This window comes from Ranitomeya imitator, chromosome 2 (assembly GCF_032444005.1).
Source record: "Ranitomeya imitator isolate aRanImi1 chromosome 2, aRanImi1.pri, whole genome shotgun sequence".
Lineage (NCBI taxonomy): Eukaryota > Metazoa > Chordata > Amphibia > Anura > Dendrobatidae > Ranitomeya > Ranitomeya imitator.
The window spans coordinates 332,457,205-332,519,594 of NC_091283.1; the positions used below are offsets into that span (position 1 = coordinate 332,457,205).

General features: G+C 46.9%; 1 protein-coding gene across 1 annotated transcript; it reads left to right on the forward strand.

Annotated features, from left to right (window-relative positions):
- The first annotated feature begins 909 nt into the window (after positions 1-909).
- LOC138663584 (oocyte zinc finger protein XlCOF8.4-like) lies at positions 910-52,449 on the forward strand. Its single transcript, XM_069749839.1, has 7 exons — positions 910-980; positions 2,553-2,698; positions 2,828-3,007; positions 3,090-3,213; positions 3,293-3,390; positions 3,589-3,679; positions 51,321-52,449. The coding sequence occupies exons 2-7, from the start codon at positions 2,621-2,623 to the stop codon at positions 52,253-52,255; spliced, it is 1,506 nt and encodes a 501-aa protein (XP_069605940.1). The 5' UTR covers positions 910-980; positions 2,553-2,620; the 3' UTR covers positions 52,256-52,449.
- Positions 52,450-62,390: the final 9,941 nt, after the last annotated feature.

The following is a 62,390-nucleotide window of genomic DNA, read 5'->3' on the forward strand; positions in this document are numbered from 1 at the left end:
GAGCCAGTTTGACAGAATGCAGCATTAGTTAAAAACACCTGGGGGTGACAGGTTCCCTTTAAATGAGGTGTGTCCAAACTTTTGCTCTGTACTGTATATAAAACTCAACAGCAACGTCACAGCCCCATTACCACGGCACCTTCATTCCAGTTTTCCCCTTGAGTCCTCACCCCGTATGTTTCACACCTGTTAGACAGCCAATAACCAGGCGGGGCTACGTACACCTTGTACACACACGGCTCTGCTCCGTAAACCTCGTACACACACGGCTCCGCTCAGTACACCTCGTGCACACACGGCTCTGCTCCGAAAACCTCGTACACACACGGCTCCGCTCCGTACACCTCGTACACACACGGCTCTGCTCCGAAAACCTCGTACACACACGGCTCCGCTCCGTACACCTCGTACACACACGGCTCTGCTCCGTACACCTCGTGCACACACGGCTCTGCTCCATACACCTCGTACACACACGGCTCTGCTCCGAAAACCTCGTACACACACGGCTCCGCTCCGTACACCTCGTACACACACGGCTCTGCTCCGTACACCTCGTACACACACGGCTCTGCTCCGTAAACCTCGTACACACACGGCTCTGCTCCGTAAACCTCGTACACACACGGCTCCGCTCCGTACACCTTGTGCACACACGGCTCTGCTCCGAAAACCTCGTACACACACGGCTCCGCTCCGTAAACCTCGTACACACACGGCTCCGCTCCGTACACCTCATACACATGCGGCTCAGCTACATCCACACTGTAAACCCCTCCTGACCCCACACATAAACTTCCCCTCATCCAGCAGCATGACAACCAGTACAGCAGAGTCCTGCATACACTGAGGCCCCTGATCATGTGACTCCTGACTCCTCCCCTCGTGTGACCTCATCACAGGTCCTGTGCGCACAGAGGGTGGCCATAGATGAGGAGTGCGTAACTGTGGGTGGAGGGTCCACACCAGACCTGTAGCAGGTAAAGACCCCAATATCCACAGGTGTCCCTTCTAATTGGGGGGAAACTATCACATCTAATAATCCTCGGACAGTTCTGACAAACACAGTAAAGTGCCCCTTTATGGAGGTGACAGAAAGTCTGTTCAGTCACTTTAGCTTCATAGTATCAGCTCTAATCCAATGGTGAGAGAGCGATTTACCCTGAAGAGTCACAGATTGTGGGGGTGTTATAGAAATGTTATATTTAGGGGGGTTTTGTGTTATAAGAATCACAATGGTTTTGTTCCGCTGATAGATACAAACGACCCAACTATGAAAGACGGTGTTACGCCCTCAGGGCTTGAGGATGGATAGTGGACTCACTAGACCACTGATGGAGCAGTGTATACACAAGAGACAGGAGAATGCGCTTCCAAAAGCCAAAGATATTTATTTATAAGAAGCTCTAACAAAAGGGAGAGATGCCTGAGAGGACGACCGTCTGGACCAAGACACTGAACTATGTAGTGGAGCAGCAGGCAAGGTATACCTCTATACAGGGATTCCCCTGTTGCTACACCTGGTGGCCTAAATGTCGCGATACCCGGACCAGAGGGGTGATCAGTACAGACTGTATAAACAAGACAGTGGAGAGAATTCTGGAAGCTTTGTGTAATCCCGGAAAGGCTGATCCAGCTGGCAGCGATATCTGGATGGTTCCATGAGGAGAGACTTGGTCAGCCTGGAGTGGAAACCGGAGTGTCCAGATGGATCCAGGATAGGGAACTGCAGGCAGAGGATTCTGAGGAGACAGAGGTGTTAGTATGAAGCAAGCAACAGACTATGGCCTGAGCAGGGCGCCATGATCCTAAAGAATGAACACGTTGCCCAGGCACCTCCCTTACGGGTAGGATGCCTTTTATGCACAGAACATCGCAGCAGAGACAGCCCTAATAGAGATCAGGTGCCCAGCTGCTTTAACCCCCAAGGGTGGTTTGCACGTTAATGACCGGACCAATTTTTACAATTCGGTCCACTGTCCCTTTATGAGGGTGAAAAATATTTAGAATTGAGAGTCCTCAGTGGTTGATACCTTTTATACCTTCTATCTACTGGCTAACACGGTACCAAGATATATATCTTTCCTGTTCCTTTATGAGGTTCTAACTCTGGAACGCTTCAATGGATCCTGATGATTGTGACATGGTTTTCTGATGACATATTGTACTTCTTTTTTTTTCTTTTTCATATAACGCTAACATATTCCGCAGCACTTTACAGTTTGCACACATTATCATCGCTGTCCCCGTTGGGGCTCACAATCTAAATTCCCTATCAGTATGTCTTTGGAATGTGGGAGGAAACCGGAATACCTGGAGGAAACCCACGCAAACACTGAGAGAACATACAAACTCTTTGCAAATGTTTCTCCGAGGAAGAAACTGCTTGTTGTCTGTGACCTAAAATATATAGGTTTTATTAGTAGATGTAAAGAAGAAAACTAAATACTGTAAAATAATAAATCTCCTCATATGTTTCCCTAATTATCTCCAGTAATTGTATTATTATACAGGATTTTTATGATGTTACATTGGTTCATCTTCTCATTCAGGTCTCTACAATATTGGATCCTCTCAGTGAAGATCTTCTATAGAAGAGAATTTTCCTGATTTACCAAAGATGGATATGGACAGAGACAAGATGGCGGAGAGGATATTACACCTCACCCTAGAGATCCTCTTCCGGCTTACTGGAGAGGTGAGAGATTCTGATGACGTCACATTACATCATTCTTGTCTATGGGAATAACAGATGGACAGAACTGGAGGGGTGAGGACTCTGGAAATGTTTGTAGTGAGATTTATTAATGTGTCTCTCAATAACCAGGATTACACAGTAGTGAAGAAGACCTCTAGTGAGCGCTGTCAGGACCCTGTGTCTGAGGGAGGCACAAGACCCCTGAGCCCAATCACAGGGCCTCCACCTCACCCCCTGATACATGACGACATCAATGACCAGAAGATCCTAGAACTTACCTACAAGATGATTGAGCTGCTGACTGGAGAGGTGACACTGCTGGGAATGCTGGGACATTATACAGTAACGCTATGAAGGGATTGGGGGATGACGGTATCATTGCAATTGTCAGGTTCCTATAAGGTGTCAGGATGTCACTGTCTATTTCTCCATGGAGGAGTGGGAGTATTTAGAAGGACACAGAGATCTGTACAAGGACGTCATGATGGAGGTCCCCCAGCTCCTGACATCACCAGGTAATAGGACTAAATACACACGGCCTATAATTATCTGTATGTAAAGAGTGAATTCAGTCCCTATATGTGTTTCCTCCAGATCTATTCAGTAAGAAGACGACACCAGAGAGATGTCCCCGTCCTCTTCTTCCACAGGACTGTAAACAAGAAGATCCCAGTGTTCCTCAGGATCATCAGGTAGATGGAGAGATGGTGTCATGAGATCTCCCCTATGATGTGTAGACGGCTGTGAAGGTCTTGTGCTGAGTCTTGTTTTATCCATCAGTATTATATGTTTTATACTTGTGTAATGAGAACGGTGGAGATGGCAGGATTAGAGCTGATCATAGATGTGACTTCTCCATTTGTCTGTCACTTTTACAATAATTGTTTCAGGATGAAGATCTGACCCATATTAATACTACAGAGACATATGTGAGGGGTGATGAGCAGTGTAAAGAGGAGATTCCTACATATGACTACCCAGGTGAGTAGCAACCACTAAATTCAGAGGAGTCACAGATTCTTCTCAGTTCCCAGCTGTGGCTGCTTTATCAGTGGTGTAATACAGCCGTATCACAATTGTATGATCACCATTTATTCGGATTCCCATGACAGCACCACGAGAGAGGAGATACCCCCTTCAGGAAGAGGAAGCCTACAGATACAAAAAGGGCGTCACCTCTCCCATGTATCAGTTGGTTTCCTGTTCCTGTAGGGACCGGATCCTACAGAAGAAGAATCCTATGGTTCCCCGGCTGGCCGAATCAGGTAGCGGTGGGGTCTCCTACCTCGGCCGGTGCGGGGTTTCTGGAGACGTCACTGTGGTCCTGGTTGGGCTGCACGGCGATGGCGTTCGCAGCAGGGAGCGGAGTCCGGAGGATTTCCGTCTCCATGGAGGCCAGCGCTATATGAGTATGTCCCAGGAGTTTCTGTTCCGGCGGGTGTGTGGTTCAGCACGGTTGTGTGGAGCCAGGGGCATGATGGTGGGCGCTGTCCGGAGCACTGCTGGCCAGCCTGGCGGCCCGCGCCGCTCTGAACGCAGGCTGAAAGCGTTACTGGGCCATGGTGACGTTGGAGGCGGGGCCGGTGGGCGCTTACAGGTCACCGGGTTGCTGCACATGCGCAGTGATTCCACAATGGCGGCGCCCACCGGAGTTTGGCAACAACAGGCGTTAAGGGCAATCGATAGACTCTCCATGACCCTTAGACAGGCTATGTCCCTGTTAGGGTCCCTGACGTCGTGTATCCCAGCTGTCAGGTGGGCTCAGTTTCACACTAGACCTTTATAGAGAGATGTTCTAGTTAACGATAGAACCTTGGAAGGGTCCCTGCAGGGTCAGATATCATTGAGTCCGTTAACCCTTACATCTCTTAGGTGATGGCTAAGCAAAGACAACTTCTCTTCAGGAGTTCCCTGGGTAACTCACATAACTCGTGTAATAACCACGGATGCTAGTCCCTCAGGGTGGGGGGCCCGTATTGGTGACATTGTGGTTCAGGGACAGTGGGACTACCGGGTAACAGCCTCATCAAACCAGAAGGAGTTGATGGAAATTGAATTATCTTAAAAAACTCCAACTATCTACAGGGTCACCATGTCAAGATCCTTTCGAACAACCAGGTGGCAGTGGTCTATGTAAATCACTAAGGTGGAACACGTTCCGAGGCCTTGATGCAAGTGGCAAATCGCCTATTCCAAACAGCAGAAAGACATTTTCAATCTTTAAGAGCATTTCATATCAGAGGGAAGGAAAACATAAAAGCAGACTTTCTAAGCTGCAATACTCTAAGGCAGTATTTCCCAAACTCCAGTCTTCACGGACCCCACGGGTCATGTTTTCAGGATTTCCATAGTGTTGCACAGGTGAGACAATTCCTGATGCCTTGATACTTCCTCTACTTGTGCAATACTAAAGAACTCCTGAAAACATGACCTGTAGGGTCCGTGAGGACTGGAGTTTGGGAAACACTGCTCTAAGGCAAGGAGAGTGGTTTCTGAACATGGACATCTTCAATCAGATTGTCCACAAATGGGGTCAACCAGAGGTGGACCTCTTTGCCACCAGAGAAAACAGAAAAGTGAGAAAATTCTGTTCCCTAAATCCCACGGAGAATCCTCTGGTAGTGGACGCCTTCTTGATAAAATGGGATTTTTCGTTGGCCTACGCATTCCCACCCTTGACCCTGTTACCTCTGGTAGTGAGGAAAATCAGGGAAGATCGGGCAAGAGTCATACTTATTGCCCCATTTTGGCACAGGAGGACCTGGTTCGCTTGGCTCAGAACTATATCGGTATGCGATCCCTGGGTGCTTCCTGACCTTCCGGACCTGCTCTGCCAGGGGCCGATCAACTGTCCACAAGTGATGGGACTTCATTTGATGGCATGGAGTTTGAGAGGTCATTGTTGAAAGATAGAGGCTTCTCCCCAAATTGAGTTGATACCCTTCTGAAGAGTAGAAATCAAATTACAACAAAAATATACTGTAGAACCTGGAAACAGTTCCTGGCCTCTTCAGATTTTAACATCAAAGAGGGGGTTCCGATATGACAGATCCTAGAATTTCTGCAGAAGGGTTTGGAGTTGAGTCTTTCCACCAGACACTGAAGGTGCAGGTCTCAGCCCTGGATGACCCTGTTGTCAATAACTATTGGGTTTCTAGGTTTATTAAGGCAGCTGGTAGAGCTAGACCCATACATGAAAATAAAAGCATACCATGGGATCTCAACCTAGTCCTTTCAGCTATGACTGAGGCCCCGTTTGAACCCCTACAGTCAGCCTCAATAAAGATGCTATCCCTTAAAATGGCTTTCCTGGTAGCAATAACATCTGTTCGTAGAGTAGGAGATATCCAGGCACTTTCCAGACTTCACCCTTATACAGAATTCTTACAGGACAGGGTAGTCCTGAAGCCAGACCCTGCCTACTTGCCCAAAGTAGCATCCCACTTCCACGGGTCGAAGAAAATAGTCTTGCCATGCTTTCTTCCTAACCCTTCTAACCCTAAGGAAGAAAAACTCCATACATTAGATGTTAAAAGATGTCTTCTAGAATACATCTCAACTACTAATACTTGGAAGAAGGATCATGCATTATTTTTACCCTTCCAAGGTCCTAGGAAAGGGCTTAGAGTATCAAAATGCACGCAAGCAAAATGGACTAGGGAGGCTATCTCTCTAGCTTATACAACAGGTGGGGGTCCGGCTCCGCAGAATCTGAGGGCGCATTCCACCTGGGCCATGGCTTCATCCTGGGCGGAAAGATCGGGAATGTCAATCGACCAGATATATTAAGCGGCCACATGATCATCCCCTTCCACCTTTTTCCAACACTATCGGTTGGACTTGGGGTTCTCCTCAGATCTCACCTTCGGGTTAAGGGTGCTGCAGGCTATAGTCCCTCCCTAAGAGAAACCAGAACGCATGAGCTGCGCGCACAGTGAACAAGCCCGTAGAGACATGTTCACACCACCAAGAGACTTGAAAAAACCTTTCTGTCCAGTGTGTCCACATGGACATTCCTTTTCTGAATCCTGCTCATACAGGTATTGTACATATGACCAGGTTTTAAATACATCAGATAGGGATTACATACATTAGTTAGGACTGCTCTGATATGGGTATACCTTGACGTTTGGTAGAGCGGCTTAATATACATTTTTTGCAAAAAATGTATCAACCAAATATCCAGTTTTTTTCCATCTTTTTACTAGCACTTGCTGTCCACTGTGATTTTTGTGCAACCTAGTGTTTTTGGTTTTACTGTGCTTTTTTGTGTTTTCAAGTCTCTTGGTGGTGTGAACATGTCTCTACGGGCTTGTTTACTGTGCGCGCAGCTCATGTGTTCTGGTTTCACATAATTGTTTTCTTGTGTCCACAAAACTGGGGAGGTCTCCACCCCTCTTTTTTTGAGCTGTGCGCACAGGAGCCATTCTGTCCAGCGTGTTCACATGGACATTCCTTTTCTGAATCCTGCTCATACAGGTATTGTACATATGACCAGGTTTTAAATCCATCAGATAGGGATTACATACATTAGTTAGGACTGCTCTGATATGGGTATACCTTGACGTTTGGTAGCACGGCTTAATATACATTTTTTGCAAAAAACGTATCAACCAAATACCCTGTTTTTTCCATCTTTTTACTAGCACTTGCTGTCCACTGTGATTTTTTTGCAACAGAGTGTTTGTAGTCCCTCCCTAAGGTAGCTTATATCTCTGTAAATCTCTTGTGGTGCTGTTATGGGAATCCAAATAAAGAATTAAGTTACTTACCGGTAACGGCGGTTTTCGGAGGCCCATGACAGCACCCTTAGTTCCCTCCCTTTTCACATGCGGGCTGCACTTCCTTAAAAAAAAAAAGAAAAGTTCTTTCACGTGGGATATAGTTGAAATAAGATATTTGTATATACTGTTTATATATGTTTGCCATTAATCATGGTAGTCCTCACAGGCTCGGAAATACAACTGATACGTGGGAGAAGTGCCGCCCTTTTTGTATCTGTAGGTTTCCTGTTCCTGAAGGGCGGATCCCTTCTCTCGTGGTGCTTTCATGGGCCTACGAAAAACGCCGTTACCGGTAAGTAACTTATTGCTTTTGCCACTAGACCACAACATTATCCTCCATTTGGAAATGTTGAAATTTCTTTGTGAAATCCTTTTTCCCTATACCCATGACAGCAGGCCTGAGAGAGGGATCCACCCAGTTAGGACCGGAATCCAACTGAAATAAAAGGGCAATACCTTTCCACTGCTTCAGTTGGGTTTCCTGTCCTGATGGAAACACTCGTGCTGAGACCCGGGTGGGATGAAGAATTAATTTTTTTTCATACTCATCCCAGCACTCGAAGTATAGGCAAGAGCGCCTGTATGCTGGACGTCGGGTGCTGGAGGCACCATTCGCATTTCCAGTGGGCCTCGATGTATATGCGCCACTCTCCTTCCTCTGCCTTCTGACTGCCACTCCGTAGTGAGCCCGGTTTCAGGGGGCGCACTTCTGATGTCGCAAACAAGGCTCCCTGCGAATAGGCGTGCCCGTGTGACGTCGGTGAGCGTGCGCTGGGGCTAAGATGGCGGCACCCAGGGCAAAAAAGCTTGGATACTTCACACGGGGCAGGTGGAGGGGCATTGTTTGGGCAACGGATGAGGCGGGAAGCGCCGTGGATCCCTCTTTTAAGGAGGGATGACCACAGAAGATGCGCTTATGTCCAAAGCTCCCCATCATGGAGTATCGAAGTGGACAGCAGCAGCAGCCTTTACAGCAGCAGCAGAAATCACCAGTATCGGTGCCTGGTCACCAGTTCGGGCGCTCTCTAAAAGGAACAGCTGTAGGAGTGGTAGACATTTCGGCCAGAGATCCCGGGACTCCTCGGTATCCAGGAGGGATGTTGTACGTACCCCCGATCAGCCTCCGAATCCGATACCCTTGATTTGACAGCAGGTGATGAGTGATCTACGAGAATATCACCTTAATAGGGGCCATTTTTTGCTTAAATCACTAGGGGCCTAGGAAGGCTAGTGCCAAAAGGAAGAATAAGGTGTGTGCCCTTTGTAAAAACCCTGCTGGCAGTTCATTGGCAGAAAGATCTCTGCTCTGACTGCATGCAAAAATCAAAGGGCCATAATCAGGGTGGAAGTGCAAGATTCCCTAAAGACAGTGTTAAAAAAGGGAAACGAGAGCTCGAGTTTGTCACAGAATCGGATGCCTCGCAATCTGGTGGGGAAAATCATATTGAATCCTCGTCCTCCTTCTCCTCGGACAGTGATGTAGGTGGTCTGTCCTTGCTTTCCGGTCGAGTACACAGACTGGTTAGGGCAGTCATGTCGACAATGGGACTTAAGGAGGAAAGAGCACCTAAATCCCTAGAGGATCTTATGTTTGGGGCTTGGAGGAAGCGCACCTTTCTGGGTAATTCCAGGATAAAGGCGCTCATAGATAAAGAATGGGAAAAGCCGGAGAGATCTGTTAGCCTGCCCTCATCTTCTAAAAGGAGATACCCCTTTGAGGAGAAGGACTCGGAGGGTTGAAATAAAAGCTCTAAAATCGACAGGGCAGTAGCGAAATCCTCCAAGAGATGAGATCTTGTCCAATATGATTGTGTTGCAGGGAGCAGCGACCTTTCCAGCAGACTACTCATCAGACTCAGTGAGGTTAGTGGCTAGGTCAGTGAGCATATCCAATGTGGCTAGACAGGCCTTATGGTTGAAGGGGTGTCCAGGAGACCTGCCTTCAAAAAATAGACTCTGCTTCATCCCATGTGACGGCCAGTTTCTCTTCAGGCAAAAGCTAGAAGACATCTTGGAGAAAGCAGGTGACAAGAAAAAGGGGTTTCCACTTTTGTCGGTGGAAGCCTTCTTTTCGGAGGAGGATATTTGATAGGGACGTCCTCCAGGAAAAAGAAAGAGCTGGGACTTCAAGGATAGGGAGGGGTTTGAATATACACTGCTCAAAAAAATAAAGGGAACACTTAAACAACAGAATATAACTCCAAGTAAATCAAACTTCTGTGAAATCAAACTGTCCATTTAGGAAGCAACACTTATTAACAATCAATTTCATATGCTGTTGTGCAAATGGAATAGACAACAGATGGAAATTATTGGCAATTATCAAGACACACTCAATAAAGGAGTGGTTCTGCAGGTGGGGACTACAGACCACATCTCAGTACCAATGCTTTCTGGCTGATGTTTTGGTCATTTTTGAATGTTGGTTATGCTTTCACACTCGTGGTAGCATGAGAGGACTCTACAACCCACACAAGTAGCTCAGGTAGTGCAGCTCATCCAGGATGGCACATCAATGAGAGCTGTGGCAAGAAGGTTTGCTGGGTCTGTCAGCGTAGTGTCCAGATGTTGGACTTGCTACCAGGAGACAGGCCAGTACACCAGGAGATGTGAAGGGGGTCCGTAGGAGGGCAACAGCAACAACCTAGCAGCAGGACCGCTACCTCAGCCTTTGTGCAAGGAGGAACAGGAGGAGCACTGCCAGAGCCCTGCAAAATTACCTCCAGCAGGCAACAAATGTGCATGTGTCTGCACAAACTGTTAGAGACCGATTCCATGAGGATGGTTTGAGTCCCCAACGTCCACAGATGGTGGTTGTACTGACAGCCCAACCCTGTGCAGGACGCTTGGAATTTGCCACAGGACACCAGGATTGGCAACTTCGCCACTGGCACCCTGTGCTCTTCACAGATTAAAGCAGGTTCACACTGAGCACATGCGACAGTCTGGAGACACCGTGGAGAGCGATCTGCTGCCTGCAACATCCTTCAGCATGACCGGTTTGGCAGTGGGTCAGTAATGGTGTGGGGTGGCATTTCTTTGGAGGGCCGCACAGCCCTCCATGTGCTCGCCAGAGGTAGCCTGACTGCAATTAGGTAACGAGATGAGATCCTCAGACCCCTTGGTAGACCATATGCTGGTGCGGTTGGCCATGGTTCCTCCTAATACAGGACAATGCCAGACCTCATGTGGCTGGAGTGTGTGTCAGCAGTTCCTGCAAGATGAAGACATTGAAGCTATGGACTGGCCCGCCTGTTCCCCAGACCTGAATCCGATTGAACACATCTGGGACATCATGTCTCGCACCATCCACTGTCACCTTGCACCACAGACTGTCCAGGAGTTGATGGAGGCTTTAGTGTAGGTCTGAGAGGAGATCCCTCAGGAGACCATCCGCCGCCTCATCAGGAGCATGCCCAGGCGTTGTAGGGAGGTCATACAGGCACGTGGAGGCCACACACATTACTGAGCATCATTTCCTTGTCTTGAGGCATTTCCAGGGAAGTTGGATCAGTCTGTAACTTCATTTTCCACTTTGATTATGAGCATCATTCCAACTCCAGACCTCCGTGTGATATTAGTTGTGATTTTCGTTGATCATTTTTAGATTTTATTCTTCTCAACACATTCCACTATGTAATGAATAAAGATTTACAACTGGAAAATTTCATTCAGTGATATCTAGGATGTGGGATTTTAATGTTCCCTTTGTTTTTTTGAGCAGTGTATGTTCAGAAGGCCCTCTACATCTTCAAAAAAGTCCCCCCAATGATGTCAGGTCAGAGGTAGGGGGGGAGGTTCTCCCTCTTTATCCCTGCTTGGGTGAACATCTCCCCCAGTCGCTGGATCTTGAGTGTCTTCAAGGCGCCCTAACTCACCCTGTTCCCCGGGATACCACAGATGGGAGGATGATGGGGCCTCCGCCCTTGCCCTGTCTCCTAACTGCAGCCCTCTGTCTGTCCCCTTCCCCACCCGGGGAAGAGAGGCACTACCGTGTACCGCAGTACACCAACCCGACAAACGGGAAAGATGACAAGGGTAAAAATCTCCACTCACACAAAATATACTCTCACAAATAGCAGAGGTATTCACCAGGTTGTGAAGAACCGGGGAAGAAAATAAGGCAGGTAAGGATGAGGAATTTCCAAGCATACAAACCAAACAACTGTCATACAATAAACTTCTCCAGGTCTACCTAGCAAATGCTATCTCAGACAAGGATATGGCCAGGCCAGAAGTCCTAGCTTTTACAGGAGAGAGGAGTGGCTAACTGAGCACAGCTGAAAGCAGGGATTTCCACATGGCCTATTAACCCCTGTCCTGCTGAAAGAAAAGAAACACCTTTAATACGCCAGAGAAGTACTTCTCAGTGGCGAAGCAGGAGCCATCAGATGCTGCGGTCTTCTGGTAGTGCTCTGTCGCGGTAACTCCTTGTCAGTACCCCCCCTTCTATGAGGGACCTCCGGAACCTCAGGGCCAGGTTTATCTGGGTGAGCCGCATGAAAGGCCTGAACCAATCTGGCCGCATGGACGTCAGAAGCTGGAACCCACATCCTCTCCTCAGGACCGTACCCCTTCCAATGCACCATGTATTGAAGTGACCGACGAACAAGACGAGAGTCTAAGACCTTTGCTATCTGGAACTCCAGGTTACCATCAACAATGACAGGAGAAAGTGGCAGAGGTGAAGGTCCTGCAGATGCCACGAAATTCTTGAGAAGTGAACGGTGAAAAACATTATGGATTTTATAAGTAGGTGGCAGAGCAAGGCGGAATGCTTCCGGACTGATGACGGCTAAGATCTTATAAAGACCAATAAACCTGGGACCCAATTTCGAAGATGGAACCTTTAGCTTGATGTTCCTTGAGGACAGCCATACCAAGTCACCAACACACAGGTTCAGACCCACCAAACATCTCCGATCAGCTACACTCTTTTATATTTGGAACCCATCTTTCGCAAATTATTAATCACCCCCTGTCATATAGTAGAAATAGAAGAAGAGAACTGTTCCTCCTCCGGTAAACCAGAAGGGTGATCACCATCGAACGAACTAAACTGCGGATGGAACCCATATGCCCCGAAAAACTGGGACTTACCAGTTGATTCCTAACAGCGATTATTAACTGCAAATTCAGCCAATGGTAAGTAGGTCACCCAGTCCTCCTGATTCTCAGACACAAAACATCTCAGATATGCCTCTAAATTCTGATTAACCCTTCAGTCTGCCCGTTAGACTGCGGGGGAAAAGCAGAAGAAAAAGACAAATGGATCCCCAGACGGGTGCAAAACGCCTTCCAAAATTTGGAAATAAACTGTACGCCCCGATCCGAAACAATATCCTTAGGAATCCCATGCAGTCTTATTATTTCCCCGACGAAGATTTGCGCCAGAGTTTTGTCATTAGTCAAAGCAATAAAATGAGACATTTTACTGAACCTTTCCACCACCACCAGGATTACAGTGTTCCCTGCAGACACAGGTAGATCCGTAATAAAATCGATCGACAAATGAGTCCAAGGTCTGCTGGGAATCTCCAATGGTAGGAGAACCCCTGACGAGTATGTGAGGTCTTAGAACACGCACAGATATTGCAGGTGGCCACATACTCCTGAACATTCTTATAAGCACCTTGCCACTAAAAATGCAGAGTAAGTAGATCTGCAGTGGCCTTATTCCCCGGATGCCCAGCCAACACCGTATCATTATGTTCACTGAGGCTTCTAAGATGGAGATTGACCAGTACAAACAGTTTACCAAGTGCACACGTAGCAGGGGTGTCCCCCTGAGTGTCAGCAACCTCTCTTTCAAGATTGGAGTATATAGATGCCCTCACTACCCCTTTTTGTAAAATAGGTACCGGTTTGCACTTATCACCTCCCCCAGGAAAGCAACGGGACAAAGCATCTGTCTTAACATTTTTGCTCCCCTGGGTAAAAGTAACAAAGAAGTTAAACTTGGTATAGAATAATGCCCACCTTGCCTGAAGAGGTGTAAGATGTTTTGCCGACTCCAAGTAAACCAGATTCTTATGGTCAATAATCACCATCACCGGGTGAACCGCTCCCTCCAAAAATGACGCCATTTGATAGCTAAGAGTTCCCTATTACCAATATCATAGTTTCTCTCAGCTGGTGAAAGTTTTTTAGAAAAGTATGCGCATGGTTGCCATTTACCAGGAGACACACCCTGCGACAATACAGGCCCCACTCCCACCTCGGACGCATCCACCTCCACAATAAAAGGCTGAGTGACATCAGGCTGAATAAGAATCGGCGCAGAAGCAAAACACCTTTTCAATGTGTCAGATACCTCCCTGGCAGGACTGGACCACCTGGAGAAGTCCGTCTCCATTCTAGTCATATCAGTGAGTGGTTTGGCTTCTACCGAAAAGTCTTTTATGAATTTACGGTAGAAATTCGCGAAACCCAAAAACCTTTGTGAGGCCTTCAAATCCTCAGGACGATCCCATTCCAATACCCCCCGGACTTTCGCCGGATCCATGCGAAAACCGATGCAGATAATACATATCCAAGGAAAGGGATCTTCTCAACCAAGAACATACACTTTTCAGGTTTGACATACAATTTATTGTCACGAAGTATGTGTAGGACTTGCCTGACATGTTGCTGGTGTGACTCAAGGTCAGGTGAATACACAAGAATGTCATCCAGGTAGATAACGACAAACCTGCCTACTAGGTGTAAAGATGTCATTAATAAAGTGCTGGAAGACGGCGGGCGCGTTCGTCAACACAAAAGGCATCACCAGATTCTCGTAGTGTCCTTCTGGAGTATTGAACGCAGTCTTCCACTCATCCCCCACCTTAATGCGGATGAGGTTGTACGCCCCCCAGAGGTCCATCTTAGAGAACCATTTTGCCCCAACAATTTGATTAAAAAGGTCAGGGATAAGAGGTAGCGGATACTTATCACGGACAGTGATCGCATTAAGTTCCTGGAAATCCAGGCAAGGACGTAACCCGCCATCCTTCTTAATGAAAAAGAACCCTGCAGCAAGAGGAGAAGAGGATGGTCGGATATGACCCTTAGCCAGACTTTCCAAGATCTAGTCCTTCATGGCCTGCCTTTCTGGACCTGAGATGCTATAGAGTTTGCTCTTGGGCAGCTTGGCACCAGGATCCAGATGGCACAATCATAAGGACGATGAGAAGGAAGCTTCTGCTCAGAAAACACATCCACAAAGTCTTGAGAGGTAATGGGGCACGGACTGGGTATCCACCCTTGCCAACCGGGTACCCAAACAGTGTCCTTGACAGTATGTACTCCACTTTACCCCTTCCTGTGTCTGCCAATCAATTACCGGATTGTGCAGAGCTAGCCAAGGAAGTCCCAGTACCACAGGTGAGGGCAGGCCCTCAAGTACATAGCAGTTTAACACTTCAGAGTGTATGGCCCCCACCTGAAGCCGTAAGTCACGGACCACCTGCGTGAAGTGCCCCTGTTTTAGAGGGCCAGAATCGATAGCTATAATGGGTATCGGTCTAGACAAGGTATATGAGATCTGGCCTTGGTCTAGGACGAATCTACCGCCGGCCAAATTAAACCCAGCCCCACTGTCCACGAAGGCGGACACGTCAACCTTATTGTCACCCACGTATAAAATAGCTGGAAGGAAAAACCGAGTCTTTCCCACAGAGGTTATGATTACACCCGAGTTGCCAACCTCCCCGCAACCCGGGCCCTCTAGTTTTCCAGCGGTTGTTTAAAGAAATAATGGGTATGACATGTGCTCACAAAATGACCCTTCTTGCCACAACAGAAACACACTCCCCCTTACGCCGGGTTAATGCAAGTTTGCTAGGTTGGGACGCCGCACCCACTTGCATGGGCTCCACAGTGGAATCAGTACTGGTCAGGTTCAAACTTGGACCTCCTGCCCCCAGAGGTGTCTCACTATGTCTCTGGCGAAGACGGCGATCAACCAGGAACGCCAGAGACATGGCTGCCTCAAGGGAGTCCGGAGTCTCATAGAGAGCTAATGCATCCCTTACTCTCACAGAGAGACCCTCACAGAACTGACTCCGGAGGGCTGGGTCATTCCACCTAGTGTCAGTGGTTCACCGCCGGAACTCGGAGCAGCATTCTTCCGCCAGACGGTCTCCTTGCTGAAGCTGGCACAGAGATCACTCAGCCAAGGAGACATGATCAGGGTCATCATACATTAAGCCCATAGCCTGAAACAAGCTCTCTACTGTCTGGAGAGACTGTGAGTCAGGTGGGAGAGAAAATGCTCATGCTTGCGGGTCCCCCTGCAGGAGCGATATAACAACCCCCACCCGTTGCTCCTCTGTACCAGAAGATACTGGACGCAGCCGGAAATAAAGGTTACAGGCCTCCCGATACACAATAAACTTGTCCCGCCCGCCAGAGAACCTGTCTGGCAGCGTGAACTTGGGCTCCACAATGGTTTGCCTGGAGGGCGAGATCCCCACACCAGATCTAACAGAGTGCTGTGAAACTACCATGCGTAAATCCGCCACCTCCAAACTGAGCTTCTGCAACTGCCCTGTCAGCGCAGTTATAGGATCCATCATGGATCAGAAAATGCTTTCGGTCTGAGATAATGTCACGACTGGACTGGCGAGTAAACTGGGACCAGGGGCACCTTTCCTGGCCCTAGCACTAGGGGGCGCCCTAACTCGCCCTTTTTTCAGGGATACCTCAGATGGCGAGGATGCCGGGGCCTCCGCCCTTGCCCTGTCTCCTAACTGCAGCACTGCGTCTGTCCCCTTCCCCGCCCAGGGAAGAGAGGCGCTACCGTGTACCGCAGATCACCAACCCAACAAACGGGAACCAAGGCAAGGGTAAAAGAAAACTCCACTCACAAAATATACTCTCACAAATAACAGAGGTATTCACCAGGGTGTGAAGGACAGGGGAAGAAAATAAGGCAGGTAAGGATAAGAAATTTCCTAGCATACAAACCAAACAACTGTCGCACAATAAACCCCTCCAGCTCTTCAAACACCAGCTCCTCACTACTCCAGGTCTATCCAGCAAGTGCTATCTCAGACAAGGATCTGGCCAGAAGGCCTAGCTTTTATATGGGAGATAAGTGCCTAAATGAGCACAGCTGAAAGCAGGGATTTCTACATGGCCTATTAACCCCTGTCCCGCTGAAAGAAAACAAACACCTTTAATACGCCGGAGAAGTACTTCTCAGCAGCGAAGCAGGAGCCTTCAGACGATGCGGTCTTTTGGTACTGCTCTGTCGCGGTAACTCCAAGACATGGTGGGCCTGTTACAAAAACGAGTTCTGCGCAAAGTCCTGGCGGAAGAAATAGGAAGGGGATTTTATTCCCCCTTCTTTTTCATAGAGAAGCCGGATGGTTTTCTAAGAACTATCATCAACCTGAGGGAGCTCAACTGATGGATTGTGAATTATTCCTTCAAGATGGAGTCAGTGAGCACAGCTATAAAGTTGTTGTTCCAGAATTGTTTCATGGTGGTCATCGACTTAAAGGATGCCTATTACTGCATCTCAATCCATTGAGACCATTAGAAAATACTGAGGGTGGCTCTGTATGTCCAAGGATGTGTCAGGCATTACCAGTATACAGCCCTTCCATTCGGTCTGCCAGTTGCTCCGAGAGTATTTATCAAAGTACTATCGGAGGTTCTTGGGACATCGTTATCATCCCGTACCTGGACGACTTCCTTATAGTCGGAACATCACTGTGCAGAGCAGGTGACGAAGGTGACTGTCGTCGAGGAGGAACTAGACTGGATGGTAAATAACCTCAAATCAAGGCTAAGACCAGAAAGGATACAATTAGTGATGAGCGAGTGTACTCGTTGCTCGGGTTTTCCCGAGCACGCTCGGGTGACCTCCCGAGCATTTATGACTGCTCGGAGATTTAGTTTTCATCGCGGCAGCTGAATGATTTACAGCTACCAGCCAGGCTGAGTACATGTGGGAGTTGCCTGGTTGCTAGGGAATCCCCACATGTAATCAAACAGGCTAGTAGATGTAAATCATTCAGCTGCCATGATGAAAACTAAATCTCCAAGTAGTCATAAATGCTCGGAAGTCACCCGAGCGTGCTCGGGAAAACCCGAGCAACGAGTACACTCGCTCATCACTAGATACTATCCTTCCTGGGGTTGGTTCTCGACTCCAAGTGCCAGATCTGTCTCCTCCCAGAGGAGAAAATAGCCAAAATAATGGCCCTGACTCTGTTAGCAATACATCAGCCAAGAATGACACTAAAAAAGGCGATGTCCTTTCTAGGATCCCTAATATCTTGTATGGCGGCAGTAAGATGGGCCCAATTTCACCTGAGGCAGCTACAGTGGGAGGTCCTGTCGGCACAGAGATCATTAAAAGGGCATTTAGAGAGAAAGTTACATCTTTCTTTGACAATAAGAGACTCCTTGTGGTGGACAGTAAGAGAGTGTTTGTCATCAAGAGTCCAGTGGTTAAGGCCAGTGGATGACATCATCACGACTGATGCAAGTAATACCGGATGGGGGGAACATCTGAGGTGTCAGAGCAGGGGACCTGGTCTCTTCTAGAAAGAGATCAGGATTTGTACTTGAAAGAGCTGTGGAAGAGCCTTGAGACACTTTCTCCCCTTCATCTGGGGTCGCCATGCCCAAGTCATGTCAGGCAATCGCGCAGTCGTGGCTTATGTAAACCACCAGGAGTGAACGAGGTCACATACCCTTATAAGAGCAGCAATCCTCCAACTCCAGCTGGCAGAGCAACACCTACTGTCCCTTACGGCACTTCACATACGGGGAATAGAAAACGCAAAAGCAGACTTCCTGAGTCGCAAGAAACGGACAGAGATAGATCTATTTGCCAGTTTACACAATAGGAAAGTGAGGAACTTCTGTTTGTTAAACCCAAGGGAGAATCCATTCACAGTATATTCCCTTCAGATAACATGGAAGTTCAGGATGGTCTATGTATTTCCCCCAATAGCGATGATTCCATCAGTCATGAAGAAGATCAGGGAGGATCAAGCGAAGGTGATTCTCATTGCTCCATTCTGGACAAAGAGACCGTGGTTTTCCCTTTTTAGATTAATGTCTGTTACCGATCCATGGATTCTACCAGAGATACTGGACTTCTTGCCCAGGGACCACTGTGCCACTCTAAAGTGATAGGCTTCGATCTAGCAGCATGGAATTTGAGAGGGCATTACTGAGTCGGCAGGGGTTCTCACCAGGGCTAGTCTCCGCCCTGTTGAAAAGTAGGAAGTCAATTACTGAAGGATCTATGGTAGAACATGGAAAAAGATTTCTGGAGTTTTTAGGGCCGCCCCTTGGGGGATGAAGCTCTGGTAGGAGCCATTCTAGAATTTCTACAGTCGGGATTGCAACTAGGGTTAGCAACTAATACTCTCAAGTACAGGTGTCGGCCTTGGGTGCCTTGTATAATTGCAACCTAGCATCTAATAGATGGGTGTCCGGATTTATAAGATCCTGTAGTAGATCAAGACTGGTTCTAGTTCCAAAAATTCCTCCATGGGACCTTAACCTAGTTTTAGAGACACTAACTAGGGAACCATTTGAGCTCTTGCGAGACTTATCTGCAAAATTATTTATGCTTAAAATATTGCTAGTGGTCCTAACATCAGCCCATAGGGTGAGTGACATAAAAGCCCTGTCTATATGTCCCCCCTACACACAGGTGTATGATGAAAAGATTTTTCTAAGGCCAAGCCTGGCATATCTCCCCAATGTGGCTGTTAAATTCCATAGGAATCCAAGAGATCACTTTACCCTCCTTCTGTAATAACCCTAAAAATCCAAGGGAAGAAAAATACCATACCTTAGACGTGAGGAGGTCCATGTTAGAATATATGTCCATGACCAGTCAGTGGAGAAGTGACCAATCCCTATTTATAACCTTCCAGGGTAGCAGAAAGGGGTACAGGGTGTCTAAAAGTACCAAGTGGATCAGGGAGGCCATTAGTTTGTCTTACTCTGAGAGTGGTGCTCTGGTTCCTGAAGGCATTAAGAATCACTCCACCAGAGCCATGACTACCTCATGGGCAGAAAAGGCGGAGGTATCAATTGATCAGATCTGTAAGTCCGCTACCTGGTCCGCACCATCTACCTTCTTTAGGCACTTCAGTCTGAATCTATTATCCACTGCTGACTTAACCTTTGGTAGAAAGGTGCTGCATGTGGTAATCCCTCCCTAAGGTGTTCCATTTCTCAAAAAATATCTAAGGTGTGCTGTCATGGGTGAAGGGAAAACACCAAGATAACTTACCGGTAGCCAGTTTTTTCAGAACCCATGACCACACCCGTATTTCCCCCCTTCTCACTTTTTGGGTGTGCACTATAGTTTGGGTGTCTTTTGTTTATATAATGTAATGTTGTTTGTGTAATTAACCGGAGGTCCTCTCATGCTCTGTAACCCAAATGAAGCGGGGGAGAGGTACCACTCTTTTATTTTTTTATTTCAGTAGTTTTCCTGTCCTGACTTGGCAGATCTCTCTCTCAAGTGTGCTGTCATGGGTTCTGGAAAAACAGCTACCTGTAAGTAACCTTGGTGTTTCTATAGAACTTACAACCTGGAGGATTCACCTACCCTCTCGAATTAGAAGACACAGACTGTTACCTGCCGAGATGGTGTTGGCTTCCTAGAACCCTGATATCTTATTGGATAAATCTTGCTTCTCTCCCTACTGTGCTGATTGTGCTCATATGGTCTGTGACGGGGTATGCGACAGAGCAGGAAGAGACACCAGGCCGATAAACAATCATGCTGTTACAACGCCTTCCCTCCTCAATTTATGTACGGACTAGTGACTTCTACAGGTTACTGTTCAAGTATACGTGGTCATGGCTGACAGGACTCAGGGCTCCTCCTGCCTGGACAATCCGTCTGCATTTTGGTGTTGGCTGCCTCTTCTATATTGTATTGTAAAGTTATAGGGTTGAAGAGCCAGGCTTCATCGTAGTAAGCATCCATTGTCCCCAGAGATTCTGTTAAACCAAGTGGGTGTATTGTGATCAGTAACCATAGTGAATTCTTGTCCATACAGATATGGTCTGAGTTTCCTGAGGGCCCATACTACAGCCAGGCATTCCTTTTCAATGGCTGCATAGGCCACTTCTCGATCCAGCAGTTTCCTGCTGAGGTAGGCAATGGGGTACTCCTCCCCAGCTGCATTCATCTGGCTGAGTACAGCCCCCTGAAAATGGCAATATCATCCAAGTAGGCACAAGCAAAGTCGCCACATCCCCGGAGCATCTGGTTTACCATTCTCTGAAAGGTTGCAGGGGCATTCTTCATTCTGAAAGGCATGTTTAGAAATTCATACAGACCAAAGGGGGTTATGAAAGCCGACCTTTCTCTCCCTCCCTCCATTAGAGGGATTTGCCAGCTAGCCGGTCTAGAAGTTCATCAATACGGGGCATTGGATAAAGGTACCGTCACACATAACGATATCGTTAACGATATTGTTGCTTTTTGTGACGTAGCAACGATATCGTTAGCAAAATCGTTATGCGTGACAGCGACCAACGATCAGGGCCCTGCTGGGAGATCGTTGGTCGCTGGGGAATGATCAGGACTTTATTTCGTCACTGATCACCTGCTGACATCGCTGAATCGGCGTGTGTGACGCCGATTCAGCGATGTCTTCACTGGTAACCAGGGTAAACATCGGGTTACTAAGCGCAGGGCCGCGCTTAGTAACCCTATGTTTACCCTGGTTACCATTGTAAAAGTAAAAAAAAACCCACTACATACTTACATTCCTGTCACGTTCCCCCGGCGTCAGCTTCCCTGTGTCCCCCAGTGTCAGCGCCGGCCGGCCGTAAAGCAGAGCACAGCGGTGACGTCACCGCTCTGCTTTCCGGCCAGCGCTTACACAGTGCAGGGAAGCTGACGCTGGGGGACGCAACAGGAATGTAAGTATGTAGTGTTTTTTTTTTTTACTTTTACAATGGTAACCAGGGTAAACATCGGGTTACTAAGCGTGGCCCTGCGCTTAGTAACCCGATGTTTACCCTGGTTACCCGGGGACTTCTGCATCGTTGGTCGCTGGAGAGCTGTCTGTGTGACAGCTCTCCAGCGACCACACAACGACTTACCAACGATCACGGCCAGGTCGTATCGCTGGTCGTGATCGTTGGTAAATCGTTAAGTGTAACGGTACCTTAAGGATCACTAATGGTATGGTCAATTAGTCATCTATAGCCCACACAAAATCGACCTGGTTGGAATGAGAAAGCACCCTGTCACTGGTGAAACACCCTCAGCGTTTGATTTTTCTGTAAGGAATCTAGGTGATATTGTAATTTATCAAGTCCACATTTTTATTGAGTGTAACCCACCAAAAGAAAACTGATTCAAATCCTGCTGCGATCTGGTTTCTGGCTTTATATTCATCTGGTAACCCCAAGGGACTCCACTATTTTCTATATAGATTCTTGGATCAAAAGACCCGGCAGGTGATGAACTTTTGTTTCTGCGTAGAGTTCCAGCATTCATCTTACCCCTTTGTATCTCTTCTGGCGAGATTATTTGGAATGGCATGAGTATCTGGGCCAGAGCATAGCTGCCATCCCAATCTGCTGGCAACCTGGCCCTCAGCTTCTTGTCCCCACATAACCACCATATATCACTTCTTGCTGCAGTCTGCTCCTATAACTATTTTACTTTGTAATCGTCTAAGGGGATGGTGGTTTTCAAAACTCTGAAGTTAGATTCTCTGCTAGTCTCCCTGCTCCTGTACCTATTCTCTGGAAACGAGTATAATTTCCTGGATATGCAAAAACCCTAGGGGTAACTTGATTAGTTTTACTGGTGGGTATAGGGCTGACAGAGCGTAACACAGAGTATTATCAGTAGGGTCATATGTGGCATTACACAAGGCCAGAATACATTGCAAATCTGTTTGGTTTTGCTCCGAGAGTCTGAAAAGAATTGTCCCTAAATGGTGTCTGGCAGTTGCACATGCAATACAGTTGGATTTATTATGTTGTACTTCAGTATATTTCATCCACATAAGCCATTCATTTCTCTCTGTATAACCTGTTTCTATGGCTACCTTCTCCTCGTAACTTGCATCCTCAAATACTTTTAACTTTGATTTTTCTATCTCCTCCTATTGGGGAATAGCATTCAACCAAAATGTTCCCAACTGAGCCCTTCAACCCGGGACATACAACGCTAGTACTTAAAGACCTTCAACTTCAGGAGAGGGTTCATCTATAGTTATGAGGGGAGGGTTACAAGATGATCTCCAGGTTAAAAGCTCTGGATCACAATCCCATTTTGTGAAAACTATAGCAATCTTTATCCTCTCAAGGAGAGGCTTCCCCGACAAGCTAACACGATCCATAGCTTCCTCTGGCTTATATCCCCACGAGGTCCCCGTATTCCAGGCTGCATCAGACCAAGAGTTACAATTTTCATTCGCAGGTCTAGTTACACACACACACACATATATATATATATATATATATATATATATATATATATATATATAATCACATCCCCTTTAATTCCTGTAAGAAATGTATAGTTAGGATTACTACTTTTCCTACCAAATTTGAGATTCCACTGGCAGTCCACTATTCTACAAAAATCAATTGTAAGAGTTGCTGATGTCTTAGAAGTACCAAACCACATAGTTATTGTTGTATCATTTTGGGTTATCCGAGCCATCTGTCCCTCCTGAGGTGAGGCTGCCAGCATCATCAGGAACAGGAGCATCATTCTTTCACTCCAGGACCTTGCAGTGACTTGCATGGATCCAAGTAGGTTTTCCCTCAAGCTTTACTGATGTATCTGTAGTGAGGAGTACTTGAAAGGGACCGTCAAACCTTGGCTCCAGTGGTTTCCTTGTATTTCTTTTGACCACTACCCAATCTCCAGGATGGAGAGAATGGGTTCCTTCTTGACTCTCTGGGTCTGTAATAGAATCAAAGACTTGTTTATGCACGAGTAAGAGTCTCTGTTGGAGGCTCTGGACATAACTGGTGAGATTGGCTGTAACGCCAGTGGGTTTATACCTTGTTTCTTCAGCGTTACTCTGCATTTCTCTGCTTTAACCCTTTCTCCTCTCCCCCTAATGTGCAGGGATACTGTTGTCTGTTACCTGTATGGATGCGGCTCAGTTCCCTGCTCTGCTGCGTAGCTGCACATGTGTTGTGATGTCTTTGCTCCGCTGCATGACCATCTACATGTGCAGTCTCTGGCTGCTGCTGTGGAAGCTATCCCCGGGTTTCAAGGTCCTCTGCAGCTGGTGCATGACTTCCACGTGTGTTCAGGCTTGCAGTCGCTGCCAGGTGCCCTAAGCCTCAGTTCCTGTGCTGACTGTGATATAATGGTTTCTGTTTATGCTTAGGGTGCGTGAGGCCACACCTAGCCTGCTTTTTTAAGGTTTGTGTGTGCACCTGTGTTGCATTCCCCAGCCTATTGCTGAGGGGCAGCTCCTATATAAACTCTTTCTTTCCTGTTGGGCGTTGCCAAAGCATTGCATTATGTTTCTGTGTCTAGCCTTGTGTTTGAGGTATCTAGCTCCTGTTCTGTCTGCAGTCTGTTCTGGGAGAGCTGATACCTGTCTTCCACATGTTCTGGGGGCAGAGTACCCAGATCCCGCCTGCTCTGGGGGCAGAATACCCAGATCCGTTTGTGTCTCGTTCTTCCGCCTGTTCTGGGGGCAGAGTACCCAGATCCCGCCTGCTTTGGAGGCAGAATACCCAGATCCGTTTGTGCCTCGTTCTTCCGCCTGTTCTGGGGGCAGAGTACTCAGATCTCGCCTGCTCTGGGGGCAGAATACCCAGATCCATTTGTGTCTCGTTCTTCCGCCTGTTCTGGGGGCAGAGTACTCAGATCTCGCCTGCTCTGGGGGCAGAATACCCAGATCCATTTGTGTCTCGTTCTTCCGCCTGTTTTGGGGGCAGAGTACCCAGATCCACCTATCCTGAAGGCTGCATATACAGTACCTGACCCTGTCTGAACTGTGTCCTCTGTGTTAAGTTCCTGAATTCCTTTTGTGTCTGACACCCTGTTCCTAGTGACTGTGAACTTCCTGGGCTCATCTTTTAGAGATGGAGTCTGGTGTTCTTGCTGAGCTTTTACTACGCTGTGCTCAGTCTGCTATACGGGCTAACCCCGTCTGGCCCAGGTCCAGTCCGGTGGTGCCTACACCATCCCTCTTGAGTTCCTTCCAAAGTCCGATGCCTGGAGCCTGACGGCCGTAGCTAGGAGCCTGATGACCACCGCTGCCTGGTACTGTGCCATCCGTGTCCCAGCCAATGACCTGGGCTGCATCGCCAGTGTCCCAGATGTCTATCCTGTTTCCCTGATGTAACCGATGCCCTGGGCTGCCACGCCTGTGTTCCTGATGTAATCAATGCCCTGGGATGCCACGTCTGTGTTCCAGATGTCTCTCCGATGTCCTAGGCTACCACGCCTGTGTCCCAAATGTCTTTCTGGTGTTCCTGATGCCCTGCCCGTATCCTGATATCCTGCCCGTGTCCAATGTTCTGATGTCCAGCCCGTGTCCTAATGTCCAGGCTGTGTCCTGATGTCCTGCCTGTGACCCGATGTTCCACCAGTTCCCCGAGGTCCACCCTGTGATGACATCTGTCCTGGGTCGGTGTCTGATGTTCTCCTGCTGAGCCTGTGCTATGCCTGAGGCCTGAGAGAGAGGCTGTCCTAGTAAGCCCGTGCCAGATGACCCTGGACTGCATCAACCCGTGATGACCCCTGCCATGGTCTGACGTCTGTCCAAGGTCGGTGTCTCATGTTCTCCTGATGAGTCTGTGCTGCGCCTGAGGCCTGAAAGTGAGGCCGTCCTAGTATGCCCGTGCCAGATAACCCTGGACTGTATCAACCCGTGATGTCCTCCTGCCTTCGTCTGTTATCCTGAGATGTGTACCCTTCCTTCATGTGTGGAATCGGGATCCTGACATCATTATGTTTTGTTTATGTACTGTGTTTTCATTTAAGTAAACTTTGTTTCTTCATACCTGAAGTTGTGCAGTGTAATCTAGTTCTGCACATTGCCATCTGCTAAGCTACCACAGACCCTGCTCGCTGCCCTTCTCTAGTCTGGGTAGGTCCAGGTTACTCTATGTGGTCCAGTGGGTTCACATTTCATTCCCACTTGGGATACTCGCCCACGACGTGCTAACTCGGACAAAACCTCAAAGGGGGACATTTTTGTTTTTCTGTTATGTGTGTACCTAATGGAGAATAGTGCTAAAGGTAAACACTCTGTCCAGAGTTTCCCCAATGCCTCACTTGCTTTGTGGCCTCTGTTACTCCCAACATTTACATAACATTTTGCATAGCTCCGCTGCAGTGGCTTTTTGTATCGGGAAGGCTTCCGGCCACCCTGTGACGAGATCAACACGAGCACATACGTTCCTACCTGAGGTAGTTGTATGAAGCCAATCTGCAGTCGTTGAAACTGGTAGAGGGGCTTAGGCATGTGTTATTGGTGCCTTCACTATACTACCTGTATTGTACACATATTAGACGTGCCTGTGTAAATATTGTAAAACCAGGGGCGACCCATTGCTTATCTACTAGATAAGAACACACCTGGCATTTTTGGACAGGTGTGTTGGACTATAAGCCGCTTGAGCCATTACCGGGTACAAAGATCTTGGCAGGCATACCCGCTGTCCCACCTTCCACAAGCCTTCTCGGTCCTGAGTTCCAGCTTTTGACCAAACCTTTTTCTCTTCCCGGTGGCTTTCCAAGTCAGAGCCTCTAAGATACTTAAGTCTAACTTGTTACACTCAGTGCTTACCATGATCAGTGGAGGTGCCTCAGGGGTCTCATTTTGCCTTGGCTTGCTTGTGGCTTCTTTGTCTGCTTGGTCCGCCTTGTCATAGCCTTGTGCTTCGTCGGTAGTGAGTTTGGTGTGTGCCTTTTACTTTTACTATGGCAACCTCTTTTGGGAGCAGCAATGCGCTCATTAACTGTTTAATGAGATACCCATGTTTGACAGGAGTGCCTGTTGGTGTAAGAAAGTCTCTCGCCCTCCATATGGGGCCGTAGTCGTGGGCCACCCCAAAACAATACCTGGAATCAGTGTATATGGTGTATCGCTTACCTTCTGCCCTCTAAGCGCTTCAATGAGTGCAGTCAACTCCGCCTCTTGTGCAGACATGTGAGGATGGATTGGTTTTGCTTTTATTACCTCATACTGTGTGACCACGGCATACCCAGAGTTGAACCTGCCTTCCCCACCGATGCTTCTTGAACCTTCTACAAAAAGCCCTTATCATCTCCCGCCTCGACTACTGCAACCTCCTACTCTCTGGACTCCCCTCTAGCACTCTGGCACCGCTCCAATCCATCCTACACTCTGCTGCCCGACTAATCTACCTGTCTCCCCGCTATTCCCCAGCCTCTCCCCTATGTCAAGCCCTTCACTGGCTTCCTATCGCCCAGAGACTCGAGTTCAAAACCCTCACAATGACATACAAAGCCATCCACAACTTGTCTCCTCCATACATCTGTGACATGGTCTCCCGGTACCTACCTACACGCAACCTCTGATCCTCTCAAGACCTCCTTCTCTACTCCCCTCTCATCTCTTCTTCCCACAACCGCATCCAAGACTTCTCCCGTGCTTGCCCCATACTCTGGAACTCTCTACCCCAACACATCAGACTCTCGCCTACCATAGAAACCTTCAAAAAGAACCTGAAGACCCACCTCTTCCGACAAGCCTACAGCCTGCAGTGATCCTGAAGTTACTGAACCGCCGCGCAACCTGCCCTACCCTCTCCTAGTGTTTCATCACCCATCCCCTGCAGACTGTGAGCCCTCGCGGGCAGGGTCCTCCCTCCTTATGTACCCGTGTGCCTGTTATCTGCTCATGTTTAATGTATTTGTCTATATTTGCCTCGTATTCACATGTAAAGCGCCATGGAATAAATGGCGCTATAAAAATGTATAATAATAATAATAATAATAATAAAAAAGCTCAACATCTGGATTAGTGAGAGGTACATCAGAAACATGTGAGAAACCTGTAGTTTCTTGAGCCATAAGAGCTATAAAGTCATGTTCATGGTATGCATCAAATAGTTCATCCTCTGTCAAATTATGCAAAAACAGTGGTTTTCCTTGTCCCTCCCGTCCTTCTCCGCTACATCAATTGGAATTAGAGTAGCTGGATTCAGAGTCATGCATCGTTTTAAGGTTACATTGGGAGGCATTAAAAGTTCACATGGAAGTTTGAGATGTCTGGCTACAGTAGTAAAAGGAGATAGAGACTAAGGAACGAAGAAAAAAAGTCTTTTTGGCAAAAAGCCACATTTTTTAGAACTTATAACTTTATAGATAAATAAGTGCAGACAATTTGGTTTGTAGGGTAACGTACCCTTGGGCACAGAACCCGTGTGCAAATTTTTTACAATTGGCAGATTGCCAATAGTTATTCACAATATTTTGCTGTCCCATCTGGGGTATATCTTAATCCTCTCGAAGTTCCTGTTTTCAACTAACAACTTTCCATTTATCCAATCATTGCACTTTCCAATTTTCTTCACCGATATCTCACACTGATTCAAACTGAACATTTCTTTAAAACCATTCCATTTATCCCACCTATCAACATACTTTACACATTCTGGATCGACCTTCTAGAGGTCTGTCCTTGTGACAAACATCAAACAGTCCCATTTTATTCTTTAACCTGACATGTTACCCATTTTATAGCTTGAATCCACTGAGGAGAACAGAAAGTTTTGCAGACTGGGTGTGATCCTCTGGGTTTCCCTTATTTAGAGAACACCTGAATGGTATGTTTTTAGGATACCAGAGATGTGATTCAATAGTGTTCCAGGGGTCCACTGAACAATGGGGATCCCATTGAACATTAAGTCAGAATACTTTAAAATCTGGATATCTTTCTGACAGAGGTCCAAGCCCAGTGTACACTTGACTATAACCCTTGTCAACAATTTTAACAATTCTCCAACCATCAATTTACACCCAGGGCACGATATCTACAAGATATTTGTGGAGGAAAATACTTGCAGCCTCCCCAAATATTAGTTAGATTATTGCAGAGCCATAGGCCACCAGTAGCTCGGACAGGACAAGCCCGGCTACATGTTCCCAGTCTTTCTGCTTAGCTCCACAATAGTAACAAAATATTTGGTTTCAGCTTATCTTACTCTTACAAGAGTGACTGTGTTTCACTTTTTTTGTTTTATCCCTGGTGCCAGTTGACCAGGGATCAAACCTAATTGGACTCATTTATACAGGCAGGATTTTTAAACCCTTATTACTTGCATACGGTCATTCAGTTCATTCAAGGAGTCTCATATATCAGTCACCTTCTTCCACACACAATTATTTGATAAAACAAATGTTAATACCTTGTACAGCTTCGTGACCTTTACTCCCCTTCACTATGTCATATGCACTGCAACCCCACCTCCTGGTGCCCCTGGCTTTCTATATTCCCCATTTCTCCCTATCCTCTCTCTGGATAATATTCTAATGTGCTCCTTATCATGCAGCACCACTTATGCCCACTTCTCCCGGCCTCTGAATTGGCTTCTATAGCGCCCTTATTGCCCACAACTTGCGATACCTAAGACTGACTTCAGCGCACTCTATCAGCTCATAGGTGTGCGGACCTCTAAAACAATGATTTGTGACTTGGCCAATGTGACTACTTCAGGGTCAATGTCACTAAATCCTTATGACCTCTTATTGAGAAATGGCACGTTCGGCAGATTTAAGTCTTGGCATTAGGGTTGAGCAACTTTTACTTTTTTAGGATCGAGTTGGGTTTCGCGAAACCCAACTTTGTCAAAAGTCGGGTCGGGTGAAATTGGCCGATTATAGCGAAAAGTCGGGGGCCGACCGAAGCACGAAACCCAATGCAAGTCAATCAAAGTCGGCAGTGAGTGGAGGACAGGAAAACACCTACAGTGCCCATTTTAATGCCAAAAACATAAATTCTTATTATTTAAGCTTGTGAATCTTAATTTACTTTATAATAATAGTTAGTCATTGAAAACTGGGGGTCATTTGGCTAAAGTTGTGGGGGGGTAGGGCTGGCTCAAGATTTTCGTGGGCCCAGGAAATGCGGAATATGTCACGGCGGTGGAGCAGGGAGAGGTAAGTATTTCAACTTTGCAAGTGCTGCGATTCTGAGCAAGCAGGGGGGGCCCACTAGTTGGGACTGGCACAGGGCCCCTCATAGTACGGCGGTGTGTTTGACGGCGGGTGACGCCTCCCACAGCCAGAGACACTTTTGCGTACTATGAGGGGCCCTGTGCCAGTGACGTCGCCAACGAGTATGCCCCCCCACCTGATGAAGGAACCTGCACTTTCATCTGCACCTTCCTCTTTGTCCCCGTGTAAGGTGGTATAGTATGCGGGAAGGGGTACCTGACTTTCAGCAGGGTCAGATTCAGGCTGTGTAGAGTGCAAGGGGAATGTAGTGGTCTGGGTCAATGCACCAGCAGACTCATCTAGCAGTGGCTGGGCAATGGGCAGGATGAGGAGGAAACACAGATATAGGCCCACATACAAAAGTAGGCTAAATGCAGTTCAAAATTGGTAACATGACTAAACAGGCGGCATAGCTTTGTTCAGTGGAGGACAACTGTAATGAGTGTCGCATACACAGTTTGTAGGCCCAAATACAAAAGTAGGCTAAATGCAGTTCAAAATTGGTAACCGGACTAAACAGGCGGCATTGCTTTGTTCAGTGTAGGAAACCTGTAGTGAGTGTCGCAGACACAGTTTGTAGGCCCAAATACAAAAGTAGGCTAAATGCAGTTCAAAATTGGTAACAGGACTAAACAGGCGGCATTGCTTTGTTCAGTGGAGGACAACTGGAATGAGTGTCGCAGACAGTTTGTAGGCCCAAAATAAAAAAGTAGGCTAAATGTAGCTCAAAATTGGTAAGAGGACTAAACAGGCGGCATTGCTTTGTTCAGTGGAGGACAACTGTAATGAGTGTCGCAGACACAGTTTGTAGGCCCAAAAAATAAATTGGGCGAAATGTCTGCCAAATAATTGTTCATAAATTAACAGGTGGCATAGCTAGGTACAGGGGTGGTCTCCTCTGCTGAGTAGCAGACAGTGGTAGTAGGCGCAAAGTATTAATTGGTCTAAATGGAGGCCAGGGCCCCTGTATATTTTAACTATCATCTAGCATTTTAACAAATTTGTATTGGCAGTGCCATTGAAGGATTTAACAGCACAGACTACACAGTGGTGGAGCAGGGAGAGGTAAGTATTGCAAGTGCTAGAGCACTGTTCGAGCTGGGGAGGAACACTCTCTCGTGGACGGCGGTACTGGCACAGGGCCCCTCATATTACGACAGTGTGTCTGATGTTGGTTGTGCACCACCACTGTCAGAGACACTTCATTGTACTATGAGGGACCGTGTGCCAGTGCCGTCGTCCAAGAGTGGGCGCACCCACCTGTCCAGGCAAACGGCAATCGCACGGGTGCTTGCGCCAGGTGGTGACCACGGCCCTGTGGGGGGAGTCAGCCCATTTAGGGAGGTATAAAAATGGCCTATGGTGGACATTCAGCAGCTGCAAATGGAGGAAATGGAGAAGTCAGTAGAAGGAGGCCAAAAGCAAGACATTTTCAGGCAAGCTACGTGTCAGCTGGAGAAGGTGGGGCAAAATAATTTGAAATCCATGATTGGTTCATTTTAATGAATGTTAGATCATCAACATTCTGGGTAGCCAGACGTGTCCTTTTTTCGGTCAGTATTGAACCAGCAGCACCGAAGAGTCTTTCTGATAGCACACTAGAAGCAGGGCAAGCGAGCTCCTGCAATGCATATTGTGCCAATTCAGGCCAGGTGTCTATTTTAGATGCCCAGTAATCAAAGGGGAATGACCTGTGAGGGAGAACATCGATAAGGGAGGAAAAGTAGTTCGGAATCATACTGGACAAATGCTGTCTCCTGTCACATTGAATTGATGCAGCACTACCTGTCGTGTCAGCGGTCATTGCAAAATCACTCCACAACCTGGTCATAAAACCCCTCTGTCCAACGCCACTTCGGATTTGTGCACCTCTAACACCTCTGCCATGGGTGAGAACCATCACCGCCGCTGTGTGCTGGGAATGCCTAAACCAAACGGTCTCCAAGAGTTGCTTGTTTGGTAGCCAATATTTGCTTAAGGTTCTCATGTGGCATGCTATTTTGTAATTTTCCTTTATATCGTGGATCCAGGAGGCAGGCCAACAAGTAATCGTCATCGGTCATCATTTTGATAATACGGGGGTCCCTTTAGAATACGCAAGGCATACTCAGCCATGTGGGCCAATGTTCCAGGTGTCAATTCACTGCTTCTGCTGGGTTGAGGAGCACTTTCCTGCAAATCAACATCACTTGTGTCCCGCAAAAACTCTGTAACTGACCTTGCAACGCCATCAGTTTCTATTGCCCCCTGAGAAGCATCCTCCTCCGATAAATATTCATCCCCATCATCCTCCTCCTCCTCTTCGTCCGCCACCTCGTCCAGGAGAGTTCCCTGAGCAGACAATGGCTGACTGTCACCAAGGCTTCCCTCCTCCTCGGCTGCAGACGCCAGCTCCTTAATGTGCGTCAAACTTTGCATCAGAGGACGCATTAGTGGGATGCTCATGCTTATGATGGCTTCGTCTGCACTTACCAGCCATGTGCATTCCTCAAAACACTGAAGGACTTGACAGAAGTCTTGGAGCTTCTACCACTGCACACCAGACAACTCCATGTCTACCATCCATCTGCCTGCCCGTGTATGTGTATCCTCCCACAAATTAATTACTGCACGCCTCTGTTCGCACAGCCTCTGAACCATGTGCAGTGTGGAGTTCCACCTTGTTGCAACGTCGATTATTAGGTGGTGCTGGGGAAGATTCAGCGATCGCTGATGGTTCAGCATACGGCTGGAGTGTACGGGCGACCGGCGGATGTGCGAGCAAAGTCTTCGCACCTTCAGGAACAGGGCTGGTAACTCCGGATAATTTTTCAGGAAGCACTGCACCACCGGGTTCACGGTGTGAGCCAGGCAAGGTATGTGTTTAAGGCTAGGTTCAGATTGCGTTAGTGCAATCCGTTTAGCGCCTAGCGCTAGTGGATTGCGCTAACGCAATGTTTTGTAAAGGGTCATGCATCATAGAAAAATTAGTCGGTGCACCACAATGATATGAAATAAATAAATATATACTGGGGGTGCAAAACAATGGCTAATACGCAGAGCAGATAATAAACAAGAAAAGAAAAGCCACTATAATGTATGCACACCACCAAAAGTTATAATAAGTCAAACAAGCTTTATTGGTAACATATTAAAACCATACACACAAAACTCCCTTCATATATGTGTGCCCAACACTGCCCAATACACAATACTTCCATATAGTAGTGGAAAACATGCATCAAATTTGGCAGATAATCAAATAGTATACACATATAAATAATTAGCAAAATATATATCTGTCAATAGCAAAACCCTGTCAGGCTGCAGCTTACCCACAGCAAATAGTCCTCCTGGTATATAATGAGTAGGGCACATGCAAATATGGCCAAATAATTACCCCAAATAGGAAGAAGGAGCACGGCTGTCACCCGTCCTGAGCAAAAGAGGGGAACATGCTGCGGTTGCTAGAAGGTGATCCAGACAGAAGGCTCACAAAATATAGAGACAATATAGCAAGAACTGGGCAGCCAGCAAGTGAAGGGCAACGGAGGGAGAGCCCAACGCGTATCGCTGTTCAAGACAGCTTCGTCAGGGGAAGTGGATTGCGCTAACGCAATGTTTTGTAAAGGGGTCGCGTTAAACGTCCCCGCTCTCGCAGATCTCTGATCTGCGAGAGCGGGGAACGGACCTCGGGCAAGCAGCGTCCGCGGCGCGCCACAAAACACCGGCACATCGCTAGCACGTGCCGAAAATGGCACGCGCTAGTGATGCGCGTCCCCATTGCTGTGAATGGGTGCGCTAACGAACGCGTTGCACGGCGTTAATTTCGCCGTGCAACGCTGTCCGTTAGCGCGGCCCCATTAACGCAATGGGAACCTAGCCTAACTTCTGAAAGGGCTATGGCAGCCATAAAATTCCTTCCGTTATCACTGACTACCTTGCCTGCCTCAAGATGTACACTGCCCAGCCATGACTGAGTTTGTTGCTGCAAGTACTCGGCCAGTACTTCCGCGGTGTGTCTCTTGTCGCCCAAACACTTCATTTCTAACACAGCCTGCTGACGCTTACCACTAGCTGTTTGATAATGGGACACCTCGTGTGCAACACTGGCAGCTGCGGATGGAGTGGTCGTGCGACTGCGCTCTGTGGACAAGCTTTCGCTTCTGGAGGAGGAGGAGTGGCGAACGCCTACAGCCAACTGTTTCCTAGACCATGGGCTAGGCAGAACTGTCCCACTATGGCTGTCCCCTGTGGACCCTGCATCCACCACATTAACCCAGTGTGCCGTGATGGACACGTAACGTCCCTAGCCATGCCTACTGGTCCATGCATCTGTTGTGAGGTGCACCTTTCTACTGACTGATTGCCTCAGTGCATGCACATTGCGGTCTTTGACATGCTGGTGGAGGGCTGGGATGGCTTTTCTCGCAAAGAAGTGTCGACTGGGTAGGTCATAGCGTGGTGCTGCATAGGCCATCAGGGCTTTGAAAGCTTCGCTTTCAACCAACCGGTAGGGCATCATCTCTAACTAGATTAGTCTAGCAATGTGGGCGTTCAAACCCTGTATACACGGATGAGAGGATGAGTACTTTCTTTTCCTTACGAGAGTCTCTTGTAGGGTGAGCTGGACTGGAGAGCTGCATATGGTGGAACTAGCGGGAGTGGTGGTGGTGGAAATGGCGGATTGAGAGAGGTTTGGTGATGGTATTCTCGATGTTGGCCTACATACAGTATACATACCAAGACTTACCAAGAACCTTGTGATTGCCTGACTGCTTTGGCCTTGGGATGATACCTCCACATTTGCTGCTGGTGGTGTCCTAACCGGTGGGCTTACAGCGAGGGAAACAATGTAGCGTTGCTGACTACCTTCATTCTGAGCAGGTGCACCAACGGTATGGGACGTTTGGTAGTTAGTCCAGGCTTGCAAGTGCATGCTGGTTAAATGTCTAAGCATGCACGTTGTATTTAAATTTTGAAGATTCTTCCCTCTGCTAAAGGTCTTTGAGCATTTCTTGCAGATAACTTTTGACTGATCATTCGGATCTTGGTTAAAAAATTGCAACACTGCACTCTTCCTACTATGGAATACCTTTTCAGGCATTGCACGCTGTGCTACTTTCACCGGATGGCCACGCTGTCCTAAAACTTTTTGTTTTTGACAAACGTTTTTGGCCTGATACGGGCCTGCGAGATGACAGCTGTTGCGATGTTGATGGCTGCTGCGGATCATCCTCCTCCGCTTCAGAGCTACTCACAGCGGCACCCTCTTTCCCCAATGGCTGCCAATCTGGATCAACAACTGGGACATCTATCACCTCCTCTTCAATGTCATGTGCACCTTCCTCTGTGTCACCGTGTAAGGTGCTATAGCGTTCGGGACGAGGCACCATAGTCTCATCAGGGTCAAATTCTGGCTCAGTACACTGCGAGGGCATTGTAGTGATCTGAGTCAATGGAACATCATTATAATCTAGCTGTGGCTGTGCATCAGTGCATTCCATGTCCGATTCATTTTGTAATGGGCTGTTAACTATTTCCCGTTCTAACCCAGGCACGGTATGTGTAAAGAGCTCCATGGAGTAACCTGTAGTGTCACTTTTGGTTTGGGTGAAGGACACAAGGAATCGTCTTGTTCCTGACCGGGAGCATCCACTGACGACTCGCTGCTTTTATATTTGGAACTTTCTGAAGAGGAGGCGAATGAGCTAGAGGCTGAGTCAGCAAGGAAAGCCAAAACTTTTTCCTGCTGCTCAGGCTTTAAAAGCCGTTTTCATACTCCCAGATAAGGGAGCCTTCGAGGCCTTGTGTAGCCAGACGATGACGCTGGCTCAACACCTCCAGCCTTAGGTGCTATTGTGCTTTTGCCACTACCACCAGATGCACCACCACCACCATCAGTACCAGCTCGCAACCACCGCCCACGGCCTCTTCCACCTGCCTTCCTCATTTTTGGGAAAATCTAACCAAAATAACAACCGTTATATGGTACTGTAAAACAAGGTAGAAGGTGTAAATAATTGTAAATCTTGAGAAAAAGATAATGAAGGCACTCACCAGTCTTCAAAATCGATTTTTTATTGGTATCAACTCCAGATAAAATTCATGGCCGGGGGAGAAGGAGCCGAAGCTCGTGTGAGCAGAGGGGAACGACGGCCGTTTGTTATCTTTTTCTCAAGATTTATGCAGATAGAAGACTTTTTTTCTGAGGAGCACCCAAAGTCTCATATCACAGCGGTATGTGTAAGAGTGACATCTAGTAACATATAATAAATACCTGAATATAGTCCCAAAGATACCTTAATATTGGGGGCTGTGCCACTAATTTTCTCTTTTCTTTGGACTGTGTAGATAAACGTGTTGAGATTTTAAATCCCCCTTTTTGGGAGGGGGGGAGACTGAACAAAAAATCAGGCCCTGTGCAAAAAACTACACACTGTAAGTGGCAGAAAGTGGCTGGCTGATATACGACAAATTAACAGGACAGAAGTATATCCACTTTGTGAGAATTTGAATCTCCCTCTTTTTTTGGGAGACTGAACCACAACTTAGGCCCAGTGTACATAACAACGCAATCTAAGTGGCAGAAAGTGGCTGGCTGCTATACGGCAAACTAACAGGACAGGAGTATATCCACTTTGTGAGAATTTGAATTTTCCTCTTTTTTTTGGGAGACTGAACCACAACTTAGGCCCACTGTATATAACAACGCAATGTATTATGACCTGGTGGTTAGGACAATAATGGACCTGGTGGTTAAGAGCACATGGAATGACCTGATAGTTACTAATAATACAGGACGAGCTCTGAGACGTGGGAACTCTGCTGACCGCAATCCCTAATCCTATCACACACACTAGAAGTAGCCGTGGATTGCTCCTAACGCTCCCTATGCAACTCGTCACAGCCTAAGAAACTAGCTAGCCCTAAAGATAGAAAAATAAAGCCTACCTTACCTCAGAGAAATTCCCCAAAGGAAAAGGCAGCCCCCCACATATAATGACTGTGAGTAAAGATGAAAATTACAAACACAGAGATGAAATAGATTTAGCAAAGTGAGGCCCGACTTACTGAACAGGCAGAGGATAGGAAAGGTAACTTTGCGGTCAGCACAAAAACACCACGCAGAGGGCGCAAAAAGACCCTCCGCACCGACTCACGGTGCGGAGGCGCTCCCTCTGCGTCCCAGAGCTTCCAGCAAGCAAGATTCCAAATCTGCTGCAACCTATCCACCACAGCATCTACACCAGGACAGTCCGAAGACTCAACCTGCCCTGAAGAGAAACGAGGATGGAAACCAGAATTGCAGAAAAACGGCGAAACCAAAGTACCCGAGCTGGCCCGATTATTAAGGGCGAACTCAGCCAAAGGCAAAAAGGACACCCAATCATCCTGATAAGCAGAAACAAAGCATCTCAGATATGTTTCCAAAGTCTGATTAGTTCGTTCGGTTTGGCCATTTGTCTGAGGATGGAAAGCCGAGGAAAAAGACAAATCAATGCCCATCCTAGCACAAAAGGATCGCCAAAACCTCGAAACAAACTGGGAACCTCTGTCCGAAACGATGTTCTCCGGAATGCCATGTAAACGAACCACATGCTGGAAAAACAATGGCACCAAATCAGAGGAGGAAGGCAATTTAGACAAGGGTACCAAATGGACCATCTTAGAGAAGCGATCACAAACCACCCAAATGACCGACATCTTTTGAGAGACAGGGAGATCCGAAATAAAATCCATAGAAATATGCGTCCAGGGCCTCTTCGGGACCGGCAAGGGCAAAAGCAACCCACTGGCACGAGAACAGCAGGGCTTAGCCCGAGCACAAGTCCCACAGGACTGCACAAAAGAACGCACATCCCGCGACAAAGACGGCCACCAAAAGGATCTAGCCACCAAATCTCTGGTACCAAAGATTCCAGGATGACCAGCCAACACCGAACAATGAACCTCAGAGATAACTCTACTAGTCCATTTATCAGGGACAAACAGTTTCTCCGCTGGGCAACGGTCAGGTCTATCAGCCTGAAATTTTTGCAGCACCCGCCGCAAATCAGGGGAGATGGCATACAAAATTACCCCCTCTTTGAGAATACCCGCCGGCTCAGGAACACCCGGAGAGTCGGGCACAAAACTCCTTGACAGGGCATCAGCCTTCACATTCTTAGAGCCCGGAAGGTACGAAACCACAAAATCAAAATGGGAGAAAAATAGCGACGAACGAGCCTGTCTAGGATTCAACCGTTTGGCAGACTCGAGATAAGTCAAATTCTTGTGATCCGTCAAGACCACCACGCGAGGCTTGGCTCCTTCAAGCCAATGACGCCACTCCTCGAATGCCCACTTCATGGCCAACAACTCTCGATTGCCAACATCATAATTGCGCTCAGCAGGCGAAAACTTTCTAGAAAAGAAGGCACATGGTTTCATCACGAGCCATCAGAACTTCTTTGCGACAAAACAGCCCCTGCTCCAATCTCAGAAGCATCAACCTCGACCTGAAACGGGAGCGAAACATCTGGCTGGCACAACACAGGGGCAGAAGAAAAACGACGCTTCAACTACTGAAAAGCTTCCACAGCCGCAGAAGACCAATTGACCACATCAGCACCCTTCTTGGTCAAATCAGTCAACGGTTTAGCAACACTAGGAAAATTACTGATGAAGCGACGATAAAAATTAGCAAAGCCCAGGAACTTTTGCAGACTCTTCACAGATGTCGGCTGAGTCCAATCATAAATGGCCTGGACTTTAACAGGGTCCATCTCGATAGTAGAAGGGGAAAAAATGAAACCCAAAAATGAAACCTTCTGAACTCCAAAGAGACACTTTGACCCCTTCACAAACAAAGAATTCGCACGAAGGACCTGGAACACCATTCTGACCTGCTTCATGTGAGACTCCCAATCATCCGAGAAGACCAAAATATCATCCAAATATACAATCAGGAATTTATCCAGGTACTCTCGGAAGATGTCATGCATAAAGGACTGAAATACTGATGGAGCATTGGAAAGCCCGAATGGCATAACCAGGTACTCAAATTGGCCCTCGGGCGTATTAAATGCTGTTTTCCATTCATCGCCCTGTTTAATACGCACAAGATTATACGCACCACGAAGATCTATCTTGGTGAACCAACTAGCCCCCTTAATCCGAGCAAATAAATCAGACAGCAGCGGCAAAGGGTACTGAAATTTGACTGTGATCTTATTAAGAAGGCGGTAATCAATACAAGGTCTCAAAGAACCATCCTTCTTGGCCACAAAAAAGAACCCTGCTCCCAATGGTGACGACGACGGGCGAATATGACCCTTCTCCAAGGATTCCTTTATATAACTCCGCATAGCGGCGTGTTCTGGCACAGATAAATTGAACAGTCGGCCCTTAGGAAACTTACTACCAGGAATCAAATTGATAGCACAATCGCAATCCCTATGAGGAGGTAGGGCACTGGATTTGGGCTCATCAAATGCATCCCGGTAATCCGACAAAAACTCCGGGACTTCAGAAGGGGTGGATGACGAAATAGACAAAAATGGAACATCACCATGTACCCCCTGACAACCCCAGCTGGACACAGACATAGATTTCCAATCCAATACTGGATTATGGACCTGTAGCCATGGCAACCCCAAAACTACCACATCATGCAGATTATGCAACACCAAAAAGCGAATATCCTCCTGATGTGCAGGAGCCATGCACATGGTCAATTGAGTCCAGTACTGAGGCTTATTCTTGGCCAAAGGCGTAGCAAACTCCAAGTCCATCAAATTCAGGGCAGCGCCTGAATCCACAAATGCCATAACAGAATAGGATGACAAAGAGCAAATCAGAGTAACGGACAAAAGAAATTTCGACTGTACCGTACCAATGGTGGCAGACCTAGCGAAACGCTTAGTGCGCTTAGGACCATCAGAGATAGCATGAGTGGAATCACCACAGTAAAAACATAGCCCATTCCGACGTCTGTGTTCTTGCCGTTCAGCTCTGGTCAAAGTCCTATCACATTGCATAGGCTCAGGTCTATGCTCAGATAATACCGCCAAATGGTGCACAGCTTTACGCTCACGCAAGCGTCGATTGATCTGAATGGCCAAAGACATAGACTCATTCAGACCAGCAGGCATGGGAAATCCCACCATGACATCCTTAAGGGCTTCAGAGAGACCCTTTCTGAAAATTGCTGCCAGTGCACATTCATTCCACTGAGTGAGTACAGACCACTTCCTAAACTTCTGACAATATATCTCTACCTCATCCTGACCTTGACACAGAGCCAGCAAGATTTTCTCTGCCTGATCCACAGAATTTGGTTCATCATAAAGCAATCCAAGCGCCAGAAAAAATGCATCAACATCACGCAATGCCGGATCTCCTGGCGCAAGGGAAAATGCCCAGTCTTGAGGGTCGCCACGTAACAAAGAAATAATGATTTTCACTTGTTGAACAGGGTCACCTGAGGAGCGAGGTTTCAAAGCAAGAAACAATTTACAATTATTTTTGAAATTCAGAAACTTAGATCTATCCCCAAAAAACAAATCAGGAATTGGAATCCTAGGCTCTAAAATCGGATTCTGAACTACAAAATCTTGAATGTTTTTTACCCTTGCAGTGAGATTATCCATACAAGAGGACAGACCTTGAATGTCCATATCTACACCTGTATCCTGAACCACCCAGAGGTAAAGGGGAAAAGAGAGACAAAACACACTGCAAAGAAAAAAAAATGGTCTCAGAACTTCTCTTATCCCTCTATTGAGATGCATTAATACTTTGGGCCACATGTACTGTTATGACCTGGTGGTTAGGACAATAATGGACCTGGTGGTTAAGAGCACACGGAATGACCTGATAGTTACTAATAATACAGGACGAGCTCTGAGACGTGGGAACTCTGCTGACCGCAATCCCTAATCCTATCACACACACTAGAAATAGCCGTGGATTGCTCCTAACGCTCCCTATGCAACTCGTCACAGCCTAAGGAACTAGCTAGCCCTAAAGATAGAAAAATAAAGCCTACCTTGCCTCAGAGAAATTCCCCAAAGGAAAAGGCAGCCCCCCACATATAATGACTGTGAGTAAAGATGAAAATTACAAACACAGAGATGAAATAGATTTAGCAAAGTGAGGCCCGACTTACTGAACAGACAGAGGATAGGAAAGGTAACTTTGCGGTCAGCACAAAAACTACAAAAAGACCACGCAGAGGGCGCAAAAAGACCCTCCGCACCGACTCACGGTGCGGAGGCGCTCCCTGTGCGTCCCAGAGCTTCCAGCAAGCAAGACAAAAATCAAAATAGCAAGCTGGACAAAAAAATAGCAAACTAGAGAAAAACAAGCAGGAACTTAGCTTTTGCTGGGAAGACAGGTCACAAGAACGATCCAGGAGCGAACAAGACCAATACTGGAACATTGACAGGTGGCATGGAGCAATGATCTAAGTGGAGTTAAATAGAGCAGCCAGCTAACGAATTAACCTCGTCACCTGTGGAAGGAAACTCAGAAGCCGCAGCCACACTCACAACCACCAGAGGAAGCCCATGGACAGAACCAGCCGAAGTACCATTCATGACCACAGGAGGGAGCTTGACCACAGAATTCACAACAGCAATGTGTCGGGTCGCCATTATCACCGCCGCGGCCCCTGCTGTCCGCTTTTACTTACCGCTCCTCGGCGTCCCGGCGTGCTCCTGTTCCTTCTCCAGCGCCGCCTTCTCTGCTCGCTCTCCCGGCTCCTGCTTCCTGTTGGGCGCGCGCGCACTAGGGTGTCCTGCGCACGCGCACTCTGCCTTCCCTGCTCCGGTCAGCCCTGTGTCTCGCTGGCAGTGCTGACGTTACTTAGCAGCGCTCCTGCGCGTCCACAGCGCCCTCTACTGGGAGCACATGTATGCGCACTCTGCCTTTTTCTTTGGACACTCTTTCCCCTGCTCTCTGTGGTCCTGGAGGACCATGACACGGAAGGTATGCTGCCACTCTGCATTTAAGGCCGCCTCTTCCTTTTGGCTGTGCCTGTCTATCATTTGTTTTCTGGCAAATGCCTCTGGCTCCCTCGCTTGCTAGCGTACCTTACGTTCTCCCTGCTGCTTGTCTCTGACTTTTCGTTTCTGTGTATTATCATTAACTGTCTCCGTGCTTCCCTTGCAGCTCCAGTTCTCCTGTACCTTCGTTTCTTCCCGGTGTTCCAGATCCTCTGCCTAGTCCTTTCGCCATCGTCTCCTGCGCTTCCGTGGTCTCGTGTCTCCATCCTGTCTTCCGGTTTGTCCTTCCATTCTCTGTCTGTCTTGTCAGTTCCCGTTATCCGTTCCGCTTCTCCTTCTTCGTTCTCTTTTCCGTCGTCCCTGCCCTGACCTTTTCCTTTCCCTGTACTTTGGTACCGGCTGCTGTTCAGTAGTCTCCCCTGGGCCTGCTCCTAACGCTCCCTGTATAGGGGGCGGTCCACCTGGTCCACTCGTCCTGGGGAGGATCGCTGTTTCGGTCCAGTGGTCCACTTATCTCGCTTTCCTGGTCCCTGAGCGTAACACAATGTAAGTGGCAGAAAGTGGCTGTCTGACAAACACCAAACTAACAGGACTGCAGTAGATCCACTTTGTGAGAATTTGAAACTCCCTTTTTTGGGGGGGAGACTGACCCAAAAGTCAGGCTCAGTGTATAAAACAACGCAATCTAAGTGGCAGAAAGTGGCTGGCTGACATATACCGAACTAACAGGACTGCAGTAGATCAACCTTGTGAGAATTTGAATCTCCCTCTTTTTTTTGGGAGACTGAACCACAACTTAGGCCCAGTGTACATAACAACGCAATCTAAGTGGCAGAAAGTGGCTGGCTGATATACGGCAAACTAACAGGACAGAAGTATATCCACTTTGTGAGAATTTGAATCTCCCTCTTTTTTTTGGAAGACTGAACCACAACTTAGGCCCAGTGTATATAACAACGCAATGTAAGTAGCAGAAAGTGGCTGGCTGACATACACCGAACTAACAGGACTGCAGTAGATCCACTTTGTGAGAATTTGAAACTCCCTTTTTTGGGGGAGACTGACCCAAAACTCAGGCCCAGTGTATAAAACAACGCAATCTAAGTGGCAGAAAGTGGCTGGAAGATATATGAAAAAATACAAGGACTGTAGTACAATTTCAATCTCCCTACAATGATCTCAGGAAAAGTATGGCAGCAATAAAAAGGACTGTTGCACACAAAAGTGTGGACAAATAAACAAGGTAACTGTGCAGAAAGGAGCAACAGGATTTTTGCTTTTAAAAAAGCAGTTGATTTGCACAGCAGTGTGCAAACAGCAATGCAGCTATCAGGGAGCCTTATAAGGCAGCATAATAAGCTACAGAGCTGATGCACAAAAAAATAGACTTCACTGTCCCTGCAAACAAATGGTGGTTTTGGACAGTGGAAATTGCTACAGCACAAGCAGTTTCGGGGGTTAATCTTGCCTCCCTAACTATATCCCTTCTTCTGATGCAGCTGCAGCACCATCTCCCTATGCTTAGATCGGCAGAAGTAAGATGGAGGTCGGCGTGCACGCCTCTTTATAGCCACTGTGATGCCACAGAAAGCTAGCCAATCTCTGTCATGCCCTTCTCTAAGATGGTGGGGATGGAGACCTATGTCATCACGCTGCCCACACTCTGCATCCTCCTTCATTGGCTGAAAAATGGCGCTGATCGCGTCATACGAAACGCGACTTTGGCGTGAAGATCGCCGACCTCATGGCCGATCCCACACTAGGATCGGGTCGGGTTTCATGAAACCCGACTTTGCCGAAAGTCGTCGATTTTTGAATTTGTCCGGTCCGTTTCGCTCAACCCTACTTGGCATACACAGACATCTTATACATCAACCAGCGAGCAGAACAAACTAACACTAGACAGACCAGTATGATCAAAACTCTCTCTCAAGATCTCTTGGCACCATATGGGAGTAGCTAGCACATATAAGACAAGGCAGAAGACAGACAGACTTATGCTCTAACTCAGGGCACCCAGAGGCGTAGCTAGAGCTTTTGCCGCCCGGGGCTGCTCCCGAGTTTGGCCCCCCCCCCCCACTCAATACACACAAAGTTTACCAAAAATAGTTTTCCTGTTTTGTAGAACTTAAACTGGGCCTAATGGTGTCACCCCCACATGCCAAACCTGTGACTTTTAATTAATTAATATCAGAGAGAACAAATGACCGCCATACACAACAGAATCCACTCTACCAAGACCAATAATATCACATACAGGAAGAAACACCACCACACCATGACCAGACCACATAGTGACCGAATAATACTATACTGTATACAAGGGACAAATACCGCCTCACCATGACCAGATCACATATTACCACCACTTGGTGACCAAATAGCACATCCAAGGGACAAATACCACAACACCATTTCCAGACCACATATTACCACCACATAGTGACTGAATACTACAATACTGATCAGTAATAAGGAAAAAAAAAACACAATACTATCACCATAAGTGCCAGTATTCACAGGAGATCTGTACTTTGTATGCAGTGTCTGTGTTGAGGTAATACAAAGTTCACTGGTGGTATTATACACAGGAGCTCTGTATATAATGTATAGGTAATACAGTGATCACTGGTGACATTGTACACAGGACCGCTGTATATAGTATATAGTGTATAGTGTCAGTGTATAGGTAACACTGACTCACCAGTGACGTCTCTAGATGAAGTCCTTCATTCATCTTTCATCCATCACAGACCGACATCATTTCTCCCAGCCAACACTCGTTTCTGCAGGAGATAACACAGTTATCTTGAGCTCCGCTTGCAGAACACATTACTTAATTTTTAACAACTTCTACATTACACCACATGAAGAAAAAAAGGTGATATAGTGTCACTCTGCACACTAACAGGACCGCCCCCCCCATTTAAAACAGTATACTCAAAAAATAAAATAAATACATCACTGCAGTAATAACATCCCTTAATTAGCCCCTATGGTAATAATATTCCCCACCCTGGCCCCGTTTATCTCATTCCTGGCTCCAGCCATATGATCTCCCCATCCTGCCCCATCAGTCTCCATCGTATCCATCCTGCACCATGATCCAATCCTGCCCCATGTCTTTCATTCTGCCCCGTGTCTCCAATCATGCCCCGTATCTACATTCTGCCCATGCCTCAAGTCCTGCCCCCAGTGTGTCCAGCAATCTGCCCCAGTGTGTCCAGCAATCTGCCCCAGTGTGTCCAGCATATTACCCCCAGTGTGTCCAGCATATTACCCCCAGGTTGTCCAGCAATCTGCCCCAGTGTGTCCAGCATATTACCCCCAGTGTGTCCAGCAATCTGCCCCAGTGTGTCCAGCATTGTCCCAGTGTGTCCAGCATTGCCCCCAGTGTGTCCAGAAATCTGCCCCAGGGTCTCCAGCATTGCCCCAGTGTGTCCAGCATTGCCCCCAGTGTGTCCAGCGATCTGCCCCAGTGTCCAGCATTGCCCCAGTGTGTCCAGCAATCTGCCCCAGGGTCTACAGCATTGCCCCAGTGTGTCCAGCATTGCCCCCAGTGTGTCCAGCAATCTGCCCCAGTGTCCAGCATTGCCCCAGTGTGTCCAGCAATCTGCCCCAGTGTCCAGCATTGCCCCAGTGTGTCCAGAAATCTGCCCCAGGGTCTCCAGCATTGCCCCAGTGTGTCCAGCATTGCCCCAAGTGTGTCCAGCAATCTGCCCCCAGTGTGCCCAGCAATCTGCCCCAGGGTCTCCAGCATTGACCCAGTGTGTCCAGCATTGCCCCCAGTGTGTCCAGCATTGCCCCCAGTGTGTCCAGCATTGCCCCCAGTGTGTCCAGCAATCTGCCCCAGTGTCCAGCATTGCCCCAGCGTGTCCAGCAATCTGCCCCAGTGTCCAGAAATCTGCCCCAGGGTCTCCAGCATTGCCCCAGTCTGTCCAGAAATCTGCCCCAGGGTGTCCAGAAATCTGCCCCAGTGTGTCCAGAAATCTGCCCCAGTCTGTTCAGAAATCTGCCCCAGTCTGTCCAGAAATCTGCCCCAGTCTGTCCAGAAATCTGCCCCAGTCTGTCCAGAAATCTGCCCCAGGGTCTCCAGCATTGCCCCCAGACAGACAGTCAGACAAAGAAAAAAAAAAAAAAGTAAAATCCTCACCTCTCCCGTTCCCAGCGCAGGCCCGGTGCACTCAACGTCTCTCCGGCTCTGCAACGCTCAGGACAGAGGCTGAGCGCGCAGTGATGACGTCATCGCACCCTCTGCCCTGAGACGTCGCAGAGTCAGAGGGCGCTGAAGACGCTGCAGCTACCGCGCAGCCGCAAGGACCAGGAGAGGTGAGTATTAGCGCTGGCACGGGGGAAGGTGCCCGAAGATTTAAAGGGCACACATCTTTTTTTTTTTTTTTCCTCCTCCTGCAGTGCCGGCTGTTGCCCGGTGACCCGCCCCCCGCAGTGTGCCGCCCGGGCGGCCCTTACCCCCCCCGCACCCCCTTCCTACGCCACTGAGGGCACCTCACTAGGTCACCGGAGAGAAATGCAGAGGACCTATCCCAATTCGATAGGCTTTTAACACTGCATCTCTATCACTCCTCAAGAGTACATACGTAGTTTTCTCTGTGTACACCATCAGAGACATCTCCTGACATGAATCCTGGCAAGCCAGTTATCATGGAAAGACGTCTCTAGAGACAGACCACCAGAGAACTGGTCTGTATCCTCAAGGTTGAATCATACATTCATACTTCAGTCATACGCTAGACATATAACAGAACACATAACAGAAATAGCAGAACAGAAAATTATCCAATCCAACATACACCTTTAAGCATCACTAGGATAGTCTACTGTTCTTTGCCAAACAATATGGGCTGGTGGTGTAGAAAGACCTGACTATAGCATACCCGGAGCTCGGTCTGCAGATTGTGAGACTAGCGGAGACACAGAGAGAGTTTGTAAGAAACTTAAGTTCTTACCTTCCCGGGATTTGGTCTGTGTGTCCTCTGATCCCCAGCCTGCGATTGCCGGACTTCAGATATTGGGAGTCTTCCGTTTTGACCAGCCCACCCAGGGACGTCAAAATGTTAGGTTGGTCTCAAATAGACCATAAGGTATATTGGATGGATGTCAAATATTAGGATTGATTCTATCTGTTGTATCTGCTTAAGAAGCCATAAAATTTATTGAACAGGTTCTGCCGTTATATACCCTTTAAGGAAGGGCGTACATATTCTTATTGCGTGCACACTATTGATTGTCTAAAATCTTTATTCATGTGAAATGTAGATAATTAATATGGACAACAATCATTATTAATTTTTATTTGATTGTTACCAACACCGATATTAGCCTCCCTTTTGAGCAATACAGCATCACAGTTGTAGATCACAGTGACTCAGCAAGAGAGGTGAAATACAAGTCCTATTAGAACCCTCATATATAAAGATAAGCTGTGGAGGTCTCTGAATACCCTATCACCACATCATTTCCTAGAAGAATGTCTGGAGGAAGGGCGCTCATCACACTGATCATGCATTGTTTTGCCCCAAGGCCATAATCCAGGACCACACTCGCTTTTGGAATATATCTCTGAGTACCTCCAGCCAATTCAGTGGCAATCTCTGGTCCCTTTTGAATTGCTTCTGGTTGAATTACTCGGAGATCGGCTATGGTGAGAAAAGCCCCAATGTCAGGAAAGCCAACAACTTTTTGGCCATCCAGCATGACCTTCTGTAGATCTTTGTGCTAAAGATCAGAAGAACAGGTGGCTGTGGCTAGCACCCCATTGACTCCTGGTAGGGGAGCCAATATATCAGAGTCACTTGGCAAATCACCAGGGATTGAATCCAGCTCTTCTCCTGTTGCAGGTGCCTGTAGAAAATGGATAGGCAAAGGTGGTCTGTAGCTGTTCTGCCTCTGGATACCTGACAGTGGGCTTGCAGTTGACCATGCTGCCCACATCCATAACACCTGTGTTCTATGATTTTTCCTCCACGCCATATTGCTAAAGATGAGGCAGGAGTAATGGAAGGCACATTCACATGGGGTTCACCATGAGTTGGTAATCTAGTGGGACGGTGAACATTGGAGGCTGAAGGACAAGGGGCCGCCAGAGTTGGGAAGTTGGTATTTTTTATTTCACCGACTACTAGTTTTTTCCACTGAGGCTTGATGGTGAGAACCTCATCAGCTAGAGCAGCAGCTCATTCCACTGTCTCTGGTTTCCTCTTACGCACCCATTCCCGGATCTTAGCGGGGCATTTGGTGTAGAACTGCTCTTTTAGTATGACCTGGAGGAAAGTATCCCAAGTTAAGGCCCCTTCTTCCTCCAGCCAGCGATTACATACTTGTTTGTGTCTGGGGTTACCGCATAAGGTTCTACAATGGCCTCTTTTACCCCCCCATATTCACAGTTCCACCGGGGGGTCCATAGCTCTATAGGCTTCGGCAGCACCACCCTCTAAGAGCCCCACCAGATGTCTGACTTGTTCCCTTTCTGGGACTTCCATTAATCGACATTGATGTTCAAAGTCCTGGAAGAAGCCCATAATGTTGCCTGCAGCTTCATTAAACAGCTTAAAGTCTTTGCGGGACACTGTGGGGAATGCTGTCATGGTGAATGCTATGGATACAGTCTGGGGCCTCCAGCTACTTCCACAGTGATCTGTCTCTCCAGCAATGTCCTCTCTTGAGCTCTACGAATGGCATCCATCTTATATTCCATGGTGACCTCATCTCCAAGCAATGTCATCTCCTCCTTGTAACACACAACCCACTGACTTTTTGGGGTATTTACCAGCAACTCCTGTCTTTCCTCCCTTTACTGTGGGAATCCTTCTTCAGTGCCATCTTGCAGGCAAGCTCCTTACAAATTCGTTGCTCCTTGATCAGTCCTTTTAAACCAGACTCCTAATTCACGGGCCTTTGTAGGCTCCCCACAGTCCAGTTCTTGTATCCTGAGGTTCCGGTTCCAGACATTGAGGGGCCGCTATCCTCCATTCCTTCTGTTCTGATCCCACTGCTGCCACCAGTTTGTGATGGGGTATGCAACAAAGCAGGAAGAAACACCAGGTCGATAAACAATGTAATGAGATTTATTGGAACAGGGAGCTGGGCAGCACAAATGAGGGTAATGCTACAGAGTCCACAATGAGTACACACAAAGGAAACTGACTCGGGGGTGCCACCCGGTAATCCGACACCAGGGAAATATAAAAATAGTCCTTGGATTATTTCAATAGCTCCAGCAGATGAGGGATACAATGCAGTCCCACATGGCAGCTTCTAACAATACGCACTGTCATTGGGATCTCACCTCAACATAAGATCCCAGCACTTCGCAGGTCACCACACACTGAGTCGGCCAAAAACATGAGTCTATTGTCCTGGTATCAACCCATCGATGGGGGAGGTTCATACCAACTTTTAACATGTGGCTAAATTGAGAAAGACAGAATCCCACACTAGATGTAGTAAAAGCAAGGTGGACCTAGGCCTGATTACATTACAGTCCAGGACCACAGGCTGGGGAAGGGACACGCTATTGCATGGTCCCTACAAGATCAGCTCCAGTCTTTCTGACCAAACTTCGCTTTTATGTCGACAACAGTAAATGTACAGTGAGGCCAAGTGTGAATTTCTGTACTGTACTGTTCCCTTTATGCTGACTTTTCAATTTCTTTTAAAACCAACTAACTTCAAACAGGATTGTGATAAACTACATAAAAGACATTACACCTGTGCCATAATATATCTCTAAGCTGTGCGTGGCTGATGGCTGTAATATACATTTATTCACGCCAGGAGATATGTTGGCATGGCTCGAGCCCTGGTTTCATTGATTCACTCCATGTCATAAATTACAATTTATTTTCACTCATAAGGAATTCAGATTATTGCACAATCTCTCCTGAAATGGGGAGCACTGATACTTTCTCTACTCTTATATTTGACTTTCTAATATTTCTTCTTGAAACTCATCTGACAGAAAATATTGGCTCTTACGATAGTTTAGATTGCCAAGAGCCACCAAGCCCCATACTCTAATTACCCCAGAGAGATTTCACCACTAGTTACTCATTTTTTACTGATGAAGACTGTTGAGTTGATCATTTTAGTAGATTTTTCACAGTTTTTGACTACAGTAGTTAGTTCCTCAAATGCTCAGATTTAACCACTTCCCGGAGCTAGTTTTGTTTTCCTAATCAGGGCTCATTTTTCAAATCTGACATGTGTCACTCTATGCGGTGATAATTTTAGGATTCTTTCCAAAATATAAGTCCCAATTTTTTTTCAGTTTGACAAAGTGGAATAGCAAACAGATGGACCTCATAAATTATTTTACAACTTCTTTTGAATCTGATAATACCCTATATACAGTTGTACACTACTGCCTGGGCACATGGCAGGGTTAAGAAGGGAAATAGGGCCATTTAGGTATTGAATCCAGATATTACTGGAATAGTTTGCAGACACAACATAATGGGAGCACTGTTCATGGTCACCTGGCAGCTCAAAAGATGGCTACAATGAACAGGCTTGGCACTATCTATTCCGTTTGTCTTGCTCATCACCTTTTAAAGGGATCCTGTCAGCAGGATTGTGCATAGTAACCTACAGACACTGTCAGGTTGGCGCCGTTATACTGATTAAAATAATACCTTGTAATGAAATCCATCTTGTGGTTGTTGTTTAATCTTTATTTTCAGTTTTGAGTTAATTAAATGCTCGTGCTCCAGGGCGGCCTGTGGGAGTCTTCATATGGTGCTCTGATTTGGTATTCATCAGTATGGATCCCTCAGTGACATGCCCAATAGTTTACGTAATGAATATTATATATCTTTGAAAAAAAATCTATGTGAAAATGGCGCTGGCTGCGCAGTAGCAGCTATCAGTGATCTGATAGCTGCTATTGCGCAGCTGGCGGCAGCGCCATCTTGCTAGAGAAAAAAAAATCCTCCAAGATGGCACCACCTGTGCAGTAGCAGATATTGACAATTGCCAAAAGCTGCTATTGTGCAAGCTCCGGCTGTAGTATCTTGGAGCAGGAATTTTTTTTTTTTGGTCTAGTAAGATGGCGCATGCGCAATAGTAGCTATCAGATCACCGAAAGCTGCTACTGCGCAGGCGTGGCCGATGCCATTTTGAAACAGATTTTTTAGGAACTTCAGGAAAACAGCAAATTAATTTATGCAATTATGGTGCAGTGCAGGTTCCACTGCTTGCACCTGCCTGCAGAAGTGTTTTTCTTTTTTTTTTTGGATGCTAAATGTGGTTTGGGCACACTGCAAGGCTCATAAACGAGGAGAAAATTTCACTCTGGGAGAGTGGATATTGCTGGATTGGTTTATGGAAGCCATGTTGCCTTTCAAGAGCCTTTAAGCCACTAATAATGTGGAAACCTCTGTTTTTCTGCTGACAAATGATGGACTTTGGTGGGGGGCTTTTTTGTGTGTGAAATGAATAGAAGTTTTTATTGGCATCATGTTCGTCTACATAAGATTGTTTGGTGGCTTTTTATTCCATATTTGGGAGGCAAAGTGAACAAACACTTGAGCACCACGCTCTACTGGTTCATCCTATGAGGTTTTATATTCGACTGTGAACTGTCATTGTACTGGTGAATAATTCAATATTTTTACATAACTTGCCATTTTTACAGACCGTTTAAGTAGTAATGTTAAATGGAATTCTAAAATAATAGTTTGTTTTATTCTTGGCAGATGACTGTACAAGGAGATCAGAGGGACAGCTGACATATTCAGTTTTTAAATCAGATGATCTTAAGATCCCACTGGATACAATTGAAGAGAATGCCATTATTCCAGATACATCATGCCTTCACAGCAAAGATCTGTCATCTGAACCTTTAAAACAGGTCCTGTCTTCTGATTCATTAGCAACAACTAAGCAAAATCAGAGTCACAAAATAAGCATCACAAACAGAAATACGCCTAATTCAAAGAAACCATTTTCATGTTCAGAATATACAAACTGTTTTCCCATTGAAAAGTCTTTTCTTAAACATCCAAAAATTCACACAGTGGAGAAAAGATTTTCTTGTTCCAAGTGTGGGAAATCTTTTAAGCTCAAATCACATCTGGTTAGACACCTGAGAAGTCACACAGGGGAGAAGCCTTTTTCATGTTCAGAATGTGGGAAATGTTTTACACAGAAATCAGATTTAGTCAAGCACCAGAGAACCCACACAGGAGTGAAGCCTTTTTCATGTTCAGAATGTGGGAAGTGTTTTAACCAGAAATCAGATCTTCTTATACACCAAAGAATCCACATAGGAGGGAAGCCTTTTTCATGTTCAGAATGTATGAAATGTTTTAACCGGAAAACGCATCTTGATAGCCACCAGAGAACCCACACAGGGGAGAAACCTTTTTCATGTTCAGAATGTATGAAATGTTTTAACCGGAAATCGCATCTTGATAGCCACCAGAGAACCCACACAGGGGAGAAGCCTTTTTCATGTTCAGAATGTACGAAATGTTTTAAACATAAATCAGGTTTGGTTAGGCACCAGAGAATCCACTCAGGGGAGAAGCCTTTTTCCTGTTCAGAATGTGGGAAATGTTTTAACCAGAAATGCAATCTTGTTATACACCAAAGAACCCACACAGAGAAGAATCCTTTTTCATGTTCATAATGTAGGAAATGTTTTACACTAAGATCAACCCTTTAACATCAGAGAGGTCACGAAGGGGAGAAACCATTTTCATGTACAGAATGTTGGAAATGTTTTAACCAAAAATTGTATTTCTTAAAGCGGTTGTCTGTTACTAGGACAACCCCTTGTCATTCCTCATGCGTGGCCTATTTCAAATAAAAGCACTCATTCTCACTTTCCGTGTCTGCGCCTTTCCAGTGGTCTTGGCACTCACGTTCCCGGGGCTCTTGTGAGGATGTTACATAACACGAGACTTGCGCCCCATCAGCGCTGGCTTCACTCGTCCTGCCTTTGAATGTATTGAACAACAACAGGAAGCTAGGGCCACAGCTGCTCTCTGACTTAGTTTTACTGTTTGATATGTCTAAGGCCAGCGTCACACTCGGTGTAAGCAATTACGGTCCGTATTTTACGTCCGTAATACGCACGTAATATGCAGAAATGTCCTAGAAATAGTGTTCCGTAGGCAATCCGTTGCCAAGGTGTGGTCGCGTATTTTGCGCATGTAATGTTGCGTATGTGATCCGTATGTAATCTGTAATGCATATTTTATACGCAACATCACAAAATGGACATTTAACGGTTTTCTGGCCTTCTAGTAATTTAAATCATCATCACCAACCCTATTTAAGCCCTCTACAACAGGTGGGACCCTCACATCTGGCCATTTATTGGGTGTGTTGGTATTACCTTAAAACCATGTCTGACCTACTGTCTTTGACCACAACTCAGCAGGTGTTGTTTCACTGGGTGTTGTCACCTCGATTTGGGCAGCCATATCCCGTGATTGTTGATCCGCGAAGGAGGAGACGAAGATTGTGGGTGCATCCTCTTTTGACCCAACGCCTCACTAAAGGACATTTTGAGAGGCTTTATACAGCTCTGAGGGCACATCCTGACAAGTTCTATCTGTACTCTCGCATGACCATCCCAACCTTTGATATGTTGTTGGAGATATTACGTCCAGGTATCACTTATCAGGACACAAGGATGCACAAAGCCATATCCGCAGAGGAGCGTCTTGTCCTTACCTTACGGTATGTATTCAACAACCTCACTGTATGTTGATGATTTTTTTTTATGTGTTGTGTTCTAGCAGGTTTTGTCAAGTATATGCGTACATTAGGGCACAAGCAGATACAAAAAAAGTGTGTTTAATGTTATAGTTAAGTACACTAGATACATTTTTGATTTTACAGTGTAAATCTGTTTTTTTTTAAATATACAATCTACTTGTTCTTCTTCATGTTTTGTGTGAACTCTTGTTACCTACCTAATATTATTTTGTTTTAACTTTCAGCTTCCTGTCCACTGGCTTGTCGTATGCAGGACTACACGTGGAGTTTCTGATTGGGCGGTCGACAATTTCGGGCATTGTGCGGTCAACCTGTAGTCAAATATGGGCTAAACTCCAGGAACTTGTGATGCCTGAGCCAAAACAGGCTGATTAGCTCAAAATAGCCCTTGGTGTCCAGGACAATTGTGAGTTCCCAAACTGCATTGGAGCCGTGGCTGGGAAACATATCAGGGTGCGTAAGCCGCCGAACTCTGGCTCCCAATTCTACAATTATAATCAGTTTTTCTCTGTAGTTCTGTTAGCTGTAGTTGACAGTAACTACAGGTTTATAATTGTCGACATTGGGGCCTAGGGCCGAACTGGAGACTCTAGGGTCTTCAATTCGTCCATTATGGGTCGGCGGCTACGTGACAACCTATTAGACCTCCCACCACCACAACAACTCCCAGGCTCAAATGCGGAAGCTGTGCCTTTTGTTCTTGTTGGAGATGAGGCGTTCCAACTGACGAGGCACGTCATGAGGCCTTATCCCCAGCGCAACCTGGACCACCGGCAGAGGGTCTTTAATTTGCGGCTTGCCAGGGCGCGGATGGAGTCTCCTGCTTCCCGGGGCTTCAGGAAAATGGCCGTGGGATGCCGCGCGTGCGCAGATGGACATCGCGGCGGCCATTTTCTCCATCTGCGCACGCGCGGCCTCAGGAAGATGGCCGCGCCCACCGAGAAACCGCTGAATAGCGGCGAGCGCGCTCTTTTTCTACAGCTGCGGAGTGCATTCGGCACTTGCGCATGCGAGAAGCACTACGCCACCAACGGGAACATAAGCAAGATGTGGGGGAGAAACAGCGCTGTGACCACGCCCATCTGACCTGACCAGCCTGATTGACAGGCGAAAAAGGACACTTTTGTAAGGTATTTCGGCAGCATAGGTAGGGAATCAGGGGACAAAAAATACCCTATTGTAAAGCACAGCTCAGGCCCTATTTAACTGTATTTTTATCTCCTACTGAAAAAACGGGGTGACAGGTTCCCTTTAATTATACGATAAAATCTATTTTATATAAAAAATAATTATTTTTGCATCTCTTTATTCTGAGGACTAGAACTTTTTTATTTTTTCGCTGATAACGCTGTATGGTGACTCATTTTTTGCGGGACAAGAAGACGTTTTCCTCATTACCATGTTTTTTATATGCCTCTTTTTGATCGTGTGTTATTCCACTTTTTGTTCGGCCGTATGATAATAAAGCGTTTTTTGCCTCGTTTTTTTCTTTTTTTTTTACGGTGATCACTCAAGGGGTTAACTAGTGGGACAGTTTTATAGGTCGGGTCGTAACAGACACGACAATACTAAATATGTGTAATTTTATTGTTTTTTTTTTATTTAGACAAAGAAATGTATTTATTGGATCAATATATATATTCTTTTTCTTAAGGATTTTTTTTTTTTTTACACTTGCAAATTTTTTTTATTACTTTGTAACATTGCCCCAGGGGGCCATACTATAGTGTCAGATCGCTGATCTGACACTTTGCAGTGCACTGTGTCAGATCAGCGATCACACAGGCACTGAAGTAGGCTTGCCGGCACCTGCTCTGAGCAGGCGCTTGCAAGCCACCTCACTGCAGGCCCCCCGTGGCCATTTTGGATCCGGGGCCTGCAGGGAGGAGGAGGTAGGAGACCCTCGGAGCATCACGATCACATTGCGTTGCTCCGAGGGTCTCAGGGAAGCACCCTCCTGCTCGATGCTTCCCTGTTCTACCGGAACGCTGCTATCATATTTGATCGCAGTGTTCCGGGGGTTAATGTGCCGGGAGCGGTCCATGACGGCTCCTGGCATATATTGCCGGATGTCAGCTGCGATCGCCTATGATGTACTTTCCTGTCACTGGGAATTAAGTCCCAGGTCACCTAAATGGGATAGTACGTCATATGGGATTAAGCGTTCTGAGATGTGACCACTAAGAGCCTAACCACCATTAGCATGATCAAGCACATGTCATCTAAGCACCCTACAAATGGTTCCAAGATTGGTGCCAGCAGTCGACACCACTGCCTCTACTGTGCTAGGTGCTCTCAATCTATTGTTCATGACACTGGTGCAGATTACTGATGGACGAGCACTAAAATGCTCGGGTGCTCGTTCGGGTCAAGCAAATTGGAATGCTCGGGTGCTCAACCCAAGCAACGAGCCCAATGTAAGTCTATGGGAAACTCCAGCATTTTTCCGGTGGTCCCTCTGCCGGTCTGCAGAGGGACTAGAAATTGCGGAAATCAATGGGAACAGTGCTCAAATAGAAAAAACCAAAAACAACTAACCTAAACAATAATCTTTATTTCAAAACCATTAGATTAAAACAAGCACGACATCCCAACTCCTTATGATAGGAGTGGGTCTATAAAAAGCCCGGTTTTGGTGGGAGAAGGGCAAAAGTACAGGGAGCAAAAAAATGGACAAAAAATCCTACATATCCCTAATATCTGCTCCCTGCCTATCTGCGGAGGTTGGCACCCTCTTGGACGCAATATGGCGCCCCCGCTCCTCGTCGGCTGGCCCTAAATACCCTACAAGTCCCTTAATGTGATGATATCTAAATAGGGTAAACCGACAACCCACACACACCAAATACCAGTAATAAATCACCAACGTAAAAGCCCAGCCGGGCTGGTCTGACCGTACAGAGCCCTATACTCTATAATACTCCGCTGATAGCTATGGCTAGTATGCCCTAGCGAATCCCTAACCAAGAAACCCTGCCTGTCAGCGGAGGTTGGCACCCTCTTGAACGCAAATGGCGCCCCCGCTCCTCGGCGGCTGACCCTGCTGACCCTCACTGTGTCCCTACAGACGTAGGTGGATACTACACACGAGGGGTGCCTGAAGGACTAAAACGGTGACCCGTGACTCTGAACCCTTCTAGCTTCGGACAGACCATACAAAATACACACAACAACACACACAGGCTGATACAAGCAACACTATATTGAGTATTTTGTTGCAAAAGACAATATGTACATGAGTAGATATATTTTTATTCTAATGATGTTGCAAAGAATAATATATCCAAATAACCACAGGGTATTTCTAAAGTGCTTCAAGCGGGGTGACTGATAAACGTAATACCCCCACCATCCGAGGAAATACAGATAGACCAAGATATACTATCCTCGGTGTTGAAGCCAAAACTTAGTATCCCAAAAATGCACTCATGTTAAATACATGTCAATAAAGCGTCTAAGATTGGTGACATTTACATCAATAAAATTAGAAATAGAAAACCTAATCCACTTATCTGCGGTCAGGTTTCGCCTCTACGCGTTTCCCCCCCATGATGTGGTTCCTCAGGAGGCATATGGGAAAAATAGATTTCCGTGTGTTCAAGTCACATCAGAGATGAATGCTGTGCCCGGTTGTGGGTGCAGGGAATACACCGGCCAAAAACACCCCCCTTAAATAGTCCCTGCCTTAAAGATGAAAAAATGTAGGGGCTATAAATCATACATACATACCGCTGTTTGTATCGTTCCATCACTACACACGCATAGGGAGCCCCATGGTAGCTGTATGCACTCTCCGCCGCCATTGCTGTGTGGCCCCTCAGCGTTGTCTCACGGCGCGTGCGCCGCTCCCAGGCACTAGAGGTAAAAGTGCCCGGAACGCGACTGCGCATGTGCATGGCCGCCATTTTCCTATGTATCGTCTCCCACAGAAGAGAGACCACACAAACACCCGGCCGCCATTTTCCTGTGTACCATCTCGAAATTGGAGCCCCACATAAGATATTTTAACCCTTGGCGTCATTACTTTACGGCCCCTTGATTAACCGGCAGCCCGTGTGCCGTGTCCAGGCGCTGAAGATAGAGGTGCCCAGGACGCGACTGCGCATGCGTACGGCCCCCATTCTCCCATGTGTCATTTCACACAAGGGAGGGACTGCGCAGGAACCCGGCCGCCATTTTTCTGTGTACCACCTCAAGCCAAAGGGAAAACTGCGCAGGAGCCAAGAACCGAGACCCTGACATAAGTCCAGCGTCATACTTACAGCGCTAAGCCGCGCAAGGGTCTCTATATTGCTCCTGCGCCACTGACATTGACCATATGCCCCATTAGTCTCTCCAAACGGTGGTAATCTATAATACACTATATACGAACTCCTACATAGAACTAATATCAAAAGGCATCTTCATTAAAATGGGCAAACATAATGCAGAATAAATATAATTCTACACAGATTTATTATTGCAGAGTTTAATCTCCAAAAAACAGATGATGGTACATGATGGTATGTGACCTAGAAAGCGTACGCTACATCCACAACCACTAATCCAACTTCACTGATATATCGATAAATTGGGGTGCGCATGAATGACGGATAAACAAAACACCCCCTAATATTTAAATAATTTTACTGCACGCCATCTAATAGGCCTGCAGTCATACACAGTTAACATCAGGGAAGAAACGGGAGGAAAAAACAGAGCTGGCGTTAACAATTCACACAAAGCACCCATAGGTTAACCACTCATTCAGTCCTCCAGGGACCACTGACCCCATCCTAAAGATCCACTGGGTTTCTTTTTGGAGAATAACCCTATCCCAATCACCTCTCCTTCCATTTTGTTTTACCACCTCTAGGACACAGAACGAGAGAACCCTACTGTCACCCTGGTGTATCTCCCATACATGTCGTGCTATCGGGGTATCTCTAGCATTCTTTATGTCACCTAAGTGCTCCCCAATTCTCCTTCTTAGTTCTCTTTTCGTCTTTCCGATATAGTTTTTAGGGCATGTACATGTAGCCATATAGACCACACCAATGGTCTTACAATTGGCAAAGTCCCTGCAAAAGAAAAGTCTTCCACTCGATGCACTGGTAAGACTTTTACCTGGTGCTACGAAATCACAGAAGGAACAATTGCCACATCTAAACGTGCCATTAATACGTCTATCCAACCATGTACCTTCACGTTTAGGTCTTTTATAGTGGCTGTGTACGAGTCGATCTTTTAGGGATCTTCCCCTACGAAAGGTGATCTGGGGTCTATCCGGGATGAAACCTGCCAGAGTTTCATCCAGCTGTAGAATGCTCCAATGTTTTTTGAGGATGTTAAAAACCCGGTCGGACTGATTATCATAGGTTCCAATGATCCTCGTGATGTTATCGGCCTCCGGTTTCTTATGGGTCTGTAGGAGAGCTCCTCTCTCCCTACCCAGAGCATTTCTAAAAGCTGGATCCAACACCTCGTCGGGGTAGCCCCGATCCCGGAACCTCTCCCTCAAATCATACGCTTATGCCCTGAAAGTAGCAGGGTTGGAGCAGTTTCTCCTTGTTCTCAGGTATTGGCCACGAGGGATGCCCCTCTTAAGGGGAGCCGGATGATGACTCTCCCACCTAAGAAGTGCATTCGTGGCTGTTGGCTTTCGAAATAGTCTTGTATCTAGCATCCCATTGGTATTAACAGTGATCTTCACGTCCAAAAAAGCTAGTTCACATCTATCACTTTCTGACGTGAATCTGAGACCAAAGCCGTTGTTATTTAGCCCTTGTACAAAACTGCTAAATTCCGTTTCTGTACCTCTCCATATGACGAACACGTCGTCTATATAACGATACCAGGCTGATATCTTGTTGGCCCACCATTCCTCTACTCCAGAAAACACCGCGGTTTCCTCCCACCAGCCCAGGAGGAGATTTGCATACGAGGGCGCACAAGAGCAGCCCATCGCGGTCCCCCTGAGCTGGTGGAAGTACTTACCGTCAAACAGGAAGTAGTTGTGGGTTAACACAAACTCCATCAACTTTACCACAAAGTTGTTATGTTTCCCAAAGAAAATGGCCCTAGTCCTCAAGTAGTAATCTAGCGCCCTCAGACCCATTACATGGGGAATGCAACTATATAACGCTTCCACGTCTATTGAGCCTAGAATTGTTCCCTGTTCCACCACAATCCCATCAATCTTCTGGAGTAGGTCCGACGTGTCTCGCACATATGAGGGTAATGATATCACAAACGGACGTAAGATGTTGTCTATATAGATACCAACATTCTGACTTAGTGAGCCAACACCCGAGACTATGGGACGTCCTTTAAGAGGGGAAAGACCCTTATGGACTTTGGGGAGGGCATAGAAGGTCGGGATCATCGGAGTGCGCGGGGCCAGGAACCTGTATTCATTAAAGGAGATCAACTTTTCGTCTAGACCGGCATCCAGAATTGTTTTCAACAATCCAATAAACCTCTCAGTCGGATCATTCTCAAGTATGCCATAGGTCTCTCTATCATTAAGGATCAATTTGTACATACCGACATATCTCTGGTGGTCGAGGATGACCAAATTACCTCCTTTATCGGATGGTTTAACGATAATCTGGTCATTTTTCTCCAAATTCTCCAATGCCTCCCATTCCTCATCACTTAAGTTGGGTGGTGCATTACTGTTTCTCCGACCAATTCTTTTGAGGTCATCCTCCACCACCCGTAGAAAGACGTCGATATTCATGTAATCTCCTGGAGGGGGCATTCTATTACTTTTTAATTTCAGGTCAGTCTGTGGACCTGAACCTCTCCCCCTTTCATTTTCCTCCAGGAGATCCGTCAAGGCATTAAGTCCCCCCAAGTCTTCCTCCGATATACCAAGTTCCAAACATTGCTGTTTGTTATGTAAGGTTAATCAAGGGGCCGTAAAGTAATGACGCCAAGGGTTAAAATATCTTATGTGGGGCTCCAATTTCGAGATGGTACACAGGAAAATGGCGGCCGGGTGTTTGTGTGGTCTCTCTTCTGTGGGAGACGATACATAGGAAAATGGCGGCCATGCACATGCGCAGTCGCGTTCCGGGCACTTTTACCTCTAGTGCCTGGGAGCGGCGCACGCGCCGTGAGACAACGCTGAGGGGCCACACAGCAATGGCGGCGGAGAGTGCATACAGCTACCATGGGGCTCCCTATGCGTGTGTAGTGATGGGACGATACAAACAGCGGTATGTATGTATGATTTATAGCCCCTACATTTTTTCATCTTTAAGGCAGGGACTATTTAAGGGGGGTGTTTTTGGCCGGTGTATTCCCTGCACCCACAACCGGGCACAGCATTCATCTCTGATGTGACTTGAACACACGGAAATCTATTTTTCCCATATGCCTCCTGAGGAACCACATCATGGGGGGGAAACGCGTAGAGGCGAAACCTGACCGCAGATAAGTGGATTAGGTTTTCTATTTCTAATTTTATTGATGTAAATGTCACCAATCTTAGACGCTTTATTGACATGTATTTAACATGAGTGCATTTTTGGGATACTAAGTTTTGGCTTCAACACCGAGGATAGTATATCTTGGTCTATCTGTATTTCCTCGGATGGTGGGGGTATTACGTTTATCAGTCACCCCGCTTGAAGCACTTTAGAAATACCCTGTGGTTATTTGGATATATTATTCTTTGCAACATCATTAGAATAAAAATATATCTACTCATGTACATATTGTCTTTTGCAACAAAATACTCAATATAGTGTTGCTTGTATCAGCCTGTGTGTGTTGTTGTGTGTATTTTGTATGGTCTGTCCGAAGCTAGAAGGGTTCAGAGTCACGGGTCACCGTTTTAGTCCCTCAGGCACCCCTCGTGTGTAGTATCCACCTACGTCTGTAGGGACACAGTGAGGGTCAGCAGGGTCAGCCGCCGAGGAGCGGGGGCGCCATTTGCGTTCAAGAGGGTGCCAACCTCCGCTGACAGGCAGGGTTTCTTGGTTAGGGATTCGCTAGGGCATACTAGCCATAGCTATCAGCGGAGTATTATAGAGTATAGGGCTCTGTACGGTCAGACCAGCCCGGCTGGGCTTTTACGTTGGTGATTTATTACTGGTATTTGGTGTGTGTGGGTTGTCGGTTTACCCTATTTAGATATCATCACATTAAGGGACTTGTAGGGTATTTAGGGCCAGCCGACGAGGAGCGGGGGCGCCATATTGCGTCCAAGAGGGTGCCAACCTCCGCAGATAGGCAGGGAGCAGATATTAGGGATATGTAGGATTTTTTGTCCATTTTTTTGCTCCCTGTACTTTTGCCCTTCTCCCACCAAAACCGGGCTTTTTATAGACCCACTCCTATCATAAGGAGTTGGGATGTCGTGCTTGTTTTAATCTAATGGTTTTGAAATAAAGATTATTGTTTAGGTTAGTTGTTTTTGGTTTTTTCTATTTGAGACTAATTCTGGCTTATCAGAAATTGTACTTTTTTTAGATTTGCTTTGGTATTATGGCTGGTTTTCTATCAGGGCCTATCTGTTCTGAAACATGGGTGGGTGAAGCGGATCGGGTGTTCTCAGTTGACCCAGGCTATACAGGCACTGACTCTAATCCATCTATATATTCGACTTTTAAGGAGCTTACTGGCTTACTTAAAATCCCTTTGGGAAACAAAGGCGTTAGAGAATTACATTAAAGGCCCCTTCACATTTAGCGACGCTGCAGCGATACCGACAACGATCAGAATCGCTGCAGCGTCGCTGTTTGGTCGCTGGAGAGCTGTCACACAGACCGCTCTCCAGCGACCAACGATGCCGGTAACCAGGGTAAACATCGGGTAACTAAGCGCAGGGCCGCGCTTAGTAACCCGATGTTTACCCTGGTTACCATGCTAAAAGTAAAAAAAAAACAAACAGTACATACTTACCTACAGCCGTCTGTCCTCCAGCGCTGCGCTCTGCTTCTCTGCTCTCCTCCTGTACTGTCTGGGAGCCGGAAAGCAGAGCGGTGACGTCACCGCTCTGCTTTCCGGCTCACAGCCAGTACAGGAGGAGTGCAGAGCGCAGCGCTGGA

What these genes read in the sequence shown, in the direction of transcription:
- LOC138663584 (XM_069749839.1), top strand. Translation starts at nt 2,621, where the DNA reads ATGGATATGGACAGAGACAAGATGGCGGAGAGGATATTACACCTCACC. An exon ending in TTGAGCTGCTGACTGGAGAG is followed by an intron (nt 3,008 to 3,089) that starts GTGACACTGCTG and finishes TGCAATTGTCAG; the next exon opens with GTTCCTATAAGGTGTCAGGA. An exon ending in CCAGCTCCTGACATCACCAG is followed by an intron (nt 3,214 to 3,292) that starts GTAATAGGACTA and finishes TGTTTCCTCCAG; the next exon opens with ATCTATTCAGTAAGAAGACG.